The sequence below is a fragment of the Dryas octopetala genome, chromosome 9, assembly GCF_963921425.1.
Source record: "Dryas octopetala chromosome 9, drDryOcto1.1, whole genome shotgun sequence".
In the NCBI taxonomy this organism is placed as follows: domain Eukaryota; kingdom Viridiplantae; phylum Streptophyta; class Magnoliopsida; order Rosales; family Rosaceae; genus Dryas; species Dryas octopetala.
Window position 1 is genome coordinate 847,827 of NC_141374.1, and position 71,597 is coordinate 919,423.

The 71,597-nt window shown below is 35.2% G+C and overlaps 6 protein-coding genes across 10 annotated transcripts in view; 4 read left to right on the forward strand and 2 right to left on the reverse strand.

The window, feature by feature from the left end:
• Window positions 1–1,015, forward strand: part of LOC147273047 (uncharacterized) — a 3,496-nt gene extending 2,481 nt beyond the window's left edge. For 2 of the 3 annotated variants that reach the window (XM_086227986.1, XM_086227988.1), the window contains 2 exons: window positions 175–254; window positions 760–1,015. In XM_086227986.1, the coding sequence (XP_086084112.1) occupies window positions 175–254; window positions 760–765 (86 nt within the window). In that variant the 3' untranslated portion in view covers window positions 766–1,015. The remainder of the gene's footprint in view (window positions 1–174; window positions 255–759) is intronic. The other variant, XM_086227987.1, reaches the window with a different exon arrangement.
• Window positions 1,016–15,549: 14,534 nt separating this feature from the next.
• Window positions 15,550–17,852, forward strand: CUC3 (NAC (No Apical Meristem) domain transcriptional regulator superfamily protein). Its single transcript, XM_086257625.1, has 3 exons — window positions 15,550–15,757; window positions 16,439–16,725; window positions 17,083–17,852. The coding sequence occupies exons 1-3, from the start codon at window positions 15,550–15,552 to the stop codon at window positions 17,758–17,760; spliced, it is 1,173 nt and encodes a 390-aa protein (XP_086113751.1). The 3' UTR covers window positions 17,761–17,852.
• A 14,002-nt stretch (window positions 17,853–31,854) lies between these two features.
• On the forward strand, window positions 31,855–34,605 carry LOC147273049 (FKBP-like peptidyl-prolyl cis-trans isomerase family protein). The gene is made up of 6 exons (XM_086257405.1): window positions 31,855–32,111; window positions 32,632–32,702; window positions 32,821–32,907; window positions 33,069–33,218; window positions 33,674–33,733; window positions 34,215–34,605. The coding sequence occupies exons 1-6, from the start codon at window positions 31,874–31,876 to the stop codon at window positions 34,269–34,271; spliced, it is 663 nt and encodes a 220-aa protein (XP_086113531.1). The 5' UTR covers window positions 31,855–31,873; the 3' UTR covers window positions 34,272–34,605.
• A 379-nt stretch (window positions 34,606–34,984) lies between these two features.
• On the reverse strand, window positions 34,985–39,024 carry LOC147273050 (Ribophorin I). The gene is made up of 10 exons (XM_086256717.1): window positions 38,840–39,024; window positions 38,541–38,585; window positions 37,611–38,245; window positions 37,381–37,528; window positions 37,127–37,303; window positions 36,822–36,890; window positions 36,566–36,655; window positions 35,776–35,934; window positions 35,465–35,689; window positions 34,985–35,321 (listed from the first exon to the last, which is right to left on the reverse strand). Exons 1-10 carry the CDS (start codon window positions 38,930–38,932, stop codon window positions 35,130–35,132), a joined length of 1,833 nt encoding a protein of 610 aa, XP_086112843.1. The 5' UTR covers window positions 38,933–39,024; the 3' UTR covers window positions 34,985–35,129.
• A 185-nt stretch (window positions 39,025–39,209) lies between these two features.
• On the forward strand, window positions 39,210–41,156 carry LOC147273051 (outer envelope pore protein 21, chloroplastic-like). 2 transcript variants are annotated; one of them, XM_086227628.1, is made up of 5 exons: window positions 39,210–39,389; window positions 39,622–39,696; window positions 39,860–40,030; window positions 40,158–40,256; window positions 40,912–41,156. In XM_086227628.1, exons 1-5 carry the CDS (start codon window positions 39,297–39,299, stop codon window positions 40,993–40,995), a joined length of 522 nt encoding a protein of 173 aa, XP_086083754.1. In that variant the 5' UTR covers window positions 39,210–39,296; the 3' UTR covers window positions 40,996–41,156. The 2 variants fall into 2 exon arrangements, with proteins under 2 accessions (XP_086083754.1, XP_086083755.1); XM_086227629.1 differs by having other exon boundaries at window positions 39,860–40,012.
• A 9,461-nt stretch (window positions 41,157–50,617) lies between these two features.
• On the reverse strand, window positions 50,618–54,678 carry GONST3 (golgi nucleotide sugar transporter 3). Of its 2 annotated transcripts, XM_086257093.1 has the most exons (6): window positions 54,466–54,678; window positions 54,149–54,277; window positions 53,937–53,976; window positions 52,742–52,817; window positions 52,458–52,658; window positions 50,618–52,275 (listed from the first exon to the last, which is right to left on the reverse strand). In XM_086257093.1, exons 1-6 carry the CDS (start codon window positions 54,473–54,475, stop codon window positions 51,139–51,141), a joined length of 1,593 nt encoding a protein of 530 aa, XP_086113219.1. In that variant the 5' UTR covers window positions 54,476–54,678; the 3' UTR covers window positions 50,618–51,138. The 2 variants fall into 2 exon arrangements, with proteins under 2 accessions (XP_086113219.1, XP_086113220.1); XM_086257094.1 differs by lacking the exons at window positions 53,937–53,976; window positions 54,466–54,678 and having other exon boundaries at window positions 54,149–54,280.
• Between the last annotated feature and the right edge of the window lie 16,919 nt (window positions 54,679–71,597).

Sequence of the window (71,597 nt, forward strand, 5' to 3'; positions counted from 1 at the left end):
ATAACTCTTTGGTTTTAGAATTTGTTGCAATTCTAGTATAATTTTTGTTGTATAGTTAGTAGCTTGATAATTCCTAATGCTTAAGTGTATTTTCACAATGAAATTATAAATACAATTATTGTATTATAGGGAATGTACAATTTCAATTTATTGTTTTATATATCTATTTTGTAGATGAGTTATTTTGTAGTAGTGCTATATATATATTCCATCAATTCTTTGAGGGCATGGGACTTGGTGGCTGCATCTCTCAGGTATGACACGACAGCTAGCCTGTAGTACATGACCTGCATATCTTTTATATTTCACTAAAGCCTAAGAACCTTCGATTTGTTCCACATACCTCATAGGTGATTTAAATTTTTTGTTTTAACTTTATGATGAATTTTATGCTTATTTTAATTTTTTTAGCCACTTATCCCATGAATTTGTTTTCCTCATTTGTTCCTCCAGAATACACATGTTTGATTAGAGTGTCATGTACTTTAGATAATATGTTATATATTAATCAATTGAATTAACTGATTAGGTGAAGCTTAGTTTATTTCCATTTCTTATGCTTCCAATCAACATTTTTACCTTGGTCAAAACCTTTATATATATATATTCATCACTATCAACTTTTTTATTTTGTATGTACAACATTGGGTATAGATTCTTTTCTTGTGTGTATTGTTGTGATTTTGTTTTTAAATCTTGGACAATTTGTTCAGTATATTAGCCAATAATATTTAAGACCATTGCATTATGCTTTTGCAGGTCTAGTGTTCATGAGAAGAGCTTATGTATATTTAGTCTCAATCAACACAACTTTAAGATGTGAATGATTCTATTCCACTAGCTAGATGAAGTTGTCCGCTTCGGATCCTCAAATTAGTACCATCAGTCATACCTTAGTAATTATGTATTTCCTTAACTATAGAACTACTTGTTGGATATTGTATTGTAATTCATTTTTGGGTACTTTGAATGTTATTGTTACTTGAAATATGAAATACATGGGAATGAAAGATTTTATACTTGTACAAATTTCAGACTATTTCAAATTATAGGCACAATTGTATGTTCCATTCATTGATATCCCTTTTAGGTGAAAAAAAACTGATATATATCATACATTCCAAATCCTTTTTTTAAACTTGAAATAATAAACAATATCAGTTTTGGTCTAAAAACTGAAATGTTATACTGTTTTGATATTAGGTTCTTTCTCAGACCTAATATATAAATAATGTTTAGATATCAGGGCATGTTCCATACCTGATATTAATAGCCAGATTACATATCAGATTTTACCATATACCTGATATTGATACATGATTTTAAATCACATTCTACCTCAAACCTGATATTGATACTATGGTTTTATATCATATTCTACCTCAAATACGATATCTATTAATCAGAACTATTGATACTCGGATTTTATAGATATCAGAAATAATATCAAATTAGATATCCATTTTGTATTTAGGACATCAGGTTGAAAAAGAAAAATGATATATAAACAATGTTTACATATCAGTTTAAAACTGATATCTAAAATATGAACATTAGATATCACGACGCGCTATATCAGACGGCTACCCAAATAGATATCAGTCCACGACTGATATCTATCGACATTTTTGTTGTAGTGTATTCTCTTCAACTAGCAACAAACCTTAGAAAAAAAAGAAGACATGTACATGATTCAAACTAACAACAAATATAAATACAAAAGTCAATGGGAGTATGGAAAAGAAATATAACATATATTAAACTCAACATCAACTAGCAGTCCAGCTATATATATATAAAAACAAATTGAACAAAAGACATTAAATTCAACTATAAAAGACATGTCCTCATAAATTTACTGCAATCTAGGTTTATAATTTTTTTAGCCATCACACAAATTGTTACACTATGCATCACAAACTCAAATCATGTTGAACAACTTGTTTAAACAGAAAATTTGGACACACATATGTCCTTACTTACGTACACATATGTATACATGCATGCAAAGGAAATTGCTGCTACATCAATAAAATTTGTGTTTTCTTTTTCATGTTTAGACATATTTGTTGCTGCTACAAGTGTAGAGAGGTGATTTACATATTTGGTGAATTTATGTATTGGTGTTTCATATATGTATGTAATTCGTTAAACCTGCTAGAATCGACACCGAATATAAATTAAATTTATGACCACTATCAAAAAGTTGAGAACAATTTATCTTTTGCATTTGGGTCAGCTGGGATTGAAACATATTATAAAGAATATTCCTTCTATAAATAAGTACAAAAGCAAGATCATTTTAGATAGAAGAATCTGCAACTATTTATTTACTCCACAAAAACTATAGCACAAGGTGGTGGTCCCACAGTCAAAATTAATATTTCTACATTTTAAGTAGCTAAAACATATCAAACGTGAAATCAGAGAAGGATGGAAGAAGGAAGGGAGGGAGGGAAGGGGGAAGGGAAGAGAGAACCTCTTACAGCTTGTAAAAAAAAAAAAAAAGAAGCAAATCTGTTAAGAATAGGAGCATCATCAGTTGTTGCTCCTTTACAGCTTGAGCTAATTAAGACGGTAGTGCATCAAAATTGGATTCTCTCTCTACATAGCTAGTGTGTAAATAGTGTCACCATCCTACTTTTCTAATTGCATACATAAAAAGTCTATGATTGTGTTTGAATGTGTATGTACACAAACAATTAAGAAAAACAGAAATTGAGAGAAGCAGAAAACTATTGATGCATTGACAACTAGAAAAAACTATGGAATACCTTTCAAATAAGAAACTCCAGAATCAGTGATGTTACAGTTGGATATCTGTAATTCATTCAGGTTAGCAAACTTCCTACGAGCATATGTTGGAGACATGCATCAATGATGCTTACCACTCAACATCTCCTCAATGAGCTCCATCTACTCATTGTAGTCTGCATAAGTCATTGTACTCAGTCATTTCACCTTCATTTGATTAAATGAAAAACAATATAAGGAATAAGCAAGTAATTAAGTAGTATTGATTTACCACTCAACATTTCCTTAGTGAGCTCCATCAATTGATTGTAGTCTGCAAAAGTCATACAGAAATTACAGGTAGTGAACTGAGGATTATGAGTCATTTCACCTTCTTTGGATTTAATGCAAACAATATGAGGAATAAGTGTATCAATGTTGGAAGGGACATACAGACAATGCAATGCTGGTATAATTTAACATTGAACTTTAAACATAATGAGGTAGTATTGATTTGTCTCATTGAATCAAGATGTCACTGTAAGACACAATAATAAATTACCATGAAAATATTTGCCACTCATTGATGAATGTCTCCATGAAAATGCAGAGCACCATTGATGCACTTATGAAAATCCTTCAACCAGGTGAATCAAATGCACAAGAAAGCTAGAGATTAAAACCAAACTCAAATACAAATCATATTTAATTTATCACATAAATCAGCAAGCCAGCAAAATAATAGAAATTAAGATCAAACTTAAATGCTGAGGACTTAGTATAGAAGAAAATTCCCAATCTTCAAAAAGAAATTCATTAGAAAAAAAGCAAGAGCTATGATAGTGGACAGAGTTGCAATGCCACCACAAGTTGCAAACACAATGACAACCACCAGATCTGATATCAATACGAAAACATTAATAAGAAATATCAGCCAAAATTTGTTGTCACTCATATATGGAATGAATCAAAATTAAAATATAAACAAAGCTAACCTCAAGTATAATTGCAGAACATGATATTTTGAATCGAGATTAGATGTAAGGTATTGCCTGATAAAAAAACAAAAAACTTAGCTTAAGTCGAGTTGTTGTCACTCATATAATAAATCGTACAGGAACTTCTGTTGTTGCTTCTTTTGGTGTGTTTATCTTTGTGACAGTGTTTATCTTTGTGACAGTGTTTGTCTCCCCATATCCCTAATTTCATGAAGCATACGAACCTAGCTAAGAAATCCATAATTTGAAGAAAAACCTAAACAATAGAAAAGCCCAATTTTGAAACCCTAATTTCAGTAAAGAGAGAAGAGGACAGAGAGAAAGAGAGAACCCAGGATGAGATAGAGAGAAGATCGAGGACAGAGAGAAAGAGAGAACCTAGGACGATGACTAATCTTACCTTTTGGCTGCAACCCAGGACGATGAGTGTGGCAGAGAAAGCTCTTGAGGGCCGACGATATGGCTAAGGTCAACTACGCGACGATGACAAGGCCGGACTGTGAGAACGGCGACGCCACGATGAGGGCGTGGGTGAGAGAGAGAGAGAGAGAGAGAGAGAGCTCGGGTGAGAGGAGTGTGAGAGGAGTATTGAGCTATAGTGTTTCTGTGTTAATTGTGTTTGAGAGGGCGGGAGCTAGTGTCGGGTCTAACTTAAGTCAAAACACTTAAGTTGTAACCAAAATTTTTATATTTGATTTTGAGCTGAAACAATTAATATCAGTTTATGGTTTAGATATCGGTTATTGTAGAATTTTAATTTTTACCCAAAAATTTAGATATCGAATTTGAAAACTTGGCGATATATAAATGTATTTAGACATCATTTTTAGAAAACTAAAAATCCAACTGATATAAAAAACTTTGACAATATCAATTTGTTTAAAACCGATATATTTTTAGTGATATCTAATGGGGTATTTCCTAGTAGTGCTAGTATATATTTCGAACAGTTGTCGATCATTTCCCATTTGGATTGGCTATATTGTATATATTTCGAACATACATTTACCAATCTCGTAACCTTGGTGGGTTGGTTTTTATTAAATATATATATTTAAATGTTTTATTTATACATTTATTTCCGCTGGCACAAAAACTCTTATCCAACCCGTTTTACTTGAATTACTAAGGATATAACCTATTTTGAGAATATTTGGGATTATAATACTTGGGGTACAAGTTTTATATTCTTGAATGTTCTCATAGTAGGTGCTGGTGAAACCAGTTTTTCCGTATAATCGTCTTCAGAGATTTAAAGGATAGAAACCCAAGCTCATCAAATGTGACCTTTTACTCTCAGGTCATCCATTAAAAACATATATCGCTAACTGCATATATCCTCTCATCTTAAAACCATGCATAAATGGACACCAAAAACAATGAAATTTTCACATGCATCAATATTTACTAAAATAATACATGCAATAAAAAAGATCTCTAGACATGAGTTCCCTTTACTTGAAGTCTAGTGCTTAGCCTGATCCCACGTTAAAATCCATCTTACAGATTCTCCAACGTCTGCTTGTTCACCTTTGGGTAACTGGAGCCCCAGTCTAACAAATACAAGTGTAAAAAGAGGTTTGACACTAGCTCAGTTGCTAGGCTCCTCATAACCGTTAATTTGACATGACTTGCCTTGTAGAGTCTAGAAACCAGAGTAACTGTTTAGTTTTTGGAACCTAATAGGTTTCTATTTAAGGCCATTTTTAATTTAAGTCGAGGAGGTTGACTAGTTAAGGGCCTACAATCATTACCAGGTCAGTTCGAGAGGGCTAGAGGATACCCTTAGTCAGTAAGGCTCGAACGCAAGAACTAACCTTAGAGATCATGTCATTTGGCGCTTACTGGAGTACCCTCAATATATATTTAAGGCATAAATTCAATTTAGACACATAACTACATATGTCATTTCAACGGGGTCCACGAACTTTAAAATATTTCAAATATACACCTGATTTATTATCTAAATTGAAAAATGGACTTCCGTCCATCGATTTGTTGAGAGATCAGTTAAATGTCAGCTTGACTTTTGCTGACGAGGATTAATTGGCAACGTGGAGCCAACTCAACATACCTTTCCCGCCAAATGAGCGACACATGTCCACCTGACACAGGCCCACACACCCATCACCTCTTTTCCGCTCGTCGAACGCTCTCCTGACCATTTAGTCTTTCAAAAACATCACGTTTTCCCCCAAATTCGAATATAAATCCTTCACCTGTGTTTGACGAGCGAGAAAGAGATTATGGGTTTGTGGGCCCGTGTTAGGGGTTAGGTGGACATGTGTCGCTCATTTGGTGGAAAAGGTTAGGTGGACATGTGTCGCTCATTTGGCGGGAAAGGTTTGCTGAGATAGTGCTACGTCGCCAAGTGATTCTGGTCAGCAAAGGCCAAGCTGACATTTAACTGATCTCTCAACGAATCAATAGATGGAAGTCCATTTTTCAATTTAAATAGTAGATCGGGTATATATTTGAAATATTTTAAAGTTCGTGGACCCCGTTGAAATGACATATATAGTTATGTGTCTAAATTGAATTTATGCCTATATTTAATTAAGTTGATTTATTAATTAACTTTAAGGCCCAACAAAATAATTAAGTAAGCATGACTAAATCAATATTTAAATACCTAATTAAATAAATAATCATGTTTAATTAATATTCTAAAAATAAAGATCGAAATAGACAGAGTTGGAGGGATTACCTTACTGAAGACTTCCCTAAGAAATGCCCCAAATTCTAACTTTGGCAGAGCCTCCCCTTAAAAGAAGGATAAGTTTTTATATATTAGGGAAATAATTGCTAAAATATATGAGCAAATTAAAATTTTTGACAAAAACTAAAAGAAAATATTTTTACTAGTAGAAAGTTACTCGAAAAAGGAGATTGAAAGAACCAACTAGCGGATAGCACGTGGATTTAATTTGTTTTCAATCTCGGAAATATGATATATATATATATATCCTTTATTATTATTTTGTATTAACTCGTAGAACGATCATATGAATTTATTTTTCGCTGTGTTTATATGATCATTTTCTAATATTGATGGAGGATCTCCAGATTCTCTAAGAAACTCAACCATTCCTTACCGTCAATCAATGTCACGAATATTCTCTATGCACTACAAGAAAAACCTTAATATATATCAGTGATAAACCGATATCTATTTAGGTTTCCAACCGATATATTGAGTGCTGATATCTATTCTCCCATATTACATATCGGTTATACACTGATGTCTATACTATATTAGATATCGTATTTGTTTGATAATCCGATATGATATACCACCATTGTTATCAGATATTAATCATTTCTGATATCTTAAAAACTGCATTCCGATATGTAAGATACTTATGATATCATTAGTAATTTTGAAACCGATATAAAAAATGTATTCAATATCGTCTTGGTATTTAAAATCAGATATAAAATGAGTATAGCATATCGGTTTTGAAATTAAAATTGGATATAAATGGTGTATCACATATCGGTTTGGTACTTAAAATCTGATATAAAAGATGCATAACATATTGGTTTTGTACTTAAAATCTGATATAAAAGGTGCATAACATATCGGTTTTGTAATTAAAATCGGATATAAAAGGTGTATAACATATCAGTTTGATACTTGAAATCTGATATAAAAGTATGTTTTAGATATCGGTTTTTTGTTTTTTAAATGATGTTGAAACATCATTCTTTATCGTTATTTTTACATAATCTGATATGCAATAGGCTTCTGATATTGATAAAAATTAATTGGTAAATATGCATCCACGCAACAATTACTAAGCTTCTAAAGCAATCCAACTTAAATTCTTCCATTCATATAAATGAATCCAACATCCAAACTCAGTAATGAAGTTAACAAAATAAGATTACAAATCCATATAAAAATATGGATAGCCCTCATCATGTATACCTCAAAATCACTATCCTATCTCCATAACCTTCACAAAATCCATCTCTAGCTAGCTAGATCCTAATTAAACACATACCAACATGTACAAAAATAATGAAGGCATGACAGTGCAATTTAACTAGGCCTAAATTCTGCCTATACAAAAGATTTGAATGTGAACTAGCTAGTATATATCTTCATATCTACAACAAAATGCTCAAAAAGGTACCAAAAACATGCATGTTAGTCTAAATAAAATTCATGGAAACATAATCTTCCCATTCAACCGGGACTTCATCTATTTGTTCATGTGTGTAACTGCTCCTCTTGTTTTTCAGGTGACTCCACTGAAAACAAGAAAGAAAAGTGCATTAATTAATAAGATTGCAGCAAGGATCCCAAAGTATTGAAAAGTGCATCCAGCAAGGATCACAAAAGGCATTAAGAAAATATAGGCCAAAAGCATTAATAAGATTGCATAAAGTATTGAATTTAGATGGCTGCACATATATATGATTCAGATGGCCTACATTTCGTCCCCCCTATTGTGGACTACCTTAATATCAGATTCAATTTTCAGACAAAAAAAGTATCATATTCAATTTCATTTGTTTACACAGTTAGACTATCTACAAAAAGCTTCTACAGTGTGATCTAGGACAGCATGAGTAGGTCCACAAAAGTCATTGATCATATCATATCAATCAACGAATTCAGATATGAAAATGCCTTGATCATTACTCCATTCCAAAGTGATATCTAGTTTGTTCCTGTATGTTTTTTTCATTTTTGACAAGTCATTCTTAAAAGTTTATAACTACCATATAGTACATAATATGCAAAATGTCTGCAATGGAGATAATTAATATGTTAAGGGCACAAATAAATTGACACACAGGTAACCATGCAATACTGCAGACTCCTAATCACATACACACTAAAACAGGGGTGACAACAGGTTGGGTAAAAGATCTGAATTAATTCCAAATCCAACCTCATTTATGTTTCAATATGATCCAATTATAGCTGTAATTGCAATTAGGTAAAATCAAATTGATTAAGATATGGACCCCTTATAAGTTTATTCTGAAAAGAATCATATATTGGTATAAATTTTATAATAATTCACTGCAACTCAACTAGATTTGAGAATTGATCCCAAAAGTCTGCTAAATTCACACCAAGCAAAATCTTAAGAATAACTAATTTACTATACTAATTAAGAAAGTAAAATAATATGTATAATAAAATTATGTATACGTTATAGGTACTATATTCCAGATGACTACTTGAACTCTGGATGTAATTTTAATAGATGCACCAATTTGAATTTGAATTTGCCTCCATCCCCACAAAATGCCATCCGTTGACACCACACCAGCACGGTTGTATGCACATGAACACACAAGCATAAACATGCACAGAAAGGAATACAAAACAATCCCATTTGGCCTACCATGTTCTTTTTTTCCTTGCTTTGGATTTGATTGTGCAATGCTCAGCTTCTTCCCCATAAATTCTTGCCTATTATTTTCTATAGCAGCAGTGAGGTGTGTATCATCTTCAAAATCCATATATGCTAGTCCCTTCACAAGTCAGTTAAGAGGAAAATATAAAATCAGAACCCTCTCCCCCAAAAATAAATTGAAGCTCTTCATATAAAGAACACATACTTGAGTCTGTTGGTCACAATAATCAGGTAATGGTTAATTCTATGACCACTAATTTAAATAATGCTTAAGTTTTATTTTTTTTTTTTTCTCTGGCTGTGGGGAAGGGGTTGGTAAATAAGACAAGACTTTGAACAATGAAATTTACACTGTTATGACTCTAAACCATATATAAACCCATCCAAGCTAGTGTATCTACAAACCTTAGCCCCTCCTCACCCGTAAATCATTTAAAATCTTGAGATTAATCAATCCTAGCACACCATGTAAGACATGTAGACAGATTGCTTAACTATCCCCATGTCAACTATTCTTATGAGCTAAATCAAAGGATACTGAAAACTAAAAAGGTTTACACTTAACAATAAAGAGAAGATGGTCACCATGCCTTTTCGACAGCAGCAAACTAACAATATACATGTGAACCAAGCTAGTGTCCTAGTGTCACCTAAACTTTTAAGTCCTTGTGTATGTGTCTAAGCCTCATGTCAATACCACAAGTGCTAGATTACAAAATATCCAATACAACATCTTCAACCCAAAGCACTGGACAGAGGAGATAGGAAAAATAATTCAACTGGAAAAAGAGTGAGAGAGAGAGAGAGAGAGAGAGACCCTTGACTTTCTGGTGAACTTGTCATGCAGTATTCTAATAGCAACAATTCCTCCAACATCACTGAAGAATTGACGAAGATGTTCATAATTTGCCTGCAAAATTTATTACCAACAGTGTTCTAAGATCACGCCTGAGCACTGAAAAGAAGGAAATAAGAGATGCGCGGGGTGTATACTTGCCTTAAAGTTAAGGTTTGATATAAAAGCAGTGCACTGGTCAGCATGTACTTTTGTTTTCTCTAGAACAGGCTCTTTCAACTATCTTTTCAACTGTTGGATATGATAAGCCCTTAGTTTTTGTGGGCTATGGAATGAACACACAAGCTGATACAACAAGGTTGCATTAGAAGAAAAAAACTTTGTGCAAGTACCATAGTTCATCAACTTCTTTGAAGCATAGATCGAAAAAAGAATATTGAATTATCTAAGATGATCAAGGCAATATATCTATTCAGTTAACAACTATCTTTTCAACCGTTGGGAATGATAAGCCCTTTTTCTGTGGGATATGGAATGAACACACAAGCTAATACAACAAGGTTGCATCAGAAGAAAAAAGCTTTGTGCAGGTACCATAGTTCATCAACTTCTTTAAAGTATAGATCGAAAAAAGATCATTGAATTATCTAAGATGATCAAGGCAATGGCATATCCATACTCCTCAAATTGAGCCAAAGAGGATAATTGGAATCACTTACAATTCCTGGTAATGGTATAACTGGTGTTGATAGAGAAAACATCCATTCCATCATTTTACTATAATCAATAGTTTGTCAATCATTAGGTGATATATATTCACAAATGTTGCCTAAGCTGACAACAGCACACAAACCTTATGAACCACAACCCTCAGCATGGCTTTCATAGTACAGTTTTCTTTCGGCAAACTTTCTAACTTTATTCTATTGATAACTGTTCCCTAACCCAGAAATACAGGAAACATGGAGTAAAAAATTACCTTCACATCCACATATTGTAACATGAATTCATTTACAATTGATATCCAATTTTCTAGTGGAATGCATCATAACTATTATACCTTTAAAAAACAAAAGAAAAAAAGATGCTACTGAAATTCAGCATGAACATTCATTTTTTTTAATAGGTACATAAACATTCATTTGAAAGTGCAAAAGAGAAAATATGTACCTTTTGTACTGCATGGTCAAAATCATCCAACGAACCGAACTCCCTCTCAAAGCGTAACCAAGAGTAGCAAATGTCCTGAATTATTCTGTTTTTTAGGGAGGGAAGGCATCATCTAATCCAAATGTATTATGTAGAGAGTGAACAAACCTCTATATAATTCCAAATAACAAATTGACATCAACACCTAATAGAACCTTAAAAGAACAGTACCTTTTTTTATCATAAGCTAATAAGCAACAAACCAAGGTATTTAGATTTTGTAATGGAACTACTTGTAAATTATGAGTCATTGTGATAGAAATAGTAAGAATAAAAGAGAATTTTGGAGCTTCATTTTCTCTCCTTACCCACTTTATTTTTATATCCTTGAGTGGAGAAATTTGAAAAGAAAATAAGATCTGTGACAAGTTCCAAAAATGTCCTCAACTAAAGATTTTTTCTCCATTTTTTTTCTATCCATACAAACAAAAATCTTATCCCTTCACTACTTTATAATTAACTAAAATTTGGAAATTAATGTATAATCTAAATTTGATTGATGTAAGACAAAAGTAAGGGAAACAAAGAGGAGAGGTCCGGACTTTGGCTTCACTCAAAAAGGTTTATTGGAATTGCTACAAGAGAGATTATAACAGCTCTGGAATCACAGTAGCCTTCAGCATCACACCGAAGTTGTCTTGGACAAACTCCAAGTCAACTTACGCATCAAACATGAGCAAAGAATCACTAGAACTTTCCTTTCTTTCCCAAGGGGGAGAATGTTGACATTTTGATAAACCATAGGTTGAACAAATTTGGAAACTAATACCCATCTAATCCAATCTCATTGTACGCAATGAAACAACCAAAATCTTCTATTTGAATTATCTTCTCCATATTCAAACAGGATTTATGGAAAAGGGATAGAGTTTAGTGTGCTCAAAAGTCAAAACAGCTACAAGGCACCACAAATTAGAACCCTCAAACTATTAATCTGAGTAAAAGAAGTCATGCAAAAGGTAAATTTCAGAGAAGAAGAAAGAAAAAGATCTTACCTCTGAACCAGTCCCGTGAAATCTTTTAGTGTAACATCTCCTATATATGGATCGAGCTTCATTCACATGGCCCAATTCAATTTCAATTGTTATATAACCTTGCCAGGCTTCAAGCATTGAACCACTAACAGAACAAACAGATAATTAAGTATAACACAATAACAAAAGCAATAACAACAACAATAAGCATGCCAACATAACAATCCAAAATATACAAATTCCAGAATGGCCGAACCAGATCTTAAGGAAACTCTCCCAAACTCCACGAGCTGCAACTAAATCCTTTCCTATATTTAGCTCTAGACGGGCCCAATAAGCATGCAAACGTAGCAGATTATCTGTGTTCTTCAGCTATGGTGATAGGTAATCTGATGCACTCTGGAAGAATAAATTATTTGAATTTACACATATGTACAAACAATACTTTCTTTCTGTAAAATGCAAAAAGCCATAGAAGAATCATAACAGGATAAAGGTTGTATTGTTCAGAACCAAACCAAAAGCCGACTATATCATCCTAGGAAGGCAATGGTAGTTAATCCACACCTTAAGAACACCTGAACCACATAGCAATAAATGACTAGAAGTGCGTTTTAAATCATTAAAGTCATCCACTTGAATCTTAACACATTATCAGCTTTATGAACACATATAGATTGAATATACCCAGGAAATATTTGTAGCCAGAAAACGGGACAACAAGTGATTTTGTCATGGAATCTAAATTAAGCTTACAATTTCCACAGACGCAGTAACCCAAGGACGCCACCGACGCCACCGACGGAGATGAGGGAGAATGAGAGCCACGCACCGACGCCAAGGACTACTTCCGGCAGCACCAACGCCGGCAGCTGGGTGAGAGAGAAGGATCGCGCCAGCCGGCCTTGGTGAGAGAGAAGGATCGAGCTGGGTGAGTGACTGGGGGGAATGTGTCGTGAAACCCTATTTTCAGAAATAAAAAACTCAAGAGAAGAAGGTACAGAGAAGGGGAAAGAGTACAAGAGATTGAGGAGGGATTGAGCTTATAATTTCCACAGACGCAATAACCCAAGGATGCCACTGACGCCACCAACGGAGAGGAGGGAGAATGAGAGCCACGCACCGACGTCAAGGACTACTTCCGGCAACACCGACGCCGGCCGCTGGGTAAGAGAGAAGGATCGCGCGAGCTGGCCTAGGTGAGAGATGAGGATCGAGCTGGGTGAATGTGTCGTTGAACCCTATTTTCAGAAATAGGGGGGAATGTGTCGTGACTGGGGGGTTGGGAAACTTGGCTAAAATTTTTAAGTTAGAGCCCGTGTTTTTTATGTGAAATAATATAGTTATCAGATATTAACTTTACATATCAGTTTTCAAAAAAAGTTAATCAAAAGTGTAAATTTAAGATATCGAAAAAAAAATTCAGTGATATGTTAATCAATTAAGACATCGTCTAAAAAATTAACTGATATCTAAAACTTTACAATATCAGTTTTGTTAAAAACTGATATTAAACAAGTGATATCTATTAAGGTTTTTCTTGTAGTGATGACGCACACTAAAAACCCTAAAATTGCTACTAATTTTGCTTACAAATACCCAAATCAAAATGAAATTAGAAATAAACCCTATGTTTTCTCTAGAGCCTTAAAGGAAATGGTGAGGTTTTGGAATTTTGACCACCATTGAAAGGAGTAAAATTTCGGTTTCGAGGAAATTTTTGATGAAAATTTTAACGGAAATTTCAATTAAAATTTCAATTTCGACAAAATTAGACAAAAACGACGGAAATTGCTATCAAACTACGAAAATTTTGAATGAAACTTGACCATATGTTTATTTAACATATTATCTACTACATTGATAAAAAAACATTGAAGAAACCAAATTATCTAGTAAGTTTCATGTGATATAAAATGTTAAATAAAATTAGGATAATGAATAAATGAAATTAGTATATTCTTTATACTCTATAATTTATACACTAAATCCTAATACTAAACCCTATATACTCTATAATTTATACTTTATATTATTTAAGATATGGTATAAGATATTAGGATTTAGGCCCTTTAGGGTATTTTTAAGTTTTTTTTTATATAGAAATGTATTAGAATTTAGGATTTAAAAACAACTAAACAAAACCCCAAACGAAACCTCAAACCCTTTTTTTTCTTTCCAATTGGGCAAAGGCCCCAAACCCCAATCAACCCTAACCCTTTTTTTTTTTTTTTTTCTTTCTTTCTTTTTCCTCCCCTTTTCCTCCCGTGACTCTTTCTTCCTCTTCCCTCTCATTTCTCTCTCCCAGGCTCCCAGCCCACTGCGCAGCATCTCTTCTCTCTCTTCCCTCTCCCTCCCCCATCTCTTCTTCCTTCCTTCTTCCTGATCTCCCTCTCTTTTCTCCTCTCCCTCCCAGATCTCCTCTCTCTTCTCTGAAAATGGAAATAGGTTGTAAGACAGAGCCAAATTTCTTGAAATTTCGCCAAATTTTACAAAAACGTGAGTGGTGTTAGAAATTTTGGGCAAAATTTCACCGAAATTTTTACGAAAAATAAGGGATATGTGATAAAATTTTAAAATCCCAAAACAACGAAAATTTCATTCCTTGCCATTGACTACAAATTTGATAATTTAAAAGTGGATGGACAATAATACCCTGAAAAAGTGATTAATTGTGTGCCACGCATGTGCTCACTTTTGGATGAAATGTCTAACATAGTCGACGAATGCGGTAGATTGATGTCAAAACTAAAGTTTAAGGGACAATTTAACACAAATCATATATATAGTTCATAATGTTTTATTATTACTCTCTTCTTTATGTTTATAATACCCATGGTTTTTACTTTGTTTATTATTATTTGTTAAAGATTAAAAAGATAACAATCGTATATTATGTATGGCGTCACTGTTGATAGGGTAGGCTAGAGCGCAGACTAGGAGGGTAGGGTTCTGAAAAACCTGACAGTATTTGGCAAGATATATGCTCACACACGCACGCATAAATCTCTGCAATCAGCTTTTGCATTTACTTCACAGTCTACACCACACCCCGCGTAGCTAATAGCCATCCCCACCTCACAACAATTTCCATCTTGTTTTTTTTTTTTTTTTAATAAATTAATTAATTAAAAATTTGGCCTCTCAGTTTCAAAGTTTGAGGTGAGCTGGTTGGCTTCTCCTGCTGCTTCCAATTAATGAATGGGCCCTACACAGCGACAAGCTCCTCATTCATGCATTTGCTACCTTAATAAGTTAATATATTGCTCTTTTTTTTTTTGGGCCAATACTATATTGCTTTAATTAAGAGCATTTTCTTCTTCTTCTTCGGTTTCAGTGCTGCATTCTCTCCTCGATCCTCCTATATATTACACATTTACACATTACAACCACCGCTTTGGCTTGAATAGCTAGCTACCTTACTTTGTCCAAAAACTGTGTCTTGATCAACCGTTGGATCGATGATGTTGGGAATGGAAGAAGTTTTGTGTGAACTGAATGGCGAAGACATAAACTCACAGGGATTGCCACCAGGGTTTAGGTTCCACCCAACTGATCAGGAGCTCCTCACCGTCTATCTTTCTTCTAAGCTCTGCAATAATAATGCTCTACATGCCGTCCACATCGCAGAGGTTGACCTTAACAGATGTGAGCCTTGGGACCTCCCAGGTATACATTTATTCATTATCACAATACAATTTGCATGCATATATATTGAATATGTGTTCTACTTATATTTATTGATTCCATTTTCTTAATTTTTAGTTGAAATTTTTTTTAATTAATTTATTTTTGTTTTTGGGCTAATTAATTAAGTTGATTTTCAATTTTTATGGATTTCAAAGGTCCCCTCTCTGCTGCTAGTGAATCTCAAGTCCCACAAATTAAGACACAACTCAAATAGCTAGCTAGTGTTACTTTATATATATATATATATATATATAGCTTTACCAAGTTCTTATAATTAACTTTTTATATTGAGCAGGAACAAGTAAATAAACATATTTAACAAATGAACAATCATTAATTCTCACATATGTCTGACGAAGAGTCATTGCAAATATTTTTTCTCACATATAATATGTAATATATTGTTCTATATATAAGTGCCTTTGTCGTTGTCTACATGCAGATTTGGAGTTGAGCATACCTTTTTCAAAGCTGGGTAGTTTTAATTAATTAATTATCTGAGGGTATATTTTATATTTGATATAATTAAAATTTGGGTAGAAAAAATCTATGTGTGGATCTCATGGCAGACTATTTAACAAATTAATTTGAATCATTTAATAGCATTGATGGGTGGGTGATGTAATGAATGGTGAGGATGATATTTAATATATATTGCAGATGTGGCAAAGATGGGGGAGAGAGAGTGGTACTTCTTCAGCCTGAGGGACAGGAAGTACCCAACGGGGTTAAGAACAAACCGAGCCACCGGCGCCGGCTACTGGAAAGCCACCGGAAAAGACAAGGAGGTTTACTCCTCCGACCACTCTTCTCGTTTGATTGGCATGAAGAAGACCCTCGTTTTCTACAAAGGCAGAGCTCCTCGCGGCCACAAGACCAAGTGGGTCATGCACGAGTACCGCCTCCACCCAACTCACTTCTCATCCTACCGCCACACCTCTCCTAAGGTACGTGTGGATAGTGGACCCCACATTCAACCCCTCCCTTCGCACGTGCACACACATATATACCGTGTGAATCAAGTTAGCTATCTTCAACCTGCTGCCGCCTGCAACTACATGCATTAATAATATTTCACCCTCTCTTTTGTCGCTTTCTGGGGTTGACTTGTCATTGTGTTCAGCTCCTTCCATTTTCACCATGTACACGGTTTTCACTTTGATTATTAACCTTCCAAGTTACCTGCATGTTTTCAATTGATGTGATCATGATCTGATTGGTTTAACCAACTGCTCATGTACGTTTTACTTATACATATCCTAATTAATTTACTTTTATGTTATGATGGATGGATGTGCATGCAGGAGGAATGGGTGATATGCAGAATACATCACAAAACTGGGGACAAGAAAAGCCAACCATGCCTACTTGATCATCAAGGACCACCAACTAATTTCTTGCCTGCATTGCTAGAATACTGTCATGACCAATCTCAGAACCCAATGCCTACTATGCATATGCAGCAGAAAGACAACACTAATTTTCTGATTCATGACCACCAACAGAATGACCTCAAGAGTCTCATCCTAAACACCCAATCCCAATCCCACCCTCCTTTTCACCCAATAAATAATGGGTTCCAAATCCAACCCTCTTTTTCACCCACCCCTCCTATCAACACCACAACATTAACAAATTATAAAAACAACCCATCATCACCATTGCAATCCATGCTCTTCAAGTCTCTCTTCTCACATGAACAACAGCCCAAACTGCAGAAACAGTGCAAGACAGAGGATAACTTCTCATCCCATTTGGAAATGCCTGCTGCTAATATCAATTATGCTAATAACTTCAACTACTTGATGATGAATGAAAAGGACCACCCAAACCCGCCTTATCATCAAAATCCATGGCTCTTTGATAATTTGGAATATACTACAAGTAGTGTGTTTGGGTTTTCATCAGCTGCTGGTGCTGCAGAAGCTACTACTGTTGATCATCCTGTGACGTCTCATTCGAACAGGGCCGGCTTAATTTGAGACCATCATCTTAGACACTGTTCCCCACAATCCCATCAAATTACTTCCTGCAGAATCTTGGCCTATGCCTTTGGATCTTGCTGCTGCTTGACATCTTCCATCCATCAACATCTACTTCTTAACTTTATGTATACGTTTTCCGTATAATATATAGTTCTACCTGTACGTATACGTACTGTAACTGTAGCTAGCTATAGTGCTGCTAAATCTACTTATATTTGTATTATTGCACCGTTTTTCTCTTTTTTTTTTTTTTTTAAGTGTTTGACATTTCCTGCACCGAAAAGTTAAAGGAGCAGCTTAATTAGCGCGAGGTGGCAGGGCAGGTCACGTTGTGTTTGATGTTTGATATGACGCCATGATTAATGTTGATATATTTGACGTCACCTTTACTTATTTATGATTGGGAATTTGGGATTGGGTCCCTTTGCATGCATGCAGCCTCAGACCTCAGTAGAGTATAGGCCACTGATCACTCACTGGCCACTAGGTAGGTTCTGTTAAGGGAGACAAGTCTCTCTATGCTATGCATGCATAAATGAATGAATAGATAGATAGCATGCATCATTCATATGTCATAGACTCGTAAATATCCATATTCATAAGTTTGTAGATGCCTCATACATGCATGCATGACACATGACACATGACACATGTGATAGTTGGATATATGGTACATGACAAATGGGTATGTAAAAGGCATGCTGCATGCATACATATATGGATATGGATAGAAGCATGCATATGGATCACCGATAGCACTGACATAGAGGCAACTACCAACGCAGCTAATAATTCCAGCACGAGAGCAGATTTGGTATACCAGGCTGGTACGAGGCTTTAATCAAGGTCATTGATCTTGGAGGGGAGAGAGAGAGAGTAGGTAGCACCATTACTTGCTTTGTACGGTCTCTGCGCTTGCCTCTTTTTGGTTCCATAAATATTTATATATTTTCCGAAACAAAAATAATTTGCAGAGTAATGATAATTATGATTTTTTTAACAATTTAATCATCTGAATTTTAATTCATTTTTCACTTCACTACTTAATAAATTTTTTGAATCAATGTGACACTTTTAATTTTTCTAAAATTAAATGTCAGACCTCCGTTACATTCTGTCATATTTTTCGTTAAAAATTAGGATATTTTCATTTTTCTATTTTGGCTGGAGTTTACTGATCAGAATATTTGGGCTAATACTTGATGATTTCTTATTACCACAAAATAAAGTATATATACATGGTCCTATAGCTTAATTACAGGAGGAAAATAATGAAAAATAATTAACATCATTACACCCAAATATTCTATATTAACTACCCATATATTCCCTATTAATTGTTCCGTTGACTCACATCAACACTCCCCCTCAAGTTGGTGTATATATATCACACATACCCAACTTGTCTAGTGAGTCCATAAAAATCCTGTTTGCCACGGCCTTGGTCAATACATCTGCAAGCTGATCCTCAGACCGCACAAATGGAAAATTAATGATTTTAGCTTCAAGCTTCTCTTTAATGAAGTGTCTGTCAATCTCAATATGCTTCGTCCTATCATGCTGAACTGGATTATGTGCTATCTCAATAGCAGATTTTTTATTACAATATAAGTCCACTGGTTTAGTAAGTCTGCAACCCAAATCAGTCAACAGATTTCTCAACCATAAGAGTTCAACTACTCCAAGAGCCATACCTCTGTACTCAGCTTCTGCACTTGATCTAGATACAACTGATTGTTTCTTACTTCTCCAAGTCACTAGATTTCCTGCTACAAAGGTAAAATAGTCTGAAGTAGACCTTCTATCATCAGCTGAGCCTCCCCAATCTACATCAGAAAAACCTTCCACATTCAAATGACCATGATTAGCAAATAACAATCCTTTACCTGGAGCAGATTTTAAGTACTGTAAAATCCGTTCCACGGCATCCATATGAGGTTTACATGGGGCATGCATGAACTGACTTACTACACTAACAGCATAAGCAATGTCAGGTCTAGTATGAGATAAATATATTAACCTTCCAACTAGCCTCTGATATCTCCCCTTGTCTGCAGGTGAAGCCCCCAAACACTCAAAAAGTTTGTGATTCTGTTCCATAGGAGTCACTGCTAGTTTACATCCAAGCATACCAGTTTCGGCCAATAAATCTAGAACATATTTCCTTTGAGACAAAAAAATGCCATGTTTAGATCGAGCAACTTCAATCCCAAGAAAAAATTTCAAATCCCCCAGTTGCTTCATTTCAAATTCTCTGGACAAGTACTTCTGTAAGTCAGAGATTTCTTCCTGATCGTCCCCAGTCAGAACCATATCATCAACATAAATGATAAGGCAAGTAATTTTTCCCTTCCTTCGTTTTAAGAACAAAGTATGATCAGAATTACTTTGTCGATATCCATAACTCTTCATTGCACGAGTAAATCTCCCAAACCATGCCCTTGGGGATTGTTTAAGACCATACAAAGACTTTTTCAATCTACATACCAGCCCTATATTATCAAACTCTGGTACACCTGGAGGCGAATCCATATATACTTCTTCAGTCAGCTCACCATGCAAAAATGCATTCTTGACATCGAACTGAAGAAGTGGCCAATTCCTGTTTGCGGCTAACGACAATAGAACTCATACTGTGTTCAATTTTGCAACAGGAGAAAAAGTCTCCAGGTAATCTATACCGTATGACTGGGTGTATCCTTTTGCCACCAGACGAGCTTTATATCTTTCAACTGATCTTTCAGCTTTATGTTTGACAGCAAACACCCATCTGCATCCAACTGTTTTCTTCCCTTTAGGTAGAGAGACTAATTCCCAAGTTGAATTTTTCTGTAGTGCCTCCATCTCTTCTGCCATAGCCTTAGTCCACCTAGAATCTGCAAGAGCATCCTGCAATCTACTAGGGATAGAAACAGAAGATAATTGCAAGACATAGGATTCATATGACTCTAACAACTTAACAGAAGACACATGATTTCCAATTGGGTACCTAACTTTAGCATTGGGGTCTGGCTCATATTTGACTGGTGGTTGTCCTCAGTTAGACCGAGGAGGAAGAGTAAATTTATGAGCAATAGTATCAACAGTAGGATTGGAAACAAGAGTATTGTTGATTACCTCATGAGTTTGATCCAATGGAGTAGGAGAGGTAACCGTACTATCATGGAGTGGTGATTCTTCAACAATGGAAGTCTCATATTCCACAATTTTAGTAGTCTCATCAGTCTCATGTTCCACAACCTCAGTCGTCTCATTTTCCACATTCTTATCAGTCTCATTTTCCACATTCTTTTCAGTTTCATCTTCCACTCCTCTATACCTAAACTGATCAAAGAACAACATATCCTCTCGACTCTGCACTTCACTAGAACTCTCCCCCTGAAGTGTAGAGTCCACTGTACTCGAGGAGTAAAAAAGCTGATGTTCGTGGAAGGTAACATCCAAAGAAACATAGAAACGTTGAGAAGGGGGATGGTAGCACCGAAACCCCTTTTGAGATGGACCATAGCCGACAAAAATACACTCTAAGGCCCGAGGTTCAAGCTTAGATCGTTGATGAGAATGCAAATGTACAAAAGCAACACAACCAAAGACCCGTGGTTCTAAATGAAGAATACCTGGTAAGGAAACAAAATCGGATAGAGCATCTAATGGCCGACGAAAGTTCAGGATGGTGTTCGATTGATCAGACACACAGTGGAACTCAAAGCATCACCCTATAAGAAAGAGGGCACATGACCACCCAAAAGAAGGGACCGAGTGACCTTTAATAAATGTCGATTTTTCCTTTCAGCAACTCCATTCTGTTGCGGAGAATGAGGACAAGAAGTCTGGTGAAGAATCCCAGCAGAAAGTAAATACTGACTTAATTCAGTATTGATAAATTCTCCACCATTATCAGGGCGAAGAACCTTAATAGGGAATGCAAACTGAGTGAGTACCATTTTATGAAAGAGTTGAAAAACAGTACACACATCACTTTTATTTTTCAGAAGATAAATCCAAGTCATTCGTGTGCAATCATCAATAAATGTCACAAACCATTTCATCCCTTTATGGGTAACAGATGGGGCAGGACCCCAAACATCTGAGTGTATCAATGCAAAAGGAATATCAATACGGTGATCATTAGAAGGAAACACAGTACGATGGCTTTTTGCCAAAACACAGACATCACAACTGAAGTCAAAAATATTTAAATCAATAAATAACGAGGGAAATAATCTTCTAAGGTAACCAAATAAAGGATGACCAAGTCTACGATGCCACAACCAGATCTGTTTCTTATTCTGTAAAGAAGTAGCTCGAACCACACTCACAACACCACGACCATTTGATGGAGAAACACCACTGTCTAGATAGTATAGTCCACCTCTCTTCTTACCACTGCCAATTTTCTCCTTGGTATGGATGTCCTGAAAAATACAATGAGTAGGAAAGAATGTGGCCACACAATTATGAGTTTGAGTTAGTGTACTAACAGAAATAAGGTTGCAGTTGAGGGAAGGAACAAACAAAACATCACGTAACAACAACCTAGAAGACAAAGACACAGTGCCGCCCCCGACAACCGGGGATGACACACCATTGGCATTGATAATAAATGGTTTAGGAAAAACTGATGATAGATGACTCAACACATAATAATCAGAGGTCATATGATCCGTAGCATCTGTATCAATTATCCATGTACCATCACCAGAACAAGCAGAAGTACTCAAAACAGAGTTAGAGGTACCTGACTTGGCAACAAAGCTGGATGCACTAACGGAATTCACCCTGGAACTGGTGTCATCACTCTTGGAAGTAGAGGGAGAGGCTTTCACACCCTTCGGATGCCACTCAGGATAGCCATGTAGTTTAAAACATTTCTCAACCACATGAGTTGTACCACCACAGTGAGTACACTTCCTGTCAGTTTTCTTAGCATATTTATGTGAGATTTTGCGGGCTGCCATAACGACTGCCCCATCAGCACCCCCCATCATAGCTTCTTGCCGATTAGCCTCGGAGCACACAATTGCATACGCCGCCTGTAATTTAGGTAGAGGAGACATGGCAAGAATGCGGCCTCTAACTCCATCTAGATGAGAATCCAGACCAGCTAGAAACATGTATAATCTCTGAGAGTTAATCATAGTGGTGTATTTCTCAACATCACTAGCATAATCCATAATGCACGGTTCAATTGCATCAATATCCTGCCAAAGTTTTTGCAGTTTGCCAAAATAGGAAATAATAGACCCACCATTTTGACGTACAGAGATTACCTCACAATGGAGTTGATATGCCTTGGAGGCATCTTGGCTCACTGTATAAGTTTGTTTGGCTGCGTCCCAGATGTCCTTCGCTGTCGGTAATCGAATAAAGAGTGATCGGACTTCTTTCGTCATAGCATCAAGAAGCCAAGACTTGACCATGCAATTCTCATCCTCCCATGCTTCAAATTCATCTGAACTCACATCTTCTGGAGCTGCTCTTGTTCCTGTGATAAAACCCCAACGTTTTCGACCTCTAATTTTATTCTATACTATGAGAGCCCAATCAATATAGTTTGAGCCATCAAGTTTCTCGGGTGAGATTAGTGATGACACATCCTGGGAACTCAGCGGAGGGAGCGCAGACAGTAGTGGTTTTGAGTTAACCATATTCTTGTTTTTGTTCGAGCCTCCAGGACTAGAAGGAGGTGTCTGAGACATATTATTGACAAATCAGTGAGCAACCAAGCAGTCGGAGTCATGGGTACAGTAACAAACAGAGTAGACTGAGTTGCAGCGAGTTATCAATTGTCACTGCAATCAGAGGCGACAAGGCAGCGAGCACAAACCAGCAAGCTAACAACGTCACAGCGGCGCGCATAGACAGCAAGCGGCGTGGTTGGCGGTCACAGCGAGCGGCGTCGTCACAGTGAGCGGCGTCACGGCGACTGGTCTGCGCGCACAGGAAGAGGGGTCGGCGCACAGGCGAACGAGCGGCGTTGCTTCACTGGAGGAATCGGCGTCGTCACAGGCGAACGAGCGGCGTTGCTTCACTGGAGGAATCGGCGTCGTCGCTAGAAGGGATTGGTGCACAGGCAGGCGGTCGGGCGGTGTCGCGTCACTGGAAGGAGTCGGCGTCACTGGAGGTGATCATCGTCATGGTGACTGGTCGTCGGCGCACATGCAGGCACGGGCAGAGGTGAGTTTCCGGTGAAGAGCGATAGACGATGGGTCTCGTCTCTGATGCTTCCCTGTTTGAACAGATCCACAAACAGTACACTCACCAATATTCTGAAAAAAAACTTAATCTAGGATTAAGAGAGATAATGATCAAAATTACAACCCTAAACATCCAAAAACAACCATGACCTAATCCCTAATACCTAAGAGAAAGAAGAGGTGAAAAGGGTCGGCTCTGATACCATGATCAGAATGTTTGGGCTAATACTTGATGATTTCTTATTACCAAAAAATAAAGTATATATACATGGTCCTATAGCTTAATTACAGGAGGAAAATAATGGAAAATAATTAACATAATTACACCCAAATATTCTCTATTAACTACCCATATATTCCCTATTAATTGTTCTGTTGACTCACATCAACATTTACTGTTCATCATCTCAAACCTCAAGTCCTCTGTTTTTCAATTTTTATTGCAAATTCACCTCTACTTTTGACTCATCAAATCTACACCAAAATCAACAATCTTATACTCGTTTTGAAGAAATGAATCTCCTCTTTACATCTATATAAAAATAATTCAAAATGAAACTATGAAACTTGAGATAATTGATCATAAAATAGACTACCCGAAACTGCCAAATTTTTCAAAAATTTGCAAATTTTCTAAATTTCACCCAACTTCAATTTCCTTCGAATTCAACACCCCAAATCAGTTTCTTAGGTTACTAGAAACATGTTTATAGCTTCCAAACAAATCACTCAACTTCAAACCAACCTACAAATCAAAATATCCATTAAGAATATAAACCCCAAAACTGAAAATTACTCAGTACACCCCAACCCGAAAATCTCTTCTTTTTTTCCCTTCAATTCCTATGTTTATTTGATCCTATAAGCTTTTCTAATCTCTTCCTTTTTCCTTCCCTTCACTCTCTGTTCTTCTCCTCTTCTCTCTCTCTCTCTCTCTCTCTCTCTCTCTCTCTCTCTCTCTCTCTCTCTCTCGGTTTTCCTTTCTTTCTCCTCTGTTCTTGTTTCTGTTTGGTCTAAAAATCCAGCTGCTCCCTTCTTTTTAATTAATCTAACCTTATAAGTTATAACACACACACCTACCGCCACACCTAAATATATTTTTATATATAATATAAATATAAATACATACAAAAATGTAAATATAATTATAAATAAACATATAAGCAAGGAATTAAATTTCGAAAATTTCAATTTTTTGGGGTTTTGAAATTTTAACACCAAATCAACAAAATTTCGTCAAGATTTCGATGATTTCGCTGAAATTTTCATATTTTCACAAAAATTCTCGAAACTTAGGCAAAAATTTCAGCTTGGTGGGATTTCTGGGTTTTGGGGAGGCTGGGTTTTGGGATATTAAGGGAGAAAGAGAGGGACTGGGTTTTGGGAGTAGCTAAAACCGTGGAAGGATAAAGAGATGAGGGGCTGGGTTTTTGGTGGGTTTCGGCCGCAAGGGCAGTGGCAAGGGGCGGTGGCAGGGGGCAAGATGAGGGAGAAAGAGAGAAGGGTGGATTAGTGGTCGGCACCGGTGAGCTGGGCTAGGGATGAAGATGCCGAGAGAGAGAGAGAGAGAGAGAGAGAGAGAGAGAGAGAGAGAGAGAGAGAAGCACAACACGAGGGGATGAGTGAGAAATGAGAGAAAGGAGAAGGAAAAAGAAAAGAAAGAGAAAGTAGAAGAAGAAAAAGGAAAGAAGAGAGAAGAGAGAGAATGTCAGGGTTGCGTGAATGAGCGGAGAGAAAAATGAAGATAAAAATCTGATTTTGGGTTTTTTAAACTCATGTTTGCATATTTACAAAAATACCCCTCGCTTCAAATGCTCATATCTCTCAAACCGTAGCTCCAATCGATGCACAGTTTGCGCCCACGTGTTCGTGTGTTCGAGACCTTTTCAACAAGTCACAAATCAAAGTCAAAAGTCCAATATTTCAAAAAGTCAAAGAATAGGTCAAACTAATTTAAAACAAAAATTATAAAATTAACCCAAAATATTTTAGTTCTTAAATAAATTTTCAAAATATTTAAAATACTTTTCAAAATAAAACTTTTGAAAAAATACAGGGTCTCACCATCTACCCCCCTTAAAAGAATTTTGTGCTCGAAATTTCCAAGGAAAGTAATAATGGAACAACTTAAAATTAACAAGCGCAAACAACAACAATATAAAGCTCTGTAAAGTTCTTTTCATTTATGAAAAACTGGAAAATAATTTACACAAGCTCTAAGTGTTTGTTCAATCAAATTTATGTAATTATTAATTAGTAAACTATTTTTTTCACAGTATTTGTCTCCAGCGCGCATTATATTCATCTTATATCACATGAAACCTACTATATAATTTAGTTTTTTCAATGTTTTTTTATCAATGTAGTAGATAATATATTAAATAAACATATGGTAAAGTTTCATTTAAAATTTTCATATGTTGATAGCAATTTCCGTCGTTTCTGTCTAATTTTTGTCGAAATTTAAAATTCATCAAAATTTTCATCGAAATTTCCATCGAAATTTCTATAAAATCTGAAATTTTACTCCTTGCCTATAAGTTGGTTTAAATATTTAGGTTATTATAAGGTCAAATTAGAAATGTATGGGTGTACGTGGAGAGAATATTTTAGGGTATGAATGGAGGAACTTCTAAACAAATCTCATGGTGGACTCTTTCTCCATCTTCTCTCCATCTCCAACAAATCAAAGAAGCTCAAACATTGGCTTAATCAGGTTTGCGGAAAATGGATTCCCGTAGCATGCTCAAACATGCACATGAATGATTAATGTCTCTCTCTTTCACTCTCCCTCCCTCCATCTCTCTCTCTCTCTCTCTCTCTCTCTCTCTCTCTCTCTCTCTCTTTCTTTTCAATTAAACATGGTGGTGGTAATAAATGGGTCGGTGAGGGTTTTAGTGTCAAATCTAGGGCCTTTTGCCCACCATCTTATGTTTGGAGTTTGGATTCTCTTTTCTTGGTTTGTTGTCAAATATGGATGAACATTCACTTGATTTACATAAGGTATTTTAAAACTTTTAATCATTATAGTAATTAGATGATAATTATGTTTGAAAAAACTTGTGCAGAGTTTGGGTATTGCGATTTTGCTCATTAGTTAAGGTTTTATCGACTATACTTTACAGGTTAGCTTCTTCTCAATTGGATTTGTTTTTTTTTCAATTTCTTCACAATTATATGAGGCTTAAATACTTCTTTTTGTTTCTTATTCTGTGTTTGGTATAAGAAACCATGCATTAGCCTAAGAGAAAAATGCACCGTTGGTCCACTTACTTTCACATTTTTCCCAAATTGATCCACGATTTTTTTTTGTTGTACCATTTATATCCACTTACTTTTCGATGTTTACCTACTTGGTCCATTCCGTCAATTTTTATAATTTTTTCGTCAAATTGGAGGGCATAATAGACTTTACATTCATTTTTCTTCTTCCTTCTTTCTTCTTCTGCAACACACCCCTAACCACCTTCCACTCCCTAATCCGTGCCCAGCCCACCCCCACCACCTTCCCATCCCCAACCCATGCCTAGCCCACCCCCATTGTAATAACCTAGTTTTTATTAAATAAAACTTATGTTTAATTAGTTTTTATTAAATAAATTTATAATTTTATTTACACTTACCTTTATATATATATATATATCTTGTGAGTGGCTGGGCTTTAGTGAGTGAGTGGTGAGTGTGTGTGTGTGTGTGTGTGTGTGTGTGTGTGTGTGTGTTTAGTGTTATAAGGTTGGAGCTGTTTGAAACCAAAGTTAGAAGAACAAACCAAGAAACCCAGCAGAACTCGACACGTAGAGAAAGAAAAAGAAGAGAAGAGGAAGAAGAAAGGAAGAGAAAGAAAAGGAGAGAAACTGAGAGAGAGAAAGAGAGAAGAAAAAAGAGATAGAGAGAGAATAACACAAAGAAGGAGAAAAGAGAAAGAAAGGAAGAAGGTAAGCTTTAATACTTAAACTCTCTGTTTTTCTTAGATTTTGATTCTGTTGATCATTTCTGGTTTTGGGTGAGGTTTATATAATGATTAGAGAGGTAATAGGATCACAAACACCATAGGATTTGGAGGGAATAAGGTTGAGGATTCGAGTGGGGTGTAGAGATCAATTTTCAATTTTGGAGTTTATGTTCTTTAATGGGGTTTTGAATTTTGGGTCAGTTTGAGATTTGGTGTTGGATTTAGAAACTTTAAACTTGTTTTTAGAAGCTTAAGAAACTGATTTGGGGTGTTAGAATCAAAGGGAATTAAAGTGGGTTGAAGTTTGGAAAATCTGGAAATTTTCTAGGGAAGTTCACAGTTTTCAGGTACCCTAGTTTGAGGTTGATTATTTGGCATTTTACCCGTCCATTTTGAGTGGTCTTTGTATGGTTAGAAAAAGGAGGTGCATAGCTTTAAAACGAGAATAATTGTACAAGATTTGGTTGAGATTTGATAGGTTAAACATCGAGCCAAAGTTGAGAAAAAATTTTTGGAAAACAGGGGAAATTGAGGAAGAAGATGAATCGTGCTTTGCCCTGTTGCTTCTCTTTTTTCCTGTGCTGTGAAATGACGTTGGAGAGAGGCTTGGGAGGGGGAAGAGAGAGAGAAGAGGTCAGGGAGGCGGTGGGGTGACCGAAGAGAGGGAAGAGAGAGAGAGGAGAGGGGCTAGGTTGGGAGAGGGCGGTCGGAGAAAGGCTGGGTTGGGTGGACGGAAGGGGTGGGACGAGGGCTGGGTTGGGAGGGGGTGGTCGGAGAAAGGCTGGGTTGGGTGGACGAAAGGAGTAGGACGAGGGCTGGGTTGGGGGAGGGGGTAATTTTTAAATTAATTTTTTCTTTTTTAGTTTTAATATTTTTTAAATTAGAAATAGAATTAAAAATCTATTTAATATGAAAAGACAATTTCACCCTTCATTTTAACAAAATTTATAGCATAATTGATGGAATAGACCAAGTAGGTAAACGTCGAAAAGAAAATAGATATAAATGGTACAAAAAAAAAATCGTGATCCAACTTAGGAAAAACGTGACAGTAAGTGGACCAACGGTGCATTTTTCTCTTAGCCTAATGACAAAGACAAAGCTACTCTGCAACATTGCACACCAATTGCTTGACAAATTCTCCAATGGAACGAAAAAAATGTTAGACTTTAATCTGTTATGAGATGATTAAGCAAAACTCTTTAGCTATTTAGTTGCTATTAATATATGTATATATATATAGGAAAAAAACTTACCTATAACAGAAATATGAGTTGACTTGGCATCCTATGAGATAAGTTTTATCTTGAAATTAAAAAAAGTTTTATGTGATGAAGTATAAGAGTATATGTGTCATCATATTATTGGGTTGAGATACCAAATTAGCCATATCTCTGTTACAAGGAAATTTCTCTCTCATATATATATATATATATATATTACATTCTACTTGGTACTTCATAATATGGTCATATACTAATTAATTTAGTTACTAAGGAATAAGTATATAGGTTTTGATTTGATTATGATTGTGCTATCTTTCATAAACTGGACTGTAAGTTGCAATGAGCGCAAACAAGAGGCCATAGAAAAGGGGCTTCTTCAAATTGTCAAATGAGATTAAAAAATGCAAAAGATTTCTCTTATATTATAGATGAAATTTCTCAATTTATATAGAGAAGATCAGTGGGTGTATGTGTGACGGCCCAAACCCCCGGCTGGAAGATTTGGCATGACACAGCGCCACACTGATCATTCAGTCCTTGATGGAATTACCAAGTTCGGTAATTTGCATCTAGAATTGAACAATCAATATAAGGTTAAGTTTAAAAACAAAATATCGGGTTGGATCAGAATACACATTACATAGCGAAATAAATAAATCAAATACTTTGATTTTAAACCAACCTTCAAAATTACATAAATGAATAGTAACCTTGTACAACTGTTTTAAATATTAATAAGCTGAAGTAAATACAAATCACTCTTTACAAAATAAAAAAGAAAACCACTTCTGTATTACCAATTGTTACATCTCCTCCACGCTGCTTCATTAGTCTTACTTAACCTGCAAAACCAACCGCTGCACCGTTGAATAGTGCATTGGGTTAAAGAACAAACCCGGTAAGCTATAAAACTCGTATGGGTGAACCAGCCCACAAGCAAGCAGAAACAAACAAAATCACTTAGCAATATATATTCCCTGCAATACAAATCATGGAATCAACATCCAAGTTATCACACACATCAATAGTGACAACAACCATCATAATTCAGCATGAAATAATATCAAAGCTGATAAACAACCACATTTAAATAGTAGTAAAACATCACCATCATCATCAACAATTAACAAGTAATGGCATCTCAAGTTCATTACAAATCACGCATCCACCATACAGTTTAATGATCATGATGCCATATGAATTATTTATCATGCACACCAATGCATGCGTACCTCGCCTGCAGAAGAGGCAACACTTGTTATCGGGAAATCCCCGCCCCGATACCCATTAAACATTATTAGGGATTGGGGCGGAGAATTCTTGTTGGGGACTTGATCCCCATCCCTGTCCCGAATCCCCAAATTTTTTTTTTAATGCCAAAAATTATTTTTAAAACAACTAATGTCAACTATTATATTTAATAAATATATTTTGGGTTTAAAAATTTGTTTTCCAACTACAATTAAAATATTACCAACTAAAACAACATCTATTATATAAATATTTTTTAATAGATCGAGAAAATAGAGTTCATAAAGTTCAAAACTTCATAGCAAATCCGCAAAATATAATTCCCATTACATATAATTCCATAAAAATAATACAAATATATTCATACAAACCAAATAAAAGTCATAAAAACAACTTGAGCTTCAAAATTAACCACTGAACAATTACAAATGAACATTCATAGCTTTAACAAAGTCCAACTCCAAAACTTCAAAACACAAATAATGTGTAATTCTCGGAAGTAATGCATGACTCCTACAAAAACAAATAATATAAGAAACTAATGCATGACTCTTGACATTAAGTTTATATATATTTATATTTATTTTAAAAAAAGCTTATCGGGTTGGGGATGGGGATGGGGATGGCTTTAACATCTCCGCCCCATCCTCGATAAATAAATCCCCAAAATCCGAACCCCATTTTGTCCCCGAAATCGTCCCCTATAGGGTCGAGTCTTCGTTGGGGACCCGACCCGATGGGGATTATTGCCATCCCTAGATGGGACCGCCAAGAGTGGAGGCAACAGCCAAGGGGTGGGGTCGGGTTGGGGTTTTTTGTTTTGTTTTTTTATTTATGGATAAATTAAAATACAATAATGCTAGTTGTTCTACATTTTTTTTTCCGCATTTGTATCCCACTTGATGTGTTATTACTTTACTGGAAGAGTATTTCCTTTTTCTTTTTTAGGTTTTATTTTTTAATTTTTAGTGTCCAATGTATGAATGCCATGTAAGATGGTATGAAATTGTGGTATAAAAATGTGGTAAATGTAGTATTACTGATTAAAATATGAATAATGTTATACTTACCACATTCTTATATCACATTTTTATATCATCTCACGTGTCATTACTTTATTTGACAGAGTTTTTCTTTTCCTTTTTGGGTTTTTATTTTTAGTTTTTAGTATCCAATGTATGAATGCGATGTAAGTTGTCACATAAGGTGGTATGAAATTATGGTATAAAATGTGGTATATCTAGCATTACTATTAAAATATTACCGTAGTTTGTCCAAAAAAAAGAAAACAAACATCTTGGGGTGTCAACTCAAAAATTTTGGTGGGTTCATAAGACGACTCATCCTATTCGAGTCCAATATACTTGGTGACTAGGATACAAGTAGGGGTATTATGGGAATTTAAGAATTGAAAATGGATAGGGATATGGACCATATGGCATGGAGGGGGCTTTAAAATCTTGCCCCCTGCCATTCCAACGGCCATGGCATCAATAAGGTGCTTGCAGTTGCACCACCAATTGAGCATTGGTTCAAAATCCAGCACAACCCAAGTAGAAGTAGACAAGGCAAAGCAAGTGATTCGACTCTCACTACCCATTTCAAGAAGATGTGCAATTCTGATAACTTGGCTGCCTTTAAGCCTCCTTTCGGCACCTCCGTCAGAGGCCAGAGAGAGGCGCAACAGGAACGTCATCCCTCTCCAAGACTACCGCACTAGCCGTTAGTTACTCATCTCTTCTTTCTCATGTATTTGTGATTAAAAAGTAAATAAAAGAATATCTCACTCTTAATTTCGTTTTAATTTTGAAGGGTAATTTGTCCAAAATAGTATGTACATCGTATAGGTATGTTCATGGCAATTTCCTCCCAATGAGCATAGAATATCTTGTAATATAACAAAAAAAAAAAAAAAAAAATTAATTGGTTGGATCATATATTTGAGGTACTGCTCTTGCCACAATTTTGTCTCAAATTTTGTGCAATTTTGTTTTGAAATGGTTGATTCAGTTCTTTTTTTCTTTGCATCGTGTCTTTTTGTGCTTATGGAAACTGTTACACATCCAGCCCCGAAAATTTATTCTAGAATTGCATTGCCAATGCAGATATTATTAATATACCATGACTAATCTATATATATATATAGCTGCAAAGATTGTGAGAACTGAGAAGGCATTGGTAATCTTTCCTAATTAGCATTTGAATTTAACCCATTTTGGTTTTTTATTTGTTACCTCGGCAGCTGATGGATTGAAATACTATGATTTGGTTGAGGGAAAGGGTCCAGTAGCTGAAAAAGGATCAACAGTTGAGGTATATATGTTTCTGATTTATAGAGAAACATGTTCGTTTGTAATCATGTACTCTTTGGATACATATTACATGTATGTGCTTAACCTCTGTATTTGGCTTATACTTCACAATCGCACAGGTTCACTTTGATTGCTTGTATCGTGGGATTACAGCTGTATCAAGCAGAGAATCCAAACTCTTGGCTGGGAATCGTAGTATTGCCCAGGTTCTCTCACTTTATTACTACCTTTGTGGGTGTGCTGAGGAATTTTGCATGTTCATATCATGCACTACCTTTTTTGAACTTGAAGCTAGCTGTGTCCTTTTGTCCCTAAATTATAGTTGATGAATGAATTGCCTTTTTTACATTTCCTTGTTTCCTATTAGCCATACGTGTTCAAAGTTGGAGCTCCTCCTGGAAAAGAACGAAAGCGTGAGTTTGTGGACAACGCAAATGGTCTATTTTCTGCACAAGCTGCACCAAAACCCCCACAAGCTATGTACTCAGTAACTGAGGGGATGAAAGTAGGGGGGAAGGTAATGGCATCCTACTATTATGCTTCATTACGTACAAACATACATATATATATATATATATACATATAAATCCCTATATTAGTCCTTCTCTAGAGAGGATGTCTGCATTTTACAAAATTTGCGGATGTGGATTATCCGGTCGCCATCCCGTAGACATCCACTAGATCTTGGCGACCAAACTTGCTACAGCACCTGTCGACCAAAATTTGCGGCTGTCTACCGGATGGTGACCAGATAGTCCACATTTGCAAATTTTGTAAAATGCGGACATCCTCTCTAGAGAAAATCCCTATATATACGTGTGTGTGCAATTTTATCGTGTCTTGATGAAGGCAGTCCCTCCATTTAGTTTAAATAATCTGCCTTCACATTTCGATATTACCCATTACTTTTCCTTCCTTTCTCGCCTTTTAACTCAGAAGCTTTTTTGTCATCATTTTCTGGTCTTCTTGCAGCGAACTGTGATCGTTCCACCAGAGGCTGGGTATGGCCAAAAGGGCATGAATGAGATCCCTGTAAGCACTTCAATCATCGTTTGTTTGCTTTTTTGCAATGGCTTTGTTTGGTTTATTAATTTTAACTCCAAGACCTAACATAGGCATCATTATATATCATTCCTTTCTGTTAAGCATTTTTATTCTGCAATGGTATTGCTATCTTTTAATATATATTGTTTAAATCATATTTTCCTTAAATTTGGGACCAAAACCGGAGATCTGAAACACTCAATCCTCCTTTATAATACACCACTAAGATGTTCAGGCAATTGTGGTGCCTTGTGTTCTGACCTTCCTCCCTAATATCAGCCATTCACCTCACTAATCGTGTTACAAACTCTACTAATCTCTACTATTGTGCAAATCACATGCTGTATAGTCTAAACATGTTTAGTTTAGTTTTTATATACGCTTGCATTCTGCTGATACATAACACATGCCAAACCTAAATAAAGGGTATGGAATTTTCATTACATGTATTTGTGACACCATTCTGCAGCCTGGAGCAACATTTGAGCTAAATCTGGAGCTTTTGCAAGTGATTCCACCTGAATGAAAGTGAGCCTGATATTATAGGTTCAAGGTTGTGAGAAGTCCATGGTAATTAACTTCTGCACAAGTGCACGACCATCTTTGCTTCTTTTTTTTTTTTTAAGTGGGAGAAGGGAGTGTGTGTTGGAAGTTGGAACCACCCATTTCAAAGAGTAGTCATAACCTAAAACATTCTTTTGTATGTATCAGAAAGTTTTCCCAAGGCCGAATCCATGGCATCTGCATTTTCTATATGCAAAACTGTAGTAATTTGCCATTGCTGTACATGAAAACAGGTTTCATCAGTCATTGAGTGTTCATGTTAACATAATTAACATCAAGTTCCTGATTTTTGTTTTGTTTTGTTTTAGCTTATAACATTTACCTTATGTTACCATAATTAATATCAAGTTCCAGAATTTTTTGGTTTTGTTTTGGCCCGTTTATAACATTTACCTTTCAATATGGGCAGGGATTTTTGGTTTGAAAATGAAAGCTTATTCTTACTCTGGCAGTCAGTTTGGTTTGGTACTTCATATAACAATAATAATAAGAATAATAATACTAATAATACTAATAATAATAATTATTATTATTATTTTAACGAATAAGATTGATAACACAGTAAAGAAAATCGTACCAACTACTAACTCAATTAAAAGTTTCAAAGCATTTGAAAACCCAATTCTTAAAAAAAAAAATATTTTAACTGAATTCTATGAAGTTAGGCGTTCCATGTGTATAATAATGTGAACTACGTTTGCATATCAACCGAATCTTGCAATTTTTCACTACAATGCATTTTCAAAATAAAACTAAACTCAACTAGTCTTCTATTGATCCAGAAAAGAAATTCATAACAAGTGCAAAATATGCCTAGTTCTTATATCTCATCAATAAACTCAAGAAGATCGTCAACTTCCTGCCTCAAGGCAGTAATTTTCTGCACATGTGTAGTAACCCGGTTCTCAATTTCCTTTCCTCCATACTTCTTCTCATAGCAATCCACAATCGTTGAGTGTTTCACCATCAACTTTTCTTCCAAATCTCTCTCCTTGGTCACCAGCTCCTCCACCTATATAAACAACCAATATAAATATAATAACCAGCTAAACTATTATTTGAGTTTCACTCAAAATTTTATGTTGCAAGAAATTTCATTCATTTAACCAAGTTGCTACTAATATATAATTGCAACAACGAAAAAGCAAAACCAACCTTGGGCAGTATCTGAACAGCCTGCTGAGAGGATTGCAAGAATGCCAACAAGGGCTTCATCTCTTTCCAATGCTCTTTCAATGAACTATCAGCTGCTTTACGAGCTGCTTTACAAGCTTGGATGTCCCCTGTCCGAGAAAGATCACGTAATGATGCTTCCAGCTTATCATGTATGGTGAGGCATCGGTTGATGATATTTGTAATCTGTTGAATAGCTGCTTGCACCTAGAACAATGCCGCAGTAAATAACTTACTGTTTCCTGATTGTAAATTATTAAAATATTTATAAAACAAACTGGACAAAAACCTACTTCATCCCACTGCAGTTTGGCCAAATAAGAAGCAGAAGATTTGGAGATGGACATGTCCACATGCATGTATACAATGCCAGCGACAAAAAGGAAGAAAAATCCAGAAATCAACATCAAAGGTTCCCTAACCATAGAAAGGCTGCTGAATTTGTAATACACCTGCAAAAGAAGCATAACAAAAGTACAATGTGAATATTGTGGGAATTGAGGACAAATATAGTATATAACCAGGGAAGGTCCACTGTGTTAACATATGTAAGCAAATTTGTTTTGACTCTTGTTTTCCAGAAAAGAAACAACGAAAATTACAAAACTAAGATCTCTACAGTTCATGACAATGAAATAACAATAAGGATATCAAAGAGTTATCAGATAAGAGTGAAAAACCAGGAAGAGGATCTAGAAGCAACTTCAAAACATGGCAGGCAACAGAGAAGCTCTCCAACATTTTTACTTTCCACTACTGTTTTGTTTAAAAAATAAATAAATTAATATGCTAATTGATCTATAGTTAGGCACTGAACAGAAAATAGTCCTGACTAAGGTGAAGCAGAAAGCTTGGTAGAAAAGCATACACAGGTCTTACCACTAAAAACACCATTTGACAATTGCAAGCAACTACAAGCTAAAATCCTTTTTCTCCTTAAACTAATATCATGTGTCTTGCTTTCTATAGATCACAGGAAGATATGAACAATTAATCATTATTAGCGGGACTAGAACATTAGGACAATGTAATTTCCTAATTTATAGCCATTTCTTGTTATTTGAAAATAGGCAACAGTAATACCTGGAATTTCTGATTATGCTCGGGCACGGCATTAGTCTTTTCCAGTACAACCACTGGTCTACCAACAACATCCAAGTGGGAAATTTTTGTCTGTAAAGTTCGTATACGTATTCAATTAGAAAAAGGATAAATCATTAAAACAAGAAAAGGGGACAAAAATCCTGTTTTAAAATAGACAAAGAGAAGAGGCAAAAGAGAAATATTAAAAACTTTGTCCAAGGAATAATAGGATGCATCAGAACATAGTCTATAATACCTCTTGCCATTGTTTTAGAGGAAATGGAGCAGAAACAGATATCTCTCTAGAACCCTCAGGCAGAACAACCTGTAGTTTACAATGACAAAATCAAGAATACAGAAAAATAATTCTTTGTACATAATCTGACTGCATGCAATTCATGCTTTTAAAGCTTCCTTGATACAAATAGATACATCCTACGCAATAAAGTGAAGTCATATGACAGCCACTCGTTATGACCATCTGACACATAAAGTAGCGAACACAAGTTGAAGAATGAAGGATTAAGAAATTTAATACCAATAAATCATCACATTACCAACCTTCACAATGAGAGTGTCGATGACCACCTCAGCAATAGGGCAACCAAAAGTGATGTCAAGGAGGCGTTTCCCATCTGATTCAAATAGAAAATCATGAAGCGGTAAGCCATATCCGATGGTAAAAGCAGTCCTCCAACCACCGAACATAGGATATCTAGGTTCGATTTCCAGTTCTGTCTGCAATTATACAAAAAAGTTGAGTAAAATCAGGAAACCAACTAGGGATATCAGTTCACACAAATTAACATTCTTACCTTCTTAGAATCACTCCATAGGTTAGATGTTGAAACGTTGCCAATTTCATCCCTATAATAGACAGAATGAGCTCTTGGTGGCAATTTTGCAACAAGACGCCTAATGGCTGATGCACCTCTTACGTGAGGTCTGGCTTGATAATCAAGCCTGCAGAAGAAATGAGCAAAATTAGAACTATACTCCCAACCAAGCATAGTAATGAACAAAAATACCAAAAAAAAAAAAGGACCTCGAAAATTCTCCCTTGCTTTGAGCACCTCCATGGACAAGTTTGTAATGCTCTGTCACTTGAATATTACCCCAGTGGGAAATTTCTATCTCTCGTACCAACTCTTGAGCAACAGCAAAGGGTTGATTGCTCTCAAAATGAACAGCTATAGGTGAGTACGAAAAGGGAGGAAGACTCTCGTAAGGACCGTATCTGATCTCTGAACCAACATTCTTTGTATTTTCTATTCTTGTATAAGATTCAATTCTTGCATCAGGCAATTTAACACTGAGTGTTTGCACCTTAACTGCATAAGGAGAGAGATAGTATGCAGTTTCCTGAAACACTAGGAGCTGAATGTCAGCCTGAGTAATTTTCTCTGGGAATGGCTTTAATGCATGGGTGAAAACAGCCAATACATCAAGAGTCAAGATGTCCCCCTTGCCCAGTCCCTTTGGTAAAGATACCGAATAAAAAGTCAAGGAAGGAGGTATGTCTTTGGGGTGAACAAGTTGAACAGGGTAACTTATCCTAGAACCTTTCACTTTTCCTTTCCCTTCATTTGGGGTTGCCGCCAAATGTGCCAAATGCTTTGCCTCATCATTGGGAAAGGCCAACAAAACTTCTGAAACCAAATCGCTTCCAACATTCTCCACCTGGAGGGTGTGCATAGTATGAGTACAATTCAAAATATATATGTCCAAAATACAATACTGCCTAGATGCATATACAAGCATGTGTTTTCTATTTATTTTTCTTTTGTGAATGAAGATAACCTTCCATGCATACTTGGGATGATTTATTTTAGTTATTAATTTAGAGGCACATAAGAATTCAAAGTTTTAGAAACATATTCCATTAACCCTCAAACATGTTCAAGATTAACCCTCAATCCATATTTTTAATATGATAAAATCAGTGAAGGCTATGAAAAGGGTATGAATGGGGCACCTTCAGTGTGGAAGTGATGCGCGCAATTTGTGATGTCAAATCAATCTGCAAGCAACCAACAATCAGAGGTCAATAGCCAGACACATCTACTCACTACTTACATTTTAAATACACGAAAGAATAAAACTTGAAATACCAACGAAGATGTAATCAAAGAAACAGACAATAATTAGTGAAATATTGAATGAGAGGGCTTGGCAGATAAGAAAATAAACAAGTAAGAAGGTAGAGATCTCAAACAGCATTGATAAATTAAAATATCAAAAACCCAATGAGGGACGGAGGAGTGAGAGACTTACTCGGCGGTCAACTTTGGAGAGGACCAGATCCGATAGCACAGGTGCCCATAGAATGCACACTGCCAACACAAACAGATCCAACCTCAAACCCATTTCTCGCTTCTATCTGTGTCTCTCAGACTCGCAAAATGAACATCAACAAGTTCGCAGAGGTTTTGGGTTTTCTTCTCTTAACCCTGGAGACGACGTCGTAACGACTTGGGACATTGTGTTATTTGTGGTCACTGTACACTTGTACAGGCCCAACCCAAACCCAACAAACATTCGCAGCGCACGTGACGTATCCTGACGTGTCGGTCAAGGATTGGGTGAATTGAAAACGCACGTGACGGTGTTTAGGTCTTGACTCTATGCTTTGCTCTGCTTTGAAGATAACGGAGGAGGGAGCAGTGTGAGTGATGAATTCGTGACTTCTCCGCCATATCCAGGTTAGCTAGGGTTTCGTTTCGAAGCTGAAATGGAGACCTCTCTGAGATTTGGTGGAGATGCCAAAGCTTTAAAGATCCATGCCAAGGAGAAGTTCCTCCTTGATTCGCAAACCCACTTGCAGGTACTCTTCTTCCCTCTCCAGCTTTCCTTTCATTTTCTAATTTCTATTGCCCTCTCTTTGCTTTCTTCTTCAATTTTCACGCCTTTTACTGCAATCGCTAAGTATAAATTAAATTTCGTGTTTCAGTTACTGTCTCAGTCTGTACATTGTACCCTAGAATAGTAGAATGTATGGGAATTCAAGTCAAGTCAATTCAATTCAGTGCAATTCAATTCAATGCTTTGTGTGTCAGGTTCATGGCGAACTAGATACTAAAACTGGAGCTCCAACTTATTTTACTGCGGTCGTAAGGCGCTTCTACCCAGATGTATGTTAATGCTCCAAGTTGTGCTTAGAGCAATTTATATTTGCAGTAAAAAGAACAATTGTTGCTAGAGGAATTTTTAGGATAACATCAATTTTGTTTCTTTTTTAACTTGGATTATTAATTATTAATATGCATGACAAATGACAATCACAATCACTTGTAGTTTTCAGCAAGCCTTGGAGTTGGATTGCGCTATGATAAGCGTGAAAAGTTACGGTACACTGTCCGTGGGAAGAAGTCATTTCCTGTGACAACGAATGGCCTGTTGAGCTTTAATGTTAAGGGCAGATGTGATCTTGACAAAGAGTTTAAGGAGGTTCGTACAAATACAATGGTATTATTTTAACCTTTCAAAAGACTTCTTTCTTTTATAGTTTCCGAATCAAAATCTGCTCTCTAGAGTGTTTGTTAGTGCTACTTAGAGTTAGAACCTTTATATGTTGGCTCTAATTATTTGACAGAGAAACGCCAGAGGTGCTGCTGAATTTTCTTGGTGCATTTTCAACTTTCAAAAGGACCAAGATGTCCGACTCAAGGTTGGCTATGAATTGTCTGAAAAGGTATTGTTAGCTCAAATACCTATGAGTTAGTAGTGGGTCCTGTTCTACATTGTTGGAATCATGGTTAGTAATTTATGGACGGAAAAAATATGTACGTGTATTATTCAGTATATATTCTTAAAAAAGAGAGTAAAAAATTCTGCCATATTACAATGTTTTAATGGTTTTTAAGTTTTTATGTTGAGCTTTCTGAAATTTTTAATTCAGTCATTTTTTTGTGAATAATATGTGTATAATTGAAAAACACATGTATAATACATGAAAATTATGTGTATGATTGAAAATTTTGTGTATTGTTTATATTAAAAAATGCATGCTTTTCCGTATAATTGAGAAGGATACAGGAAAACAGGAGTATTTTTCAAAACTACTTATGTACACGTATAATACAGGAATTTACTAACTAGGGTTGGAATCATTTCTTTGATTCTGACATGGAATTTTTCTTTGGTTGTATAAGATATTTTTACCTTTGGTTATCCTTTTTTCCCCTTTTGAATGACTTACTGATATATTGAACTTATTGTATCAAATTCGATTCCACTTTTGAATATTTGCCCTGTATTTCCAAAATTAATTTTAAAGTCGCGGTCTTTTTTATTTTCCTTTTGGTTAACTTTCCGCTGCTTATTTATTGTCTTGGCCCCTCTTTCAGGTTCCATATATGCAGATCAGAGAAAATAATTGGACATTCAATGCAGATGGTAATGGTAGATGGAATGTGAGGTTTGACTTGTGAGAAGGTGGAATTTGAAATACATTCTTTTGGAGGTGAGATGTGTTACTGAAAAACATGTTGTATTGTATTGTACTTATGATGGAGAGCCACTGTGCAGAAACTAATTAGTGAAAAGTGAAACTGCAATATTTAGCAGGCCATTATTTGATTCTTTTCTCTTATACGTATATTTGCTCGCCATAAACTTCTGTCTACCATACCATGGTAGCTGTGAGATTGAATTTTGTTGCCCTTATGGGAGAGGTCCTACATGCCCCCCAGTATCAAATCTTAAGGTCATAAACTTTATTGCTCTTAATCATGGATTTGGGTGAATTTTGTGATTCTTAGCTAAACTATGCAGGTTGTAGGGGTGCCTATTTGGTTGGTCTGAGTTGCATTTTGCACCTAATTAACATGGTAATAAATTATCTATGTAGACTATGTGGCAGATGTTTAAAAATTAAAATGACAGAGCAGGCGGGCCATGAGTTTTGTATATCAGAGAAACATAAAAATAGTTGGAAGTATTCAGAAACTTGTGAATGTGATTTTCTTATCCCGAATTTTCCAGTCACTGCTGATTACTGATCAGTGCGAGGTTAACTTAATTGATGGCAGTGACGGAGGCAGCATTTGAGGATGGGCTGAAATTTCTATAGCTTTTCTTTTTGCTGTCGGCTTTCGCATCAGCTTAGAGGATTTAGAAATTACAGCAAGACCCATAAAGTTTTTTAAAACGTTTCCGAGAACCCTTTGTGTTGGAATTCCGTCAAATGCCCTTGAAAATAACTTACCTGCCCCCGTTTTAGGGGGACAGGTGGTATCACAAGAGAGAAAGAAAAAAAGAGAGAGAGAGAGAAAGAGAGAGAGAAAGAAAGAGAGGAGAGAGATAGAGAGAGAGGGTGGGATGGGGATGCCAGCTGGTGTCATTGGGGGTGTAGGCAAGTTCTTCTCAATGCCCTTTTAGGCTCATGAAATGACTTTTTTAGGAATATAATTCATGATTCTCGTTACAATGTTTGGAATTGCTGGGAATTATAATCACCAAATAACTTTTATTCGCATTTCAATCTTTGGTTTGATTAGGAGATAAATTTTGAAATTTTGCCGAAAATTTTGTTTTTGGGGGTATGGAAATTTTAACACGAGTCCGTCACTTTTTCGCCAAATTTCGCTCACATAAGTCTTCTCCTTGCTAGCGTGTGATCGGACCACCGTTCAGGCCAGATCTGGGCGGCCCAAGAGATCGGGGAAGGAGAGGAGAATGATGAAGATTGGAAGAGATTGGGGGGGAGGGAGAGGGAGGAGAGAGAAGAGAGCGACTGGCAGAGAGAAATGAGAGGGAAGAACTTCTTGGCAAGAACATGAATTTTCTCTATTTTGGATGCGACTAGCTGCTACTATATGGTTACTCTTTTAAATGCGATTAGTTGCTTCTACAATTCTACGCAGTTTAAACTTTAAACTTTAAACTTTAATATTGGTCAAAAAAAAAAACTTTAAACTTTAAACCGGATTAGACGTTTAGACCAAACAAAAAATTAGAGCAAAGTTGTCCATTAGTTCTCCCATAAAAGATAGAAACACTTACAAAAGAAGATAATCACATATTGTAACTCATGTTAATTTAAAAAGTCATAAGAACATATAATTCCAGTAAAAAACATTATATAATATGAGTATAGAACTCAAAGTTAGAATTCAATTGTCATTTATCTTTGATATAAAAGAATAGAGGAACTTCAAGAATAGTTAGTTGGTAGTTTGAAATTGCAAGGAAAGAAAAAGAAAACAAAAAAACAAGAAAACAAAAAAGAAAAAAAGAAGGTTTGGGGTCTTTGGGCAATTGGAAAGAAAAAAAAGAGTTTGGGGTTTGGTTTGGCTCTTTTGAGGTTTGGTTTAGTTGTTTTTAAACCCTAAACGCTAATACATTTCTATATAAAAAATAATTTAAAATACCCTAAAGGGCCTAAATCCTAATATCTTATACCAAATCCTAAAAAATATAGAGTATAGATTATAGAGTATATAGAGTTTAATGTATAAATTATAGAGTATAAAGAGTATTAGGGTAGGGTATATAGAGTATATAGGCTTTAGTATTAGGATTTAGTGTATAGATTATAGAATATAAAGAATATATTAATTTCATTTATTTATTATACTAATTTTTATTTAATAGTATTTGTCTCCAACGCGCATTATATTCATCTTATATCACATGAAACTTACTATATAATTTAGTTTCTTCAATGTTTTTTATCAATGTAGTAGATAATATGTTAAATAAACATATGGTAAAGTTTTATTCAAAATTTCTATATTTTGATAACAATTTTCGTCATTTCTGTCTAATTTTTGTCAAAATTTAAAATTTCTCGAAATTTCTATCGAAATTTTTGCGAAATCTGAAATTTTACTCTTTGGGTTTGAATAGGAATAAGAATGAAAATTTGTTTAGTCTTCCAATAGTACCTGTATTTATTGTATATTAAAATTATTAATACTGACAATTTATTTTTAAGACAAAAATGGTATTTTTGATTTATTATGGAGGTAATTTGGTCATTAAAATTTGAAAAAAATGCATTCCCAATGGATGCGAATCGATGCAAAAAATTGCTGACATTAGCATAAAAACATCTCTAAATGACAAATTTAAACTTAGAGTAAATTACTTGGATGCCCCTACAATTTATCGTGCTTCCCATAACCCCTTCATATTCGAGAAGAGTGCAATTATATACACACCCCTAAATTTCTCACTATATACCCCTATTAACTTTTAATTATAGATCAAAATAATCTAAGGGTGGAAGGATTTCAAACTTAACTAGCTTTGAAGACGCCTTTTGGATATGTGTCTTAGACGTTTGTGCCAAAGGAAAGAGGAATTTTCTTTAAGTAAAACTCTTTTGGTTCCTACTTTGTTCCACAAGATAAGTATCAACAAAATAAGAACATCTTAAACAGCACATATCATCTTATAGATAAGCACTACCAACATAATTAGAATTATGGAAAAAATTTATTTCATCCAAAATGGTAAAAGTAAAACCAGTTTTAACAAATTTAGAAGGGGAAACTAAATTCCTTATCATGAAAGGGATAAACAAAACGTCTTTTAAAATTAAAACAAAACAAAATTCTAACTTAAGTGAATAGTTCCTATGACTTCAACAGAAACCTTGACTCCATTTTCTACGAAAACTTTGACCTCATCTCTATTTGAGGTTCTCTGGCTTACGTAGCTCTGCAAGGAATTTGTGACATGAATAGGGAAACTAAGTTAGACTCTAGAATTGTAAAAAAAAAAAATGAGACTTGCCCTTCTTATCTACCCACACCTTATACTTAACACAGTTTCTCTTCATGTGGCCAGTGTTTTTGCAAACAAGCATTTGAAAATAGTTGTTTGTTTGGCTTAAGATTTTGAGGTCCTTTAGTGGAATAGGATTTCGCTTTGGGTGGAGCACTCTTGGCAAGTTGAGGTGAACGCTTGTGGGACCAAGCTGACTTCGAGTTTTTATTGTTTGTCGAGTTCCCTTTGGGCTGGTCATGAGTAACCAAATGGACATATTTGAACTTCTCTATTTTTCAGCCTTTCTTCTTCTTACACACAAATAGCTATCAGTTCGTCCAAACTTCATTTGTCTTTTTTAGTATTGTAGCTGGCCGAGTTGGTCATATGTAGGTGGAAGAGAATTGAGAGCAAAATGGACAAGGAAAGTGTTGAACAAAATTTGTAAATAAATAATAATATTATTCAATATAATTTCACCCAAATTTATTTAAGGAATAAATGTTTTATTATTTTGGGTACAACTCATTCAAGATGGAGTACATCTCTTATAATTACAATCCCTTGGCTCAAGGGAATTAGTACCCTTTGATTCCAATTGCAATGAAACCAATGCATAGATCACCACTACAACAAAAAAGTGTTTTTATAGCCTCAAAAAAGGCTATAAAACCTTATAAATATATTATATGTCACTAAATGAACAAGAAGTGAAGTTAGTTCAGGTGGAGGAGTGCTTAAGCTTCAACTTGGTGGTTAGAAGTTTGAAACTCAATGTAGTCACATTCCTTAATTTTTTTATTGAATAAGATAATGTCCACCTTTACCGGAAAATACCCCTACCAGTATGCCATGTCAACACAAATGCCACGTCAGCATTGTCCATGTGGCACTTAACAGTTTTTTGGATGAAAATTTTAACAGAAGTGCTAATTTGTAGGTTTTTTATAGTTGGTGGATGTAATTGAAATGTTTTATAATTAATGGACTAATTTGAAATACCCCATATAGTTGATGGGTGCATTTTGTAATTGAGCCTAAATTTTTTGTAATAGTGACATGACTACAAATAGACTAAGTAATTAAAGAAATAAATGTTTTATTATTTTGGGTACAACTCATTCAAGATGGAGTACATCTCTTATAATTACAATCCCTTGGCTCAAGGGAATTAGTACCCTTTGATTCCAATTGCAATGAAACCAATGCATAGATCACCACTACAACAAAAAAGTGTTTTTATAGCCTCAAAAAAGGCTATAAAACCTTATAAATATATTATATGTCACTAAATGAACAAGAAGTGAAGTTAGTTCAGGTGGAGGAGTGCTTAAGCTTCAACTTGGTGGTTAGAAGTTTGAAACTCAATGTAGTCACATTCCTTAATTTTTTTATTGAATAAGATAATGTCCACCTTTACCGGAAAATACCCCTACCAGTATGCCATGTCAACACAAATGCCACGTCAGCATTGTCCATGTGGCACTTAACAGTTTTTTGGATGAAAATTTTAACAGAAGTGCTAATTTGTAGGTTTTTTATAATTGGTGGATGTAATTGAAATGTTTTATAATTAATGGACTAATTTGAAATACCCCATATAGTTGATGGGTGCATTTTGTAATTGAGCCTAAATTTTTTGTAATAGTGACATGACTACAAATAGACTAAGTAATTAAAGGAATAAATATTTTATTATTTTGGGTACAACTCATTCAAGATGGAGTACATCTCTTCTAATTACAATCCCTTGGCTCAAGGGAATTAGTACCCTTTGATTCCAATTGCAATGAAACCAATGCATAGATCACCACTACAACAAAAAAGTGTTTTTATAGCCTCAAAAAAGGCTATAAAACCTTATAAATATATTATATGTCACTAAATGAACAAGAAGTGAAGTTAGTTCAGGTGGAGGAGTGCTTAAGCTTCAACTTGGTGGTTAGAAGTTTGAAACTCAATGTAGTCACATTCCTTAATTTTTTTATTGAATAAGATAATGTCCACCTTTACCGGAAAATACCCCTACCAGTATGCCATGTCAACACAAATGCCACGTCAGCATTGTCCATGTGGCACTTAACAGTTTTTTGGATGAAAATTTTAACAGAAGTGCTAATTTGTAGGTTTTTTATAGTTGGTGGATGTAATTGAAATGTTTTATAATTAATGGACTAATTTGAAATACCCCATATAGTTGATGGGTGCATTTTGTAATTGAGCCTAAATTTTTTGTAATAGTGACATGACTACAAATAGACTAAGTAATTGCAGAGATACATAAGGAAACATTACCTTCTCTTTCAACATTAGTTGCAAGTGTCCTCAACTTTATCTTCTTATAGCGCTCAATAACATGGTTTTTGCCACCACTTCCATCCCAATTTCTTCTCCCATGATTGAGGATCATCCATCAGCTAGATTTAATCAAAGATTTGATTTTCTATCAACTTTGGCATTTCCACTAGACTGATAATGCAAATACAAATGCAAATGCAGATAACAAAGTAGCAATACAAGTTCAATTTTGCCTTCTTAGTGTACAGCATGAATAAATAACTCAATCATTTGAAGACACACAAATAAATAAGTAGAGGTGACAAGCCTTATGCATACATTACTTAATACCTTATTTCAAGAAGCAAGTTGGCGCAAGAATTAAAGCTACCTACCAGTTTCACTTCATAATTTGCATAGAATAACAAAACAAACATTCCTTTATTTGGATAAATAAGTCTAGCCCGGCTCAATTATTTTAAACCTTAAGCCCAGCCTGGCATATGGCCCAGTGGCCCACCCTATAACGGGTCGTGCCGGGCCGGGCCGGTCTGATTAATTATTTTAATTTTTTAAAATTTCTATTATTGTTTAATAAATCAAATAATCTTTGATGTCATTTTATTTTCTATCAAATTTTTGAATTTTCTATTGCTTTCATTCCACTTTCTAACGAATTTCACCACTAAAATCAAAATTAAAAATTGAAACAACGCTAATGGTAAATTTTTTAAAAAAAATTTGAAAAATACTAATATAAACGAGTCGGCCCAAAACCATAACAGGCTTGGGCCGGCCCAACACAAAATGGGTTCGGGCCGAGCCGTCCCAACACCCAGCCCACTTATTAACGGGCAGGGCTCGTGCCAGATCCGGTCCGGCCCAGCCCATTGTACACCTCTAGCTCCCACAAATGATTTTCTCACACACACGCCCCTTTTAATTACCATAATATCTCTATTTTATCACACACAATTACTCTTTTTTAATTGGTAACTATCACACAGTTACCATTTTTTAATTAAAAATTAACTGTCACACAGTTACCATTTTTAGACTTGGTGAATGTCACACAGTCACCATTTTTTAAATTGAGTCAAAATATTTTTGAAGGACATGATAGTAATTTAACACTAGGAATAGTATAGGGCCACCCAAATTGGATTGGGCCCTTTGACTATTATTTAATTAGCAATTATGTTCATGTGACCATTATGGGAACCCAAATTGGATTTTGACTATTATGAAATTTTCAAATATTTTATTGATTTATTTGTAATTTACTATTAATATTAATTATAGTACGGACTCTAGTAAGCCCTACATAATCATCAATTCGTCATAAAAAAAATTAAGGGCCAGTTTAGTATCCTACTCAAATTTTTTTTTTTTTTTTTTGAAAAAATTCGAGCAAAATGATGTGACATTACCACTCATTCGTAATTAAAAATGCGACATTCAAAGAGTTCCAATTAAGGACTCCACTTTCACTTATGGTTCAATTAAGGATCTTCCGTCAACTCTGTTATAACATTTTTTAAAAATTAATCATGTGCCAAGCACATGACCAATTTTTAGGGTTAAATGTGCAAAAGTGAATTTTCTTCTATAAAACAATTAAAAAAATAGAACTAAATAATTTAAAACATAAAACTAAACTAATTAAACAAATAAAACTAAAACAATTAAAAAAAATTAAACTAAAATAATTACAAAAAAATTAAATTAAAATAAACTTAAACTAAAAAACTAAACCCACCTCCACACCAAAAAAAAAACCCCAAAAAATCCCTCTTTTGTTTGTTTGCAGATTGGATCTCAACTTAGATCAAAGAAGAATTATATGTTATCTGGGTACTATCTCAAAATCAAATTTGAGATCTCGTGCTCAAGTAGATGAATCATAAATCAACCCAAATTTTATATGATCTTTGGATATTCAAGAAATTATTATATTCAAAAAATTATATATTTTTTTTTCAATAACAAAAAAACAAGTTTTAGTCAAGAAAATGTTTTTGGTAGACTATTTTCAAAAACAGTTTTTAGAAAAAAAGTTCAAAAACATACCTTTTTAAAAAAATGATAAAACATCGTTTTTTTTTTTTTTTTTTTTACACTTCATTTTTTCTTAGCTGTCATCATTTCTTAAATTTAAAAATTGTTTTCAAATTTCATACCAAACAAGTTTTCAAATTTTAAAAATTGATTTTGAAAACTCACATAAAAAAAAAATCTTAATTTTTGAAAAAAAAAAAATTTGAGTAGAATACCAAACGGGCCCTAAGGATTTTACAAAAGGAAGATAAGAAGAAACTGTTGGTTTTAATTATTTTTTAGAAGAAAATTCACATTTACACATTTATCCCTAAAAATTGATCATGATGGAAGTTCTTTGATTGAACCGTATCCTCAACTGTGAATGAGTGGTAATGTCACGTCATTTTGTTCGATTTTTTTTTTCAAAAATTTAAGATTTTATTTTTTTAATGTGAGTTTTCAAAATTAATTTTAAAAATTTGAAAACTTGTTTGGTATGAAATTTGAAAACAATTTTTAAATTTTAAAAATGATGGTAGCTAAGGAAGAATGAAGCGTAACAAAAAAGAAAGAAAGATGTTTTATCATTTTAAAAAAGAGGCATGTTTTTAGTGGCAAAAAAAAGGCCTTTAAAAAAAAAAAAAAACTATTTTTGAAAATGGTCTACCAAACATATTTTCTTGACTAGAAAACATGTTTTTGTGTTTGTGACAAAAAAAAAAAAAGTATTTGAATAGGAGAGGCTCTAGGTACTCATAAGCATGGGAAGGCCTTTAAAGTTGGTTAGACGCAAGTTCAATTAGGGGTGTGTTTCAGACAGATCAGATTGGAAATAGGGTGTTCCAATTCCAATCCAAAAAATTTCGGAATGAAATTTCTATTCCAAAAAATCGAAATTTCAATATCTCATTCAATTCGTAATTTTCGGATTCTTTCAGAATATCATAATTTCGGAACTTTCGGATAAAAATTTAAAATCGAAATTTTCACGTTACTTTTTGTTATTAGTAAAAACAAACAAAAAGAATTAGTAATTACACATAAAAAAAATGTGAGTGTTTTTGTTAACATTTATGTTATTATGATACACATATATTTATAATATACATATGTTTATGTTAATAGTATTTGTTATTTTTTTTTAATATATATGTATGTGTATATTTGGAACAAATAACAAATTAATGAAACATATAATAAAAAACTAAATAAATGATAAAATATTAATATAAAGGGAGACATAGAGTCCAATCCATTTTATGAGCCTTTCTTAAACTAAGACCGGTAGTGATTTAGAGTTTTTAATTAAGTTTTTTTTTTTTTTTTTTTTTCTTTCTTTGACGGCTTTATGTTAAACTTTAAAGTCTTTACAAAGTCCACTCTACACTGTAAAAGGGGAAATACCCTTCAAATAAGGGAAAATACTCTTCAAATCGGAGAAAGACTTTATTATGAATTAAAAAGATTTTTTTATAAATTAAAAAGAATTTATTATGAATTAAAATGATTTTTTTATAAATTATTATGAATTACAAAAATTTTCTTATAAATTTTAAAACATTCCGGAGCTAGAATAAAGAAGGGGATACAGTTGAAAACAAAATCGAATTCTATGCTTGTCATAGATGTGAGTGTAAAGTGCTCGTGGAGCTAGAATTGTTAAATGCTTATGGCTAAACAAAACATGTGATCTATATTTGTCCTTGGGATTGGCTCAATGGTGACCGAAGGTGGAAAAATGAAAGATGTGATCAATATTATGAAGTTGAACCCTCAATACCATTAAAATGTTCTCTCTTTTTTTTTTTTTTTTTTTTTCTATTCTGTTGGGCAAATAAATGAATCCATTCAAGCCTAAAAGACATCAAGGGGAAATCCCATTTCCCAAATACAAGGAGGAAATAAACAAGCCCAGCAGGACAGCAAAATGAGGAGATAAGTTATGAAAACAAAGAAAAAACCAATATAACAACAGCCTAGCTACAACAGGAACCACAGACCATAAAAATGTAACCAACCAGTAAACCAAAATCATTTCTACTCATTCAAAAATGTTATACATAATTTTTTGCAATCTGCTTCCAACCCTATCTCCCATAATTTTTTACAAGTACATTGTGAAAGCTATAAGCTTTGAGGACATAAAGAAAATTCGGATACAAGCATATCTTTAACAATTCTGCAGCCATCAACAAATAAGGCACTGCTACTCGGACTATTTCATCAATCTAAGTTTACAGAAGAAAATAACACAATATTTTGTCTAGGGGTTTTCCAGGCTGAATAAATGTTGCAGAATAGATTGGCTTAAGAATAATTATCAGCATAGATAAAATTTCTGTGGTAACAATAATTTAACTGATTTGTCATGCCCAATAATCATCTTAACCCACATGTCCAACAATGATACTCTGTTAAAGACAAACTTTCTTAATTGGTCATTGTTACCACTGGAGACTAATCAGTCAATAAAGCTGGACTGGAGCAAAATAAAATCCAGAAGCAACAAAAGAATAGGACATTGTTACCTTAACAAAGCCTTTTCATTTTCCTTGTTCCAATTCAACAGTGTGTTCCACATTGTAGTTGCTTTCTAAGCTGCTTTTCATTTCAAGTAAATTTTGTTGTTCTTCCTCAGTCTCCTGTGCTTTTACTTCATTCACAACTTTGGGCTTGTTGCTTGTAGATTGCTGATACATAACACCACCTAGCATACATATCAATAGCCCCACTGTGCCAACAAATGTCGAATGCTTGTCCCAAATAACCAGGTTAATCACAACTGTTAATAGCTTGTTCACTATACCAAGAACAGTAAATCCAGTTGCAGAAATTGCCCTCCGGCAAGAAAAGCCAAAGAAAGAGATGGATAAACCAAATAAACATGATAACCCCACTGGCAAAACCACCTCAAAAGAGTACCAATCTGTTTCATCCGAAATTTCGTGCTTAATCTTCTTCAATTCACCCATTACAAGTAGTTCCAATGGAAACAGTAGAAGAGCCTCAAGATTGTTATATAGTACTAGACCCCATGTATTTAAACCAATGGTCATTACCACATGCTTTATGTAGACAAAATCTATGGACATGCTTACCAAGTAAGCTAGAGCCCAACTATAAGCCATGACTGAAAACTGGTAATCTGTTAGCACATAAAGCACACTTCCCCCAAAAATAGTGGTAAGTGAGATCCATGTCCTCATTGACGGCCATGGTTGGTGCAAGAAGAGAGTCTCTCCTATTGCAACAAAGATCGGAACGACTGAACGAAAGACAATGAAAGTGTCAACATTAGCATGGAGAAGGAGCTCACTGTTGGTAAAGAGAGAGAGGTAGAATATAATTGCTGCTGGTAGGAAGCGCCACATGGTAAGGAGGTCAAGTGAATCGTGCTCTATGAACTTAAGCCAGCCACAAATGAGGACCCCCATAGCACTTGTAAAATACTGTAAAGCAGTTAGCGCCCCAGGATAAGGAAATTTCACTACAGCCCATTTGTTGATGATGGAAAGTAATGAGGCTGATAAGCAGTAACCAGCGGCTATACCATAGATTGAGATTTGCTGGAGTAAAACACTATACCAGTTTGGTTGGGTATTACCAAAGAGAGCAGGGGCACTGGAACCAACCTGGGCCTCACCAACTTTAGAATTCTTCGCATCATTATTATTAGACATCTATTATAGGATAAAGAAAAAAAGAATTAGTTAGTCAACCAAGAAAACATGATATGGAATCTAATGAAAATATATAACACAAAAATGAACCTGGCTGGCAGGGTGATAGACTTCGTGGAAAAATTATTTGAAAAACTAAGAAACAAATGATTAACAGAAAACTCAGGCAAGAATAGAAAAACCTTTCTCATAGGCGCTTCAGGTTCATCCAACTTCCCAGCTTCACCAAGGGCCTCCACTTGTCTGAGCAGGTTCTTTATCTTTTCTTCCAGAACAGACAACTGTCCAGTCTTGTCAGTTAACAATGGAGGTGGCGGTGCAGGTTCCACAACTTGAGCACGGAGTTCTCGCCCACGCCTCAGTCTTCTATCCAAATCCATCACCTGCAATGCAAGTAAAATATGACAAAAAAAATATAGGTAAAAATAAGAGATTATCAAGGCCAATGGCATGACGTGCAACCTACCAATATCTCACAAAACTGAGCAAGTTCGGCTTCAAACTTGGGGACATATGCATTATGCCTTGAGGACTTCTCAAAACTAAAATCACCAACATATAAAAAGAAACACTTAAAAGTGAAATAAGAAAATATAATCACAGCTGAAAATTAAAACTTAAAACTGAATAAGAAAATACAATCACAGCCAAAAATTAAAACTTAAACCGAAATAAGAAAATACAATCACAGCCAAAAATTAAAACTTCAAACTGAAATAAGAAAAAACAAAATGCCTTAAGCAAAAGCGAAAACAAAAAAGAGCCGGTTTGGAGCTGGAGAACAAGCTCAGAAGAGCAACCAAATCAATCTGGACAAATCTGTAGTCTTGTAGTCCCTTGAATTGTGACGAAAATATCAAAATCGGGCATACAGTAACTTTCTAAATTTTCTGATGAAAAGGAAGAGTGTATAAAATGACCAAAAAATAAAAATAAATCTTCATACTCTTATTAAAACATAAAGATAGTAATTATATACCCTTTTCCTGATAATTTGTGTATAAAAATTTATTCATCAACAGTTCACAGGTAAGAAAAATGAAAAAATAAGCTTACAAAGAGTTCAATAACCAGAACAGAGCCCTTGAAAAAAATAAAAGATGGAATAGAACATGACATGTGAACATTACCAATTACTTTTAGCTGAATACTTACCATTCAAATATTTCATTAATTATCTCCCAAAATAAATTGCTACAAAAGTTATCATCATTAATGTATGATTTAATGGAAAGCAAAGTTAACATGACAGCTATTATGAGATTAAAATTATAAGCAAATGTTATGAACTGGAAAATGGGCCATACATATTACAAATGAGTCATCACTAAATAAATATTACAATAATCCCATGCAATTATTCTAGTAATTAGTAACCTAACGTGCTGACTCAGAATGGATATATTCTCTAATCAAAATGCTTAAATCAGTTACCTCAAAAAACAAAAACAAAAAATAAAATCCCCTAGAAACTGTTTAGAGTACCATGTAAGATGTTAAAGTTTCATCACACTCTATTGCATACAATCAAATTAACATGCAAAATTTGACAGTCGTTTGATTGCATTCGATCTGGATGCACGGATAAGCATAATATGAAAACCTAAAATAACATTTCTGACAAGCAAGTCCTGATCTATATAAAACATCCAATTAATCACCTCTCTTTCAACTTTGGGTCATGTATTCGGGGGCACGGTCCTGACTCAAGAACAAAACATTACTGTTAGTGAAACCTCGCACTCTCCAAAAAGCATATGATTCAAAAACAGAAAATTCAAATCATGATTCAAGCGTTTCTTTCCTGGGTTTTCTCAGAAACCAAATAGAGTGTTTAAAAATGTAATTCAAAACGAATTTAATAGCAATGCACCTAGATCGCTTCGAGTATTGGCGAAGAGATCGTGAGGACAAAAGCGAACCATATAGTATCCACAAACCTCCTTATCATCCCAATTAATATCCCTGTGCCCTCTTCTCTCTTCCTCCGTCAAACTTCGAGCTGGAATTCACAAATCAAATTAAAACAATAATTAAAAGCAAGAGTAAGCAAAACCATTATCAAATTTTGTTTGTTTGAAAAAAAAAAGCATCCAAATTTAACAAATTATAATAAGCAAATCTCCGAAGAAGCAAAAGCAAATAGGTAGGTAGCAAAAGCAACGATTAAATAGGGTTTATGAGAGATACCTGTGCCCATAAGTTCGTCTAGCAGAGAGGAAAATTGAGAAGGGTTTGAATTTGAGAAATAAAAAATAAAAAAACTAATTTTGGTTGGAGAGAAGAGAATTCAGAAGGGACGGTAGCAAAGGAATAAGTGAGGATTGAACAGTAAAGTAGCTCCCATGGGTTATCAGGCCCTCTGGGGTTTGTTCTCAAGGAGAGATCTATCTGCGAGAGAGAGGTCCGGTGGTGGTGGTATTACAAAGGGAAATTTTTATTGAATAACCCATTTTAATTTAGGCATAAATTCAATTTAGACACATAACTATATAAGCTATTTCAATAGGGTTCATAAACTTTAAAATATTTCAAATATACACCCGATCTATTATCTAAATTGAAAAATGAATTTCTGTCCATTGATTCGTTGAGAGATCAGTTAAATAACAGCTTAGCTTTTGCTGACCGGGATTACTTGACGACGTAGCGCTATTTCAGCAAACATTTCCTGCCAAATGAGCGACACATGCTCACAATTTAATAATAATAGAGAGAGTGAGAGTTTGTAGGCCCGTGTCAGGGGTTAGGTGAACCCGTGTCGCTCATTTCCCGCCAAATGAGCGACACAGGTCCACCTAACCCCTGACACGGGTCCACAAAGTCATCATATATTTCTCGCTCGTTGAACACAAGTGAGAGATTTATATTCGAATTTAGGGGAAACGTGATATTTTTTGGAGACTAAATGGTCATGAGAGCGTTCGACGAGCGGGAAAGAGGTGATGGGGGTGTGGGCCCGTGTCAAGTGGACATGTGTTGCTCATTTGGCGGGAAATGTATGCTGAGTTGGTGCCACGTCGCCAATTAATCCCCGTTAGCAAAATTCAAGCTGACATTTAACTGATCTCTCAATAAATTGATGGACAGAATTTCATTTTTCAATTTACATAATAAATCAGGTGTATATTTGAAATATTTGAAATAGTTGAAATAGCATATATAGTTATGTGTCTAAATTGAATTTATGTCTTTAATTTATGTTAATAATTATAAACCTCCTAGTTAGAGATAAAATCTTTCATAACCTCCACCCAAACTCTACCTCTCCTATAACTCCCAATCTTATACTTAATATTTTCCTAAACCCCCTAGTTAACTAATACCCAGTCAAGTTTGACTCCCCATCTTTTAATTTTCCAGTTTTACCTTTTTTTTTTTTTTCATTTTCAATTTATGGGTGCTCTCTCTCTCTCTCTCTCTCTCTCTCTCTCTCTTTCTCATCAGGTGCCTCTCTTCCCCTCTACGTTCTCTCTCTCCCCGCTGCTGTCGTCGACGCGTGCGCCACCGTCTGGCGACGGTTGCCGGCAAGACCGGTCCCATCACACTCGCCTCTCCTTCCTCTTCCTCTCCTTGCCCTCCACTCTCCACGAAACATAACATCGACGCCGGATTGGTCTAGGCAAACCCGAGCTCCCTCGCCGGCGATCCATCAATTCCGGCGACGACGAGGTATCGAACTGGTTGGGTTCTTCTCGCCTCTTCCTCCTCTATCTATTCATGGCCTTTTCTTTCCCATAAAATCCACAGAAACCCAAATACAGCCCGAAGTCCGATCGTCATCTCCGGCGGTGACTTCAAGATTCCGGCGACGTCGCAGCCGCTCTCCACTTCCAGAAGCTTCCTCTCGACGTGGTGAGTGTGATGGTGGTCTCTGATTCTCCAACTGACCACCGTGGACGGCGAATCGACGCCGAGAAAGTCTGAGACTTATCGCCGCCGTTGCCGGCGATTCCAGCGGCGGATTGAAGTGGTTCCGGTCTCATTCTTCTCCCTTTGACAGTCTCTCTCTATTGGTATACAAATTTTGGTTCAATTGCATTGAATTTCAAAAGCCCTGATTTGAAAACCCTAATTTGAAATTGATTTGTGAATCTGTCTGGAAAATGTATAATTTGTGAATCTGTTTTAATTGAATTTGTTATAAACCAGATAGAAATGTGGTTTTTAATTGATTTATAAGTATATACAAATTTACTTCATTTATTGATTAAACAGTTTCAGTTCGTGAAACAGTTTCATTTCGTGAAACAGTTTCAGTTCGTGAAACAGTTTCAGTTCGTGAAACAGTTTCATTTCGTGAAACAGTTTTAGTTCATGAAACATGAGTTTTAAATGAATTTTGAATGAAATTATGGTTCTGAAATATGATGAATCAAATTTGCAGGTAGAAACAGATCGAGGCAGTGGCGACTGTCGTGTACTCGTCGCGCGTGAGGTGATCGGACGACGTTGTATTGTTGGCTACTCCTCTCATCTCAATGACTTGTTGTATTGTTGGTTTTTTTTTTTGATAAGGTTGCTGTGTTCTTTTTAATGAAACAGAATTCAATAAAGGTGTAACTGTTTTAGTGAAGTGTAATTGTTTTAGTAAAGGTGTAATTGTTTTTTAATTAAGGTGTAATTGCATTTCAGTCGAGGTGTAATTGTTTCATCACTTAATTCAGTTTCAGTAAGTGAATTCATAACTGAATTCTTCAATTTAGTGTAACTGAATTTTTGAAATTCAGTTTCAGTGTAATTGAATTCTTGAAATTCAGTTTCAGTGTAACGAAATTCAATTTCAGTGTTTGATTTTAGTTTTAGTGAAATATTGAGTTTTAGCAAAAACTTCAATTAAAAAAAAAAAAAACAGTTTCACCAAAATTCAGTTACAGTGACGTCAGCATGCGTCAGAAGGGTAATTTAGGATTATAAGTTTTAGGGGGTTTTGAAAGAGTTTCTAGATGGGTGGGGGTTTAGACAAATTTTTTTGGTGAGTAGGGTGTTTAAAATTAGGCACTATTTTAATTTTAATACACGCTTATTTTACAATTTTACCATCCTCGATTAATTTTCATTCTCATATTATCACCTGATAGTTTTTTTATCTTAAATTATTACTTATAACTTACATTTATGTCTCATTTACTTTATTCTATCAACAACCCGTGAAAAATGTTATGTGATCGTTAATGCTAACGTGGCGAGCTAGATGTGCACCACATGTCACATCTTTTTATTTTTCAATTTTTTTATTTTTCTATTTTTATAAATTTTGAAAATTAATTAAAATAGCTCCAGACTAAAAAAAATACACGAAAAATTCCTACGAAGTCATCTTAATTAGTACTAATTTACTATGGGGTCAAAATACCAATTTTTCTTATGAGTGTTTCCAAAAAATTTGGGAAATCCAAATTTATTTCTAAAAAATTAAAATACTTTAAACTCTTTAGAAATTCATAGAATAATCTCCTGAACTCCAAAAAATAAAAGGTCTACACTGCTGGTTTTCTAAAAACTAAGAATACCTTTCCCATTAACACGTGCTACCCAAAAGACCTCTCGGTCTTAAAGAAAAATAAATTTCCCTCTATAAAATAAATTCTAGAATTTTTATAAAGTCTAAAAAGAATACTCTAAAACAGATTTTTGGTAATTTTCAAAATATTTTTGAGAATTCGTCTGAGACTTTACGGAAATTTTAGAATTTATTCAATAAAGGGAAATTTATTTTAATTTTTTAGAAATAAATTTGAACTTTCCAAATTTTTTGGAAACTCTTAAAAGGCAAATTGGTAATTTCACCCTATAGTAAATTAGTATTAGTCAAGACGAGTCCGTAGAAATTTTCTGTGTATTTTTTAAGTTCGGAGCTATTTTTAATTAATTTTCAAAGTTTAAAAAAATAAGAAAACAGAAAAAATCTGAAAATAAAAGAAAATATGATGTGCGTCACATCAACATTAACGGCCACATCAGCATTTTTTACGGAGTTGTTGACGGAACAAAGTAAAATGAAACACGGATGTAAGTTACAGGTAGTAACCTAGAAAAAAAAAATTTTAGGTGGCAATGTGGAAATGAAAAACAGTTCTAGATAATAAATCATGAAATAAGCTTTAATACAACTCTTACTTTTTTAACCATTCCAAGCCAACTCTTATTTTCATGACTCTTTGACTTCTTTTCGAACAAAAATACCTTTTTAGTCGCCACATGGTCGACATGTTGACACTTTGTCGACCAAAAAATCAATTTTAACAAAAATGTAAAAAAAGGTAGAAAATGATGAATATGATGAACTGGCTGCAGCATCATCTAAAGTGGTTGTAGCACCAATTTTTCGACCATGTGTTGACTACCATTTGTCTTCAACAATCAAATTCAGATCTGAAACAACAAACACAGGTTGAAATTTTCATGTCTGAAACATCAAACCCAAATCGAAATTTCATATCTGGAACAACAAACTCATGACGGAATTTTATGGAACAACATATCCAGATCGGAGTTTGTTAAACTTAGATCTAAAAATGAAAAAATTGATAGAAAAATCTAAATTTATTAAAGTTCCCAAGTCTCAATCCAAGCTTTTTTTTTTTTGGTTGCTCAATAATGAATACAATGTTCTTGATAATCTTTTTCCCTGATTACATCCAAAACCCACAAAATTTCAAAGGAAAAAAAAGAGAAGAGAGTAAACAAAAGTAACCAATAAAAATGAGATGTAATAAAAGATCAGACGGGAAGCTTGGCGACGTCAACGACGGTCTGGGGGGAGGAGGAGGAGGTGGAGGCGAAAGAAGGGACGCGGTGGTCGCTGAGGTTGACGGAGTGAGAAAAGAGCATGAGAGGGCGGTCGTGGGCTTCCTCCAACGACAGGTTCAAGTCATCGTCATCGTGGATCGAGAGGTTGATGCACAAGCACCGCTCCAGTGACTTTTGCAAGACTTAGTCTTTCACTAGTTTTGTTGGATTCTACTTGGATTTTGGTGTTCCTTCTCTATGTTGAAGATTGCAGAGAAGTAGGAGGAGGGAAGGATGTGATGTTCCTTCTCTTGATAATCTTATCTCACTAGCGATGGCTCAAATCTGGTGGGGGAGGGAGATGGGTTGGTTTAGATAGGTGGGTGGATGGGTGGATGGGTGGGTGGGTGGGTTTAGATCTGTGATTTGTGGAGAAAACAGAAGAGGATGTCGATGTGAGTGGGAGAGAGAAGGGCATTTTTGTGTGAAAATAGGTCAAAGAGTCATAAAAGTAAGAGTTGCCTGGGAAGGGTTAAAAATAGGGCTGGGTCGGGTTGACCGAAAAACCGAGGCCAAGCCCGAAATCGGCCCAACCGATATTGGAAAAAACCATGCCGAAAGAAAATCGTACCGAAAGTCCGGTTTGACTACCGAACTGGGAGGTTCGGACTCGGTTCTGGTTCCCATATCCTTAAACCGTTGGTAAACCGAACCGAATCGAATATACTTAACAAATTATTTAAATAATTCATTTTTATACATTCTAATACATCTCTTATACATTTCTAATAAATAGTTTATAATTTTATATAATACATTTCTATAATTTATATAAAACATATATAAATTTATAAACTCTAAACTCTAAACCCTAAACCCTATAATTTTAATTTATATGTTTTTTAATATATATACATATATATGTATAAACTAATTAAAAATACCCTAAACCATAATAGTAATATATTATACTAAATTAGTAAATTCTAAACCCTATATATCATATAATGTATATCCTATATCAGTATGTATATGAGTATATCTCATACCCTAACCCCTAAGCCCCTAAGAGCTAGCCTAAACCCTATTGTGTGATTCATTGTTGTGGTTTATACTTTATATCATATATGGGGTATAATTAATATACCATATATGGTATTATGGTATATAATTAATATATTATATAGTATATAATTAACTATATACGTACTTATATACAATATACTTATATAGGACAATAGGACATGGTATTATACTATTATGGTATATATTACTATATTAGTATATTACTATATTAGGACATGGTATTATCTATTATGGTATATAATTAATTTACTATATAGTATATACTGATAAGTCTTATATAGTATAATAGTATATGGTATTATACTATTATACTATTATATAGTTATACTATATATTTATATAGGGTTTGGGGTTTAATACAATAATACCCTATATGTATATCACTATATTGTATAGACTATATACTTAGAGTCTTATATAGTATATAACTATATACTAATATACTATATACTTATATAGTATATAACTATATACTAATAAGTATATAGTATATGGTATGATGGTATATACTATATTCATAAACTATATAGTATATCCTATAGTCCTATACCCTAAGGTTATTTTAGGATATGGTATAATATTTTTATTAAGATATGAAATAAATTAAAAAATATATAAACTAATAAACAATATACTAAAAAACATATGTAATAAAAATAAAAAACTTCAAACCCCACCCAAACCCCAATTCAAACCCCAATTCAAACCCCAAAATACCCTAAATCCTAAACCAAACCCCAAAATACCCTAATGTCTTAATTAAAAAAAAAAAAAAAAAGACTTAAACAAAACTAAGTTAAGTCAGCAGACCTAATTTTTTTCACTGTGCCTCTCTCATTCTCGAATCTGCTTCCTCTCTCAGTCTCTGCCTCCTCTCTCATTCTCTGCCTCCTCTCTGTGTCAAGATCCTCTCTGGCTCCTCTCTGTGTCACGATCTTACTCTCTGACTCTTCTCTCAATCTCAATCCAAGTAAGTACTCGATCTCACTTAGTCACTCTTCTCTCACACTCTCACTCTCTCTGTGATTCCATGGCTCTCTTCTCACCGATCTCTATATGTCTCTGTTCTCCGCAGCATCGCTAGTCACCAGCACCACCACCTTACAAAGCAGCATCGCTCGTCACCACCACCTCACAGAGCAGCATCCCTCATCACCACCACCTCCGCAGGTAAGAGTTAGGGTTTGAATCAATTTATGGGTTAGGGTTTGGGGTCAATATTGGGGATTAAATGGATTAATAATTAATTTAGGGTCTGGGGTTTCAGGTTTGTGTCAATTTAAGGGTTAGGGTTTGGGGTCAATATTGGGGATTAAATGGATTAATAATTAATTTATGGTTTGGGGTTTCAGGTTTGAGTCAATTTAAGGGTTATGGTTTGGGTCAATATTCTGGATTAAATTGATTAATAATTAATTTAAGGTTTGGGGTCAATATTGGGGTTTGAATCAGTTTAGGTTAGGGTTTCAAAATTGATGATTTATTAATCAATGTAGGATTCTTTGCAAGGTTGAAGAGCTTGTTGGTGCTACTGCTTAGCCTGCTTGTTGGTGCTGCTGCTTGTTGGTGTTGCTGCGTGCTGCTTAGCCTGATTGAAGTATGTCGTATGCCTTGTAATTTTGATAATGATTTAATGATTGAATGATTGTTGGTGCTGCCTGCTGATTGTGTGATTCATTGTTGAACTAATGATTTTGATTCTTTGAAATTTGATGCTGCCTGCTGATTGTGTGATTTTAATGATTGAATGATTGTTGGTGCTGCCTGCTTAAACACTTGTTGAACTACTAATTTTGATTTGAAATTTAAATCAAATTTCAAAGAATCAAAATCAATAGTTCAACAACTTGTAAATGGAATTGAATGCGATGTTCAAATTGGCTTAGGCTAGAATGTAAATGGAACAATAACTTATAACTCAGTACCAAACCAAACAACTTGTAAATGGAATTTGACAATTTGTAGCTTCTTAAATGTAAATGGAATTTGCAATCTGTTTTTAGCTAGTGATTTCTACTTTTCTTTGTTTTCACTTATCATGATTTCTACTTATCATGATTGCTGATTGCTGTTTTCTAAATTTAATTGAGTCTATTACACTTTGTCAATTAGGAATTTAGGGCACATGGAGTCTAGCCAATCAAGCACTATGAATGCCTCTACTAACCTTAATTGCACTACAATAATGTCACCTCTAAACAGACCAAACCAACCAGTACCTACACCTTCTCCTTCAACCCAAACCCAAACCCAAGATGAAAATGATGACCAAGTAGAGACTGAAACCAAATCTAAGAAGACTAAGTCTATAGTGTGGACACATTGCACCAAGTTCGAAAAAATGCATGAGCAGCGTAAGATTATGTGGCCTTTTGCTAGATGCAATACTTGCAAACAAGAATTTCCAGCCCATACTACTCAAAATGGGACTACTAGGATTCTGAATCACTTAAAAAGGCAATGTCAAAAATGTCCAGCTTACATAGGCACCATTTCTAATGGCCAAACCACCCTTACACAAGACACAATGAGAGCTCCATTGCTTCCCCATTCCTTTAATCAAAAAAGACATGAAGAAAAGGTTGTGAGGTGGGTGATTAGAGATGAACATCCTTTTAGGATAGTGGAAGGGGAAGGTTTTAAGGAGATGGTCTGTGACTTGTGTCCTAGGTTTAGAATACCAGATAGAAAGAAGGTGGCTGCTGGTGTTCTAGATCTGTACCAGATAGAGAAGGCAAAAATTATGAGTGTCATTGGGAATCAAAGAGTTAGTATCACAACTGATACTTGGACATCTGTCAAGAACATAAATTACATGGTTGTGATTGCCCATTTTATGGACAGTGAGTGGAAGTTGCATAAAAGGATAATCAACTTCACAAAAATAACAAGTCACAAGGGTGAGGAGTTAAGGAGGGTTCTTGAGGACTGTTTGAGAGGTTGGGGGATAGAAAAAGTGTTTACCATTACGGTTGACAATGCTAGTGCAAATGATGGGCTTGTTGAGTACATGAGTAAGAGGTTGAAGGAGGCAAATACATTGCTATTTGATGGTATGTATTTGCACATGAGGTGTGCTTGTCACATTCTGAATTTGATTGTCAAGGATGGGTTGAATGAACTGTTTGGGTCCATTGAGGCAATTAGGAATTGTGTAAAGTATATTCACTCAAGTCCTCAAAGATTGGACAAGTTTAGGGACTTTGATGTCCTTTTCAAGATGGGGGCAATGTCCAATGTGCCAATGGATGTGGCAACTAGGTGGAATTCCACTTACAAGATGTTGGAGGCTGCTGCCAAATACAAAGTGGTGTTTAATAGAATGGCTGAGGAATATAGGCCATTTAGGAGCTATTTTGATGAGAAAGAAAAAGATGGAAAAACAAGGGTTGGTCCTCCAAGTGATGAGGATTGGATGAAAGCGAAAGCCTTTGTGTATTTCCTTAAAAAAATTTTATGATGCTACCTTAGTCCTTAGTGCCACCAAAACTTGTACATCACCACTGATTTTTGTTCAAATTAGTGAGTTGCAAAGTGAGATTGCGGAAAAACAACAAGATTATAGTAATATGGTGTTGCAAAGGGTGGTTGCCTCAATGATGCTTAAGTTTAACAAGTATTGGGGCAGTTTTGAGAAAGTGAACAAACTTGTCTATGTCTCACATGTGTTTAAACCCTAGATTCAAGCTCTAAATGATTAAAGCTGCATTTGAAGAACTAGGGGCAGATACTGAAAAGGTCTCACACATTATTGGTGAGATCAGAAAATGCTTGTTCAATTTGTATAGTGCATACAAAGGAGGAGCAGAAAATCAAAGCATTGTCCCACCAAGTGTGGTCATTCAAGAAGCTGGACTTACTAGGCTGGAATTAAGGATTAAAAGACAAAGATTGGAGGAAGAAGCTACTGAGATATCCAATGAAGTGGATAAGTATCTAAATGATCCATTTGAGAAACTTTAAGGGGTGGGTTTTGATCTCTTAGAGTGGTGGAAAATTAACCAATCTTGGTACCCAATCCTCTCAAAGGTTGCCAAGAATCTCTTCTCCATCCCAAGCTCAACAATGGCTAGTGAGAATGCATTTAGCTTGGGAATGAGGATTGTGGATCCTTTTAGAGCTTCTTTGACCCCAAAAATCGTAGAGGCATTAGTGTGTACTAGTGATTGGCTTAGGGCAGAAGACTTCAATTTCTATAAGGAGCCAACTGATGATGAAGTTGAATTCTACAAAGAACTTGAAGAAATTGAAAAAGGTAAGTGCTTGATTGCTTGCTGCAATTTTTTTTTCTTGTCTTTGTGTGCTGCATAGTTATCTAAGTAATTGTTCTCTTCAATATTTTGAAGTGGTGGATGCCTCACAAAGGTCTTCAACTTCAAGTGCATTTCCTCCAAGTACACCAACACATGCTTAATTTCTGTCCAAGTAAGTTATCTTGCTAACTTAGTTATTTTGCTTAACTGTCCAAGTAAGTTATTTGTTTATTAATTGGTTAATTATACATTGATTTAGATGCTGTAAAGGTTGTGAATATGTTTGGAGCTTGAAGGATGCTGCAAAGGTTTTTATTAAGTTGGTCTGCAGGTCTGCAGTTTTTTGGAGCTGGTCTGTAGTATTTTAGAGCTGGTATGTAATTTTTTGGAGCTGGTCTGCAGTTTTTTTGAGCTGGTATGTAGTTTTTTGGAGCTGGTTTGCAATTTTTTGGTGTTGATTTGCAGTTTTTTTGGAGTTGGTCAGCCTACTCTATAGTTTTTTGGTTTGTAATTGAATTGGTAATTTGGTTTTTGGTTTGTAAATCAATTAATTTGGTTTTGGAGGTGGAGCTGAAGCTGGTCTGCAGTTGTTTGCTACTTTGCTTGTTCATTTTTTAATGGGTTTGTAATTATATAAGTTGGTACTTGTAAATTTGGTTTATGTAGACTGTAGTAGTTAGCAAAAACATGGAAGTTGTCATATTTGAACATTTATAGGATATTATTATAGGATATTATTATAGGATATTATTATCATTTCTCTTTAAACATTTAAATATATGTATTAATGTATGTATGATTACAACTTTACAGGTCTTTGAATTACAAAACTAGTTAATTAGAACCTCAAAAGTGGCCTTGAGTAAATGAAGTCAAGGCCCAAAAATGGCCTAAAATGTGACACAGAACGTGGCTCAACATGTGTTCGGTCTAGGCCCATGTCCGAGTCGAGTCAACTGGATTCTTCGATTAACCGGCTTACCGGTCTCGGTCTCGGTCTCGGTTGCCATGGAGGCTTACCGGAGGGGTTCGGTTCGGTCTTCGGTTTAGGTGTTTCGGTTTGGTTACCGATCCGAACCCAACCCTAGTTAAAAAAATAAGATTTGTATTGAATAGGGTTATTGAATGAAATTTCTCATTTTTTAAATAGGACACAACTTTGGGTTCAATATATTTTTCATGACACATATTTAGGGTTGTGTTGATGAAGGACATACATTTATGGTTTGTATCAATGTGGATAATTTGTTACTTCTGTCAAGATGTACATTTAAAAAACACCACGTGCTAGTCACGTAACTTTTTTTAAAGGCTGAAATGGTCATTTCCTATGCGTATTTAAGGAACCCAGCTGACCCTCACCTGTACATCTTCTTCCCGCCTCATAGGGGGTGAGTTCCCTCCATTTTTATTGAAATCTCCTCATAGATCCAACCTAACACTCTCTATAAAAACTCAATTAATGTAACAACCCGACCCCGAGTTTCCTTTGAGATTTAAGTTTTTATTTGAATTTTAGATTTATTTAAGCTATTTAAAGTGGCTTTAGAGTTTAAATGAGAGAAATTAAAATATAAACTTTTGTCCTATAATGTTTAGACGGTTAAATAAATCTCGTACACACAAGCATGTAGACGAAAACGAATCACAAATCCGAGCTACGTACACAAAATTATGGACATTCGAAGTTTAGGGACGAGTTGGTAATTTAACAAAAAAACTATTTTGAGTATTAGAGTTGAGATCCTCTGTCCCCATTTTGCTTGTCCCCCTCTGTCCCTTAGCTTATATTTTGACATATGTCCCACCACTTAACACTAATTAACAGCTACTTAACAAAGTTGATTATTAGATTTAACAGTGTTATATGAAAATAAAAAATTAATTAAACTGAAAACCCAAACGTAATATCTTTCATGCAATCATGAGTCCCTTTTTTCTTCCTCTTCCTCTTCTCTCTTCTTCCAACTAAGAGAAAACAAAAATTTTGCACTCCAGCCATTATGTATTTATATGAAAAAAAACTTTCCTATAACAGAAATAAGTATGAGTTGGTATCCCCATCCAATAACATCATAACATTTATGTTTTTATGCCTTGTCACATAGAAGTTTCTCCAATTTCAAAAAAAGTTTTGTCTCTTGAGATGTCAAGTCATCATTTATCCCTGTTACGGGAAAGTTTCTCTCTTGTTTATATTAGCAATATTATGTAAAAATCTTGAAGGCAACAACAATTTAAGCAATTTTCAACAATGTTCTACTGACAACACTAACTTATCATGGGTAACTTTTTGCATCTAATTAAATCTTTTTATTATGATCATTGTTTCTTGAATTAATAATAATTTTATTTATGTTAATATATAAATTTTTGAATGAGTGCAGAAACAATTACAATTACAATGATTAGACTTGCTTGATTCTCAACTCACAAGCACCACGAGGAGTCATGATGTTGGAAATGGGGAGACTACTAAGTAAAACTGAGATTGGTATTTTCAGTCATAATTGCTCATTTGATGTATTTCTTTATCTTGTATAGAGTGCTAGAAAAGTAAATTAAACCTTGTCTTGTACACAAAAAATGATCCTCATTGTTCTTCATTGCAGTTGACTATTTTGGACATAGACATTTATAATAGGCATGAAATATGGAGAAGCAAGTTGCAGTCAAGGAAAAAAGTTTTGAATATTTTTGCCTTGGCAGCAAGACTTGAGGAATTTCAAATTGTGGTGGATATGGTGATTAGAAGTGGAAAGATTAATTTGATTAAATATGCAGTAATATTTTTACTTGAGGAATTTGTCAATATGAACTTTGAATAGAATGATTAGTATGAATTTCCCTTTCAATAGAGATGTTGTCACGCCCCAATTCCGGGCCTAGGGGAATTGAGCTCGTGGCAACCGGCGTACTCCTCAGTTAACATGAACTTGACCGTCACCCTCGACGCGGCAAACTCACATTAACTGAGAAGCACAAGCCTTAAATTTACCATTCTACCCTTGTACAAAATAGGTAGGCAGAGTTAACTAGCGGAACGTTCACTAAATAGTGAGCCCGTTGGAAGGTGTGTTTCTAATTCATTTATTAATATTAGGCCCGAGTTGATTAGTTAACAATCTATTTAGACAAAATCTAGGATCTAAGTAACTTAGTTGACCTAGGTTAGATAGCCAAATTACAAGTCAAGTAATTTGGGGCTAACCCGACACACCCCCGAGAATAGTCTTGCAAATGATAAACCTCAAGTAAGCCAAACATTTATAACACAAATGAGCCAAAGACAAACGAAGGATAAATAAAAGAGTCTAAGATACTTGGTCCGATACTCACTCGCTCATGAAGGAACTACTGGAACTCGAATATCCGATTGTTGTCGAAGTACATGGTCATCAGAAATCTCCACCAGTATCACCATAACCCCAAACCTGCAAAATTTATGTAGGGGTGAGCATCACCAAACTACTAGATCCTTTGCTCGGCTCACTCGACCCAAAACGTATTCATACAAGTTTTAAGTTTTATCTTGCTTACAAGCAAAGTCGTTCAAACACAACCATACCCAAACATGGTTTCATACCATAAATCACATTATGTGCACAAAGCATCATAAGTCACGAGATAATATACTATATCAGGTTCATCATGTAAAACATGTCATTTTGTACTTGCATGGCAAAATTTGTCAGAGATGCATGCAACAGATATCTCATGCACGCTTACCTTTGCCAATCCGCAAAAGCATATACCATAATCTGTTAAATAACAGTAGACCACCATAGCCTGTACTGCAGTACCATCACTACCCGACCTACCCTTATGCCGCAAATTAGTGATAAGAATGGCCCTCACGACCCATGGTACCTCCACGGTCGTAAATCCAGTATACTACCAAATAAAATGTATCCACATGGTAGTACTATCCCAGTACTATCTGACCGCAACCTGGGGAGCTGACTAGGGGGCCGACTACTCACTGGGTTTTCTACTGTGGTTTAGAGAATCGAAACCCAAGGTCGTTCATGCAACCCCTCGTTCTAAGACTAGGTGTTCAAACACTGAATTCTTATTAGTTTCACAATACTCAATGAGAATAAAGATGATGCATGAATGCATATTTCACTAGCTTCAACCTATGCCAAATCCAAGTCCATGTAGGAATGCACATGCTCAAAATCAATTTCAGTATTCAACATATAACAACATTATCACCCTGAAACCAACACATGGTTAAGGGTTCTCATCAATAGCCATTAATCGTAGAAATGATACAAGGATATTCACATAGTAAAATATAAGTCACACAAGTAGTTCAAAGGGGATTTATAAGCCTTATTACCATATTTAATTAGGTTAAATTATGAGGAATAATTCATTAAGCAAGCTGGCCGGTTGCAAAGCAAACAAGGATAAATACCTTTGAATTATAAAGTGACTCTAATCTGATAATTTTATTCCTTTTAATCAACAAATAGCACATAATCTTCTTTAGGCGTTTAAGCCTTTAATCTAACAAATTATGCATCATGTAGCTTAAACTAGAGTTTACAAATAGCAATTAGACAAGTATTAAGCATGTAGGTTCCAGTTTTCACAATAATTAACCACCATGGCTGCAAGTATCACAATTGCTATGTACACACACAACCAATCATGCATAAGCACAAGCAAGACTCTCCAATTGTTAGTTTCTAGAAAATTAACTTGGGCAAGCCCCCTACCTTCTCAAGTTGCAACCCCCAAACTCCAAAGCTCTTAAGAAACTAACAAGGTCTCTGTAACAATACACAAAACACACCTCACAACCAAGTTCAAGAATGGGGTTTTACCAAGTTGACACACTTGCTTGGCAAGCTAGGATTGTCCCGAACGCCAAATGAGCAATTCAAAGAGTAAAAACATTTTAATGAATACTATATGGACTTTAAAACAAATTCATAATGATGTAAATAACTCAGGTGGTTAAATGGATGAGTTTTGAAAAGGAAAGAATTAGAGGATAGCTGCTAGCAAATAAGATCACTGGAGTAGGGTCTAGTCTCGGATTTTTAGAAAAATAAGTAACAATCTAAAAGCTTTGAAAATTGGTGGGATGATTTTAGACATGCAGAGGGTCACTCACAAAAATTATCAAGTGCTTTGGAGCTGTGGGTCAGTACAGTTTCGCCAATCAATCTAGCCTATGATTTGGGTGCAATGCTCATTCTCCAAATTCAAAGGTGGAGTGACTAATGTCCACAACTTCAAACCACATGATCCAATATAATAAAACTCATCCATACAGGTATAAAATCATCCCATTAACCTTAGTTTAGTAAGGCATCATCTCATTTGTAAATGATATTGGCTTACAATTTTGGTGATAGTGGCTTTGTAAGTCCAAAAGGGTGAGGTGGAAATGAATGTGGAAGAAATACGTGTGATATAAATGTGGATTCAAATTTTAATTGCATGACCAAGTTTGAGGAAGAAGACCAACCAGACACAAGCTTGCAAGTGGACAATTTAGTGTACGACCTGGGCACCCTTTTCATTGCACATTATAAAGTAGCTGTCTTAAGAAGAACAGTCTAGCCAATCACTAGTACACATAAGTGCCTCTACCATTTCAGGAGTCAAGGAAGCCCTAAAAGGATCCACAACTTCCTACCTAGGCTAAATGCATTCTCACTAGCAATTGTTGAAGATGAGATTGCAAAGATATCCTTGGCAATTTTTTAAATGATTGGATATTTTTATATATTCACCAATCCAAGAGCTTGAAACTTTAGTTCAATGGGCACTCAAAATAATTGGATAGGTATTTATCCACTTCATTGGATATCTCCATAAGTTGCTATACTTGCATAAACTCCCTTACCAATAAAGCTTAAGCATCATCATAATCAGCCTCCTCATTGTCACCACTTTCTTGGACATCATACAAACTTTGAGTCCCAACACTAGTAGCACTAGCAACCCCTCTATACTCCTTATACAATGTATGCAAGCATTTTAATTTTGACCAAGCCACAAATCTCCTCTATTTCACTAGGATTTGATCATAGATTTCTAAAACTTATCTTAATCATTTTGAGCTTATATCTAGGCCGGGTCCAGTGCATTGACAACAAAAACAAGATTGTTCACCTTATCAAAGCTCTCCCAATACTTGTCAAACTTCAACATGCATCATTGATTCTGCCACACTTTGCAAGGTAGGATCTCTATAATCATTTTTCTTCTTCTTCTCACTGAAAATCAAATATGATGTAGTGTTTTTGGTTTCACTAAGTTTTAAAGTTGTGTCATAAAACTTCTTAAGAAAATGCACAAAGGATTGTGCCTTTTTCCAATTAGTTTCAGTAAGAGACCCCAGTTTCTTCCTAAACTTCCCAACCCCCCAACTCTCTTTGTTGGCGTGAAGTCAATTGTATCAATTGTAATTATAATTAGAGAAATTAGTGGGATTGTAAGAGTTGGTAGAATTCATAACTTAGCTGATTTTGTAAAAACTTCCATATTTGTATTTACGTTCCATACTATTTATACCTCCAACTTGGAGAAGAATAATCATCATAAACTATTCCTCAAACATTTTAGCATAGTATCAGAGCCAAGTCTGATTTCCTCTTCATTTCCATAGGAACCAGAGCTTCGGTTTTGTGGTTTTGTGTTTGTTGGGTTGTTCGTGATCATAATTATATGTTTAGCTATATTTGTTTGTTGCTTTCTGTATTTTTTGGAAGTGGTAAGATTTGTTTCATTCATATTTTATAGATATAGTGTTGCTTTACCTGCTGTCTAAATAGATCGATCAGACGCGACACGACCCACCTCTGCGTGCCACTCATCAATCTTCGCAAGCCCACTGCTCCATTACATTGCCATCGTGTTTTGTTTCTGCTGCTCACGACCAAGCCGCTTCATAGTCTGGACACACATCCTGCAGTATATCATTGGACTCTAGTCATGATCAACACTGTTGCACACCGAGACATTGCTTCTCCTTCGACAGCTTGCTGCCATCGCCAATAGCTCGCCCACAACTTGCTACCTTCGCCAATCACTCTATTCTTCCCCAAGAGCTTGCTGCCTCTGCCGAAAGCTCACTGCCAATGCCAAGAGCCTACGTACTGCCGCGCCAAGAGCCAGCTGCCGCGACGAGAGCTAGCTGCCACGCCGTGAGATCGCTACCAACTAAGAGAAAGTTGTCGTGCCACTTGCTCACCAGCCACTGCGAGTACTCAACTCGCTGCTTCCACC

What these genes read in the sequence shown, in the direction of transcription:
- LOC147273050 (XM_086256717.1), bottom strand. Translation starts at nt 38,932, where the DNA reads ATGGGTTTGAGGTTGGATCTGTTTGTGTTGGCAGTGTGCATTCTATGG. An exon ending in GCATCACTTCCACACTGAAG is followed by an intron (nt 38,246 to 38,540) that starts GTGCCCCATTCA and finishes CACACCCTCCAG; the next exon opens with GTGGAGAATGTTGGAAGCGA. An exon ending in TATGGAGTGATTCTAAGAAG is followed by an intron (nt 37,304 to 37,380) that starts GTAAGAATGTTA and finishes GTATAATTGCAG; the next exon opens with ACAGAACTGGAAATCGAACC.
- CUC3 (XM_086257625.1), top strand. Translation starts at nt 15,550, where the DNA reads ATGATGTTGGGAATGGAAGAAGTTTTGTGTGAACTGAATGGCGAAGAC. An exon ending in TGAGCCTTGGGACCTCCCAG is followed by an intron (nt 15,758 to 16,438) that starts GTATACATTTAT and finishes TATATATTGCAG; the next exon opens with ATGTGGCAAAGATGGGGGAG. An exon ending in ACCGCCACACCTCTCCTAAG is followed by an intron (nt 16,726 to 17,082) that starts GTACGTGTGGAT and finishes ATGTGCATGCAG; the next exon opens with GAGGAATGGGTGATATGCAG.
- GONST3 (XM_086257093.1), bottom strand. An exon ending in GACCCAAAGTTGAAAGAGAG is followed by an intron (nt 52,818 to 53,936) that starts GTGATTAATTGG and finishes TGGTGATTTTAG; the next exon opens with TTTTGAGAAGTCCTCAAGGC. An exon ending in CTGAAGCGCCTATGAGAAAG is followed by an intron (nt 52,276 to 52,457) that starts GTTTTTCTATTC and finishes ATCCTATAATAG; the next exon opens with ATGTCTAATAATAATGATGC.
- LOC147273051 (XM_086227628.1), top strand. Translation starts at nt 39,297, where the DNA reads ATGGAGACCTCTCTGAGATTTGGTGGAGATGCCAAAGCTTTAAAGATC. An exon ending in ATTCGCAAACCCACTTGCAG is followed by an intron (nt 39,390 to 39,621) that starts GTACTCTTCTTC and finishes TTTGTGTGTCAG; the next exon opens with GTTCATGGCGAACTAGATAC. An exon ending in TAAGGCGCTTCTACCCAGAT is followed by an intron (nt 39,697 to 39,859) that starts GTATGTTAATGC and finishes AATCACTTGTAG; the next exon opens with TTTTCAGCAAGCCTTGGAGT.
- LOC147273049 (XM_086257405.1), top strand. Translation starts at nt 31,874, where the DNA reads ATGGCATCAATAAGGTGCTTGCAGTTGCACCACCAATTGAGCATTGGT. An exon ending in CCAAGACTACCGCACTAGCC is followed by an intron (nt 32,112 to 32,631) that starts GTTAGTTACTCA and finishes TTACCTCGGCAG; the next exon opens with CTGATGGATTGAAATACTAT. An exon ending in GGAATCGTAGTATTGCCCAG is followed by an intron (nt 32,908 to 33,068) that starts GTTCTCTCACTT and finishes GTTTCCTATTAG; the next exon opens with CCATACGTGTTCAAAGTTGG.